At 33.8% G+C, this 72,089-nt stretch overlaps 2 protein-coding genes across 2 annotated transcripts; both read right to left on the bottom strand.

The window, feature by feature from the left end:
- Positions 1-50,191: 50,191 nt before the first annotated feature.
- Positions 50,192-52,285, bottom strand: LOC141706381 (uncharacterized). The gene is made up of 3 exons (XM_074509151.1): positions 51,949-52,285; positions 51,132-51,844; positions 50,192-50,800 (listed from the first exon to the last, which is right to left on the bottom strand). The coding sequence occupies exons 1-3, from the start codon at positions 52,283-52,285 to the stop codon at positions 50,192-50,194; spliced, it is 1,659 nt and encodes a 552-aa protein (XP_074365252.1).
- Positions 52,286-53,188: 903 nt separating this feature from the next.
- Positions 53,189-57,048, bottom strand: LOC141706372 (uncharacterized). The gene is made up of 10 exons (XM_074509146.1): positions 56,973-57,048; positions 56,777-56,896; positions 56,658-56,708; positions 56,475-56,570; positions 55,408-55,428; positions 55,240-55,308; positions 55,034-55,111; positions 54,001-54,933; positions 53,462-53,854; positions 53,189-53,340 (listed from the first exon to the last, which is right to left on the bottom strand). The coding sequence occupies exons 1-10, from the start codon at positions 57,046-57,048 to the stop codon at positions 53,189-53,191; spliced, it is 1,989 nt and encodes a 662-aa protein (XP_074365247.1).
- Positions 57,049-72,089: the final 15,041 nt, after the last annotated feature.

Here is a 72,089-nt window from a genome sequence, read left to right as displayed (position 1 = left end):
TTGGGACTCTATCATGATCTTACGAAGCTAAAGATCTAAAAATGAAGACCTTTGCCACCTGAGAGCCCGCGATTAGATGAATAGAAGATGGAAAGACATTCATACATTTGATTATCCTAAAGGGTTCAAGCATGTTGAATTTGTGTCAGCTGGAATAAGAGATTCTATTTCAGAACAAGAAGAGGTTGATAAGTCCATCAAGAATCCTTCTTGGGTGGAATACAATGAAAAACTGAAACTTATCAAATCTCGAACCAGAGGAGGCATTGGTCATTCTAATATGGAGATTTTAAGTTCTAATCTGCTGGATACAAATACTCTGACAGAAAATCTTGGTGAAAGAATTTCTCCTTCACATCTTGAGAAAGTTGAAGTTGTGAAGATTATTCATAGAAAGATAAATGATAATGATGTCAGAGAAGAGATTCTGTACTTTTTCAGGGATGGTAAAGTAGAAAGCTTTATATTGTAGCAACTCTTAATGAAGATTGTGACAGAATTGAAATATATTCACTATCTTCTTAGAGTTGAGAACAGTGTCACCAGAAACTGGTCTTCTATAATACTTGAAGTCATCAGAAGAAGAGTCATGACAAAAGATGATAAATACAATGGTGATTATGTTCCTGAGTACAGAACTTATACTGGTCAAGAAATGCAGATGAAAAAGGGAGCTACGGTACTACAAGTTTTTCTCAACAGTCCTCAGTTATCCTTTAGTCCTGATCATGAAGATGTCAGTTTAAGCTTCATGTTGATTGGTGATCTTGAGATAAGCAAAAGCTCAATTTCTAAGTTGAGATCAGCCATCTATCATCTTGGAGAAGACACTTAAGAAAAGAGAGAGTTGAAGAAAAAGCTTGTTAAAGTCCTACGAGACAAGGAGGTAGAAAGATTGAAAAGCTTTCTTGGAACAACTGTCAGTTATCTGAAGATACTGAAGTAAGCTTTACTCCTTGTACATTTTGTAGATTGGTTTTGGCATCATTGAGAATGGAATTTATGCTTCATTATATTAAGCATAAATTGGGGGAGATTGTTACATATTGAATTCTCAATGATCAGAAGAAGCACAGGATCTGGCTGTTCGGGTGTCATCAGGAACTGATGTGTCATCAGGATTTGGCATGTCATCAGCATTTGGATGTCATCAGTATTTGAAGACAGTCTTCTTAAAGGATTTGTTCTGCTCCTTGTAATGTGGAGCAGATATTTTTTACGTCTGAGTTATAGGACTTTATTTATTCAGTTGAAGATATGTATCAGTTTTAGTTAACTTTTGATAATGCATATCTTAGATTGATTTATTGTAGCTGTGTAGTATATAAACACTGTTTAGGTCATCACTTAGTGTATCGATCTCGAGTATCATTCAACCTAGAAGCTCTTAAGAACATCAGTATTTCTTGAGAGGATTTTGTAACAGTTTTTATCATAAATATAAAAAGCTGTTATACTTTATTACTTGTTCAAAATATTTATACAATTGTATCCAACCCCCCTTAAACAATTGTATCTTCACTGGGCAATATACCGCCTTGGAGTTAGGGCTTCCTGAAGGAACTTTTCCTTTAGATCCAGAATCTCTCACGACTCGTGCTGGATAAGGACTGCTGATGAGTGGTCTCGAGTGCAGACCCAAAAGCCTGACCGGATGGGGCGATCACACGAGTTGCCCAAGGGCAAGAGAAAAGGATCGGGTCGACCACATCTGCATACATAATATGGACGTCCTTGAAGCCCCTGTTCCATCCAATTTCTAGATTCACAGGATGCATCTTATCATCATGATGTTCCATCAGCTTGAGGAACTCTTCAGACTCATGATACACATTCACAAATTTCCTCCACTTCATCTTCCTTCTCCACATCTCCTTGGAGTACTTCTTCTCAAAAAGAGTAGCATTTTCTTCCGCCTGATATGCCTTAGACTCTCACTCCTCAGAAACTTCATCTTCTCCATCGAGACTTGTAAGGATACATAGTCGATCTTCATCTTGATACTATATGTAGAGGATGCATCAAAGTAGGCATTGGCCTTAAAAAGATAACACAAAAAAAGAGGTTACAAAAACTAACTCCAAGAAAAACAAGTGAAGGACACTAGGCCGGCCAGGACACTCACGGAGGTTTGGTTACGGCCGACCAACACTCAAGGAGGCCAAATCCCCCATATGGAGACTCTAGGCCGACCAGGACCTCCGCGGATGTGGGTCTTGGTTGGTCTAGAAGTAAAGAAAAATACTCTCGAACGAAAATTTTACAAGTTAAAAGTACCTGGTATAAGGCGTGAGCCCCTAAGGCCTCGGCCTCAAGTAACTTCTCACCATAAGAGACATGAAGGAGGTCCGGGGTAGTAATGCAATTCTTGGACAACTCTAAAGCGAGAGCCGGAATCCCGAACACCGACTAATTGGTGGATATTCCCCATGAAAGTTCAAAGGGATTTTAACATTTCCATCTGAGCCTTAGATTTCTTTTTTCCCGAACCCATAAGCTTGAAGGAATGCCGAGACTTTTAGAATACGATTCACCTGCTTGGCAGCCTTCCTAGCCATCCTCTCGGTAATCACATCACCCTTGTCATTTTGCGCATCTAGGTCTTTGGCATGTATAAGAACAAACTTGACTAAGTCTAGTGTATAATAAAAATAAATACCCTATTTAGAGAGGTTGCTAATGTAGCCTCCACTAGTTTCGTCTCTGTGACGAAGTGCCAATAAGGTGTCTTCCCATTATCCTCGATAAGATGATCTCAAGTGTAGAACTCTTCAGTAGTAAGATGAAGAATGTAATGAGCACTGTCTACGGGACAGCTGAAGTCACGCCTGAAATACGTTCCCCAATCACCTTCCTCCCACTCTAAGACCATAAAATTTTTATTCCATTCATCGATCGAGTCATGAAGAGAATGAGTGTTCATGATATGGGGAACACGGGGCCTGTGTTGAATCAGAACCCATTCGGGTCTAAAAGAAGAAGAGCTCTTCAATAAAAATATGCTTCTGAATATTATGACGCTCATAGGGATTCCAAGGTCGTTGCACCTGATAATAAATACAATGTTGAATGCCCATCTGTTGGAAAAAAGCTGACAAGGGTGAACCTTTAAATCAGAAATAATTATGGGAATAAAGGGGTGGAGAGGAAACATTAACCCGTCATTCAACGCTGCTTTGTACACATACACCCTGGTGCAACTCAAGTTGCAGGTCCTCTCGTTGGACTTGGCTTTGCAAACTTTGATACATTCAGCCCAGTAGTAGCTCGACCTGATCTCATCGACGTCCTCCTTACAAAGCACACTTCTATGATTAAAGGCATCAAAATGCACAGTGCTCGGGGTACTCATCAGCTAGTTCATCTTGCATGCTCTTCAATTTGTTTGAACAACGGTTAAGAGAGTGGGGAGAAACGAATACTATACCTTTTAATGACCGCATCGTGGCACGCTTGTGCATAGCTTCCTAAGCCGAGATGGAAGGCTTGTTGTAATGGTCTTGAGACATCTTGGAATAAAGAACACTTGAGAAGTTGAGAGATTTTAAGCTAGAGAGAATTTGAGAGAAGATGAGAAATGAAGGTGTGAATGAAAATGAGCACTTCTAGTCTTCTTTTAAGGAGAAGAGGCACTCGCTGCAGCAGGTCGTAACTATATCTGGTTCACGCTAGCAGGTAGCACTCGAAAAAAGACCGATAAAACGGCAGAAAAATGGTCAAGTACTAAGAGAAAGGACATAATAAATGAATAAAGTGATACAAAATATCAACTATCATATCTATCCTCCAAGAAAAGCTTCGTGAAAGCTAAACAGAAGGCGTTAGTCCTAATCAAACATGAATTACGCTAATCATAAAGATTAGTGAGAACGATAGGGCAAGAGCAAGGTTTAAATTAACACAAATGGTCATCTATAGCCACGACTTGATACCGAGAATGTCCATAAAAATAAGTTCCCTGAAGAGTAGAATGTTCACGAGAACAAGTTTTGTAAAAACTAGAACGTCCACGGGAATAAGTATATGACGTCCACGAAAAGGCTTTCCATGAAGACTCTTAGTTGAAGACACATCCCTATGAAGGGGTTGAGAAGACTAGAACGTCCACGAGAAAAAAGTATAAAATGCCCGTGACCCGAGTCTTCAAAATGACTCCCGATCGATAAGAACCCTCACGGGGGTAAAATTTTGGCCTACTAAGGGTCAAGAGAGCCGAGTCCTCTGCCTGGAAGGGTTGGGTTGAGTGAAATGCTCAAACCAAAAAACAAGGGACTCTATAACCCGGCCGACCAGAATTTTCATGGAGGTGGAGGTTCGGCCGACCAAGACTCAGTAGAGCCGAGTCCTCCACAATGGAGGGTGAGGCCGAGTGAACCCCCAATAAAAAAATCTAGAACGTTCACGACCCAGCCAACAAAGACCTCCATGGAGGTGAACTCCCGGCCGACCAAGACTTAGTGGAGTCGAGTCCCTCACATGAAGGCCTCTAGCCGACCAGAACCTCCACAGAGGTTGGTACAGAGCCTCTTGGAGGACTTCCTGTGACCCTCCCGGGAATATTTTGGATAAAATTTGAATTTGTTTAAAAAATTTCAGGATTTTAGACTTAGCCCCGTTTAGGGCCGATTAGTGAGGATTAGCCCCGATTAGGGCTGATTAGTGCATTTTTTTGCTAAATTGAGATTAGTGTATATTACACGTAATTAACTTAAATTAAGGGTAATTAGTGACTTGTGTGGTATAAATAGCCCCGTTTAGGTCCATTTAACTTATTTGCGCACATGAATAACATGGATTAGGGATAATTAGTGGCTTGTGCATACTAATTAGTCCCGATTAAGACCAATTAGCTTTAATTAGGGCCGATTACCCTCGATTAAGGCCAATTATTGTACTTTAGCTTAAAATTTGGTTGTATTAAACATAATTAACAACTTGTACATGGAAATTACACCCGATTAGGCTAGTTAGCAGCTTTCATCCTATAATTAACCTTGACGAAGTTTAAAGGGTGATAAATGCTCGCTTTTTAGTCCAATTAGAACCGTTTGGTGTCAACTACTATGCAGTTAGCCTGTGCAAATGCCCTGAGTGTGTATACTCACACTCAAAATGTATAAGTCGTTGTAAACCTCTAGGCCACTCTACACTCTACGATAAAATGATGAAAATTGTGAAGGGCCAATACCCATGAAGGGCCGATACCCGAGAAGGGCCAATACCCATGAAGGGCCGATACCCGAGAAGAGCCGAAACTACCCTGAGTCGCGAACAGACCATCGTAACTTCCACTAAAACTCGAGTAGTCTTACCAGAAGTTGGGGGAAAATGATATGGATAGAAAATACATCCTAAAACACATTAAATGTCGCATTATTTATGCTTGAAATTCTTGCACAAAGCCCAATACAAATCAGGCTGATCAAGGCCTGTTATAGACTAAAGACGTCCCAAATCATCAAGACCCACGGACAGAAGTCGTCAAGGTCTACGAACATAAGTTGTTCGTGGACTAGGTCCAATACGGATGAAATACCAGAGACCTGACGTCCAACATGGACACTAACTCCTACAAGGAAGAATAAAAAAATCTCTTGCCTTACAGAAGTCCTAATTACCATCTAAGTTGGAGACTTGTCCACCAATTCTCCCAACACTAGTCTACCCTAGACTCACCTCTATATAAAGGGCCCAACCCCTCAACCTAGAACTACATTTTTGGTTTGATTCTCTACAACAAAGAGATACGTAGGCATCTTGCAAGGATAGCCAGTCCACGACCGCAAGCGCGACCATTAAAATTCGAAATTGACAAAACCTAGCATTAAATACTAAGGAACCCTAGTTTTTATTCCACAACATATATCATTTTTAATTTTTTAACATATAATTACAAATATATATATATATCAAAAATATAATTAATTATCGTGATCAAATGGATGCCGAAAGGTTGTTGATTATATCAACTAAGATGAAATAATGTCAGAATTATTGGATGAAGAACAAATTTTTAGACTGAGAAAGAAGATGAAGACGAAGATAGCACTCCTTGAAGTAATAATGAATAATGACATTGCCTTATTTTCTTCTCAACTATGTACATGTACGTAGTATCCCGTAACTCCAAAATGTAGTAAAAAGGATATACGATAAGTTTATGGATATATCGACTTCAAAAGAAATAAGTTACATATGAGTTTTATTTTTACGTAAATTTTAGAATAAATATATAAATTTGATATGAGATGAAATTATTAATTTATATTTACATGGAACATATATGATTTAATGAAAATTTGTTATCTTATAAATTTAGTGAACTATTAATTTATATTAAAGCCCTGAGTCGGGACTACAAAAAACTATTAATTAATCTAGATTATAAATTTATCGAGTTTTAATTGTATACGATTTTTAGTTTTTAAAATAATATAATATTAACATTTAATCTTTAATAAAAAATTGATCAATTTGATCAATAAAAAAATATGACAACTAAAAAGAGATGGAGGAAGTATTAGGGAGCGATGACCTAGGACTCCAAATAAAATATTAAAGGACCCAATTTTTAGAAAATCATAGCATCAGAGTAAGTTCTGAGAATATTAAGATCTTATTCGAAAATTGTAAAATTACAAATACACACAAATTTCATCTTAGGATATAATTCAATCATCAACATATAAACCACAACATTAATTATTGTTATAGGAATAAAGACTTAATATACAACCTTGTATAAAAATATAAAGAACTATATAGAGGTGTTTTGATCATGGTTAATGAGGTCGATTAACACGAATCGGAACTTCAATTTCATATTTTAATGTTTGGATTGAAAATTTAATAGGTTGGAAATGAGACATTATCTCATTAGATGGTTAAATTATATTGTCTTTAACATTTGGATTATCATTTCATATTCATTCACATTTAACCTCCATTCCCATAACTCTCATTATCATTCCCGAATCTCATTTTCTGGCCATAATTTCGAGGATCTAGTACGATTGTGCATCCTTGACCCACACATATAATTATTGAGTTACTATATTTTACATAAAACACTTCAATCTTAAATATTAAATCTTAAACTACTTGTACTTTCCTACTCTACATAGTTCAACATAATATATTATATTTTTTAATATCATCCTTTATATTGAAATATAATGTCATGTAATATTAAAGTCATAAATACATTTGTAATACATTACAGTTACAGGAGATTTAAGTGATCAATGTAAAACATTTGTCTATTTTCCAATTGATATAGATTTTGAAAAATATTTTCATTCTAAATGGTTTTTAAGTATTTGTCTTTTTATTTTAGACTTTTGAGCTTGATAAATTTTTAGGGCGTATGAATCTTGGAATATAATTTATTAATATAGAGGAAAATTCTATAAGATCACAATTTCATTGCAGACCTTGGAGATTTGTAATCAAAATATTAAAAAATATATTATTTTATAAGATTTGTTCTACGAATATTATTCATTCATTAAAATTGTCGAAGATCTTTTAATTTTACTAAGAAAAAATGTGCATGGAAAAAATGTTCTGCAAACTAAAAATGTTTCGTGTTACATACAGTACATATATGATATGCACGATTTACTTAAAATGTTGATATTTAATAGTGAAGTATATGGAGTTCAATTGAAGTTACTGGAGTTCATATATCTTCTACAAATAAAAATGTGAACTTTATATATAGAACTTTACTCTTTATAGAATATTATTAGCAAAATAATACATTTTATAATATTTTTATGCAATATTGTATTTGCAGAATATAAGTGATTTTAAAAAAAAGGTGATTCCCATAAAATTTAACTTTATTAATATATATAGGCATTTACTCCGCAAAGCACCTTCTTAAATAGAGTTACGTGGAGAACCTCTAAATTAATCAGCACCATTCAATTGATCATCTATCCAACGGTTTAAATAAATCTAACAGCTAAAACTAAATAAAAGTTAAAAATAGAAAAACAGATGAAGCAGACTTATACATCGACAATACATGTATCTATAGGTAGTGTATAGACGTGTTCATCTCTTTCGATCAATTACTAGTTCATCTCTTTCGATCAGTTTCATCCTACATCAATCTCTAATTCACCGTTTTGTTTTCGATTTTGTTGAAATTGCCGATTATATCTTTATTTTTGGTATAAACAAGCCGATTTGGTGATCTCTCTTAATGATTTCATATGAAATTATGGCATCTTGCTCGAATTAAGTTCATTAATGTAATCCCATTTTTGCGAGCAAATCTTCATCAGGTTAATCTTTCTTGTGTTCGTGTTTTTAATTCTACAATAGAATCAAATTAGTGATGTGTAGATTTAATTTAATCTATTTTACAATTATTGTACTCTACTTAAACATTTTTTTTATTTTTCCTTTTGATTCTACTGTGGAATCTGAATACTATGATAAATTTTGATAATCAGGTTTATTTTGTGTTTATTAGTTTTTATTGTTAGTAATTCTACTATATAATCAAATTATAGTTGATTTAGTTAATTCTATTATAGAATTCCCATACTCTGTTTGTCTTGACTTTTATCCTTACAAGTTGAAGTGAACTTTGTTCTTTTCGTTCTTTTGATTCTATTGTGGAACATTATATAATGATAAATTTTGATTTTTTGATTCCAATTCTGCTATATAATCAAAATCGTAAATTAAATAAATAAATAATACAATTCCTCACCCTAGCACACTTTAGTGGTTGCTTATATTGTGTTGTTTGTAATTTCGTAGAGTCGTAAACTAACTATAATTTGCATTTACCTTATTACTTCGACTTTGTTTGTGCATAGGTGTGCACATTGTGAGAAAGTTACCACTATTTATTAATATGTTTAAGAATTGCGACTATCTTTGTCATGTATTTGTTGTTGTTCTGATGCATCATACAAACATTATAAACGGTTTAGATTGAGCCTCTTATAGGGAGTTTTTGGAATAAGCTAATATATGCATAAAGATTTAATTAGAGTTACTACGTTAACTGAGGAATCACAACTGACCAAATATTGTATGTATTTATAGGCTCACTTTTTGTCATATATAGTTTTAGACTACTTGTTAGGTTAATTTAATTTTGTACACAATATAGAGTAACCTCGTGAAAAAAAAATTCGGTATTAGAAAGGGGTGGAAACTATAAGGAAATTGAATAAGTTGAAGGCAAGTATGTTAAGGAATGTATTTTGGTTCTACTGGATACTAATACAGATAACCACTCTACTTTAGGTAAAATCTTTTTATTTCAGTGGCATCGAATATATATAAAAATTTGAATAAAATGCCTGCCTATAATTATTGGTTGTCCTAGAGTAACATCCCAGTAACCAAGATAGCGTTCATGTGCTTTTCTCTGCACAAATTTTGGAACAGGCATTAAATGTCTTCATCTCCTTTGTAACCTTAATAAGCTCAACAAATGAAAGTCTTTTTTTGAGAGCAAATACGGGTCTAGAAGCAATATATTGTAGTAATATTTGTGGCTTTAACAAGAAGAAAGGGAGATGAATAAAAATGTACATGCATGTAACACCCCTTCTTAAAAAAAGGGAAATATTACTTAAAATCCAAAAACCTGCAAATAGAGCACTAATATATTTCTAACAATAATTTAACAGTCTAAAATCTCTAAAATAATATTAAATCTCCAAAACGTCTAAACTAAAAATATAAATGTAGAAATATCTAATTAAATAATTAAGTCTAGATAATGATAAAGTCTGAAATCCTAAACAATAAATGAGGTAGCTCTCCATCACACAGTCCCAGATCCCCCTAAGCACCTGCCAGAAAAAGAATACGGCATGAGCCAAACGCCCTGTACGGATATGGAATACAATTTATAAAACAGAAAATCAAAAATTAATATTTCATAACTTATATTAAAAACAATAATTTTAAAACAAGCATGGCTGAAATAACGAGGGATTAGGATATTCATACCGAGATCAGAACAGATACAAATATACACATCATAGAGTACCTAATGCGTGCAACAGAATGGTTAACGTGTATGGCATATACAACGTTACTATAAATCAAATCACAAATAAAACTCTGGGTGCACCCACGTATCCTGAACAAATATCAAATGCGCAAAAGCTCCTCCCAAGAGCTAACAGAAGGATACGCCGTGACCAATCACACTGTCACGGAAGTGTCATGTCACTGGTGCCGCAATGACATGGTTGTAGTATCCTTACAGCTGGTTAACTCGGTATACCCTAAATCACTAAGGGTTCAAAATAAAAATATTTCCGCAAAATTTAAAATTACCTGAGACAATTAATTCAGATTTCTAAAGGAGAGGGTGTCATAAATAATTTTTGAAAACCGCATAAACAGATACCTAAAATTTTCCAAATCAATTTTAAAATAATTTTTGAAATTTAAACGGTCAAAGCAAATATTAACAGAAGGAACAGAAAGTAGAGCGGAACAAATGAAATAAATAATATAGACAAGAGGATTAGCATTAGGTCACACGACACTATAGAAGGGGGTTGAATATAGTGTTTATACAATCAAATTGATTTAGAACACAAGTATGTAACAGTAATCAAGTTTATTCAATATAACAAGCTCTGTTACAAAATAGGTTAAACTACTCTCTCAGTGATGAACAATATCACTAAGAGCTGCTAGGTTACAATGAATAATGTTCTCGTGAATGATAACACATATAGTGTAAACCCTAAGCTGTGTTTATATAGTACACAGCTACAAGATATCTTCTAACTGATATGGAATATAATTCCGTCTCCTAAAATATATCAATCAGATATTATCTTTTTACAAGTCTTCTAGTCGTCCAACTCCTAAAGCATATCTTCCTTTGTTTTAGTCCAGATCTTCTCCTAGAAATCAGCCGCACTTTACTTCTAAAGCATATCCTTTCTTAAGTTCTGATATCACAAGTTCTGATAACTTAAGTTCTGATATCTTCATGTCTTCAGTAAATCCTGATTTCCAGTAAGTCCTGATAAGTCCTGATATTAAGTTCTGAAACTAAACAAATCAGATTAGACATGACATCACAAATATATCTAACAATCTCCCCCAACTTGTAAATTATGAAAAATATACAAGTTAATAGATTTAATGATGTCAAAAACATTTAAGTACAAATGCAATGAGAGTTTATTTAGATAACTAACTACAACTTACAGTCCTTACAACTTTTACCAATCTTACTGAATCAATCTGAATCCAAAATGATTCTTGACAAAGTTTGATAACAGCTTCTCTTCTGCATTTCTCAGGACTTGAGCTAATGTAGCCTAAACTTGCTTCAGTTCTTCATCTTGACTTTCAATCTGGTAGATGGCAGTCCTAAGTGCTAAAATGTGATTTCTTTCCAATCCATCACCAAGTCTGAATACCCTTGGGTGAGAGGAGTCTTCATTGTAGCATAGACATTTTTCTTTCAGAATAACTTTCATCTTAGCAGAATTCTTCTTCATTAGAATTTCTCTTCCATCATCTTCAACTATCTTTGGAATAAATTCTACAACCCTTGATTCAGAGATTCTGGCTTTTTCCCTTATGGTCTTCATGTTGAAATTTGACCATCTTTTGGTAACCTTGGACTTTATCTCCAAAAGATAATGAAAGAATTGAAGTTCTTTAAGAGATTTGTTCAGCACATATGATTCTGGCATTCTGCATGTTCTTCCATCTTTAAGAAATAGAATCAGTTTTTCCTTGACTTTACTCTTATCATGAGTATCCAGTACCACTTGAACAGATATAACCTTTTCAAGATGTTTATGTGTAACTTCCTCAAGTGGTTTGTCAGTTAATAAGAATGGATCTTTGATAGTTACTTCAACACCTGTTTTCAGCTTGGCTTCGCTTGATCGTAACCCTGATCTGTCTTTTGCTTCTCTGGAATCCAATCCAACAGTCAAGAAATCAGATAGCAGTTGACTTTTCTTAGGATTTGATGGTGTAACATTTTTCCATAGGAGTTTCTTCTTATCAGTAACTGTCATCTTGTTCAAATCAACTTGAGCTCTGTCAGAGGTTGATGTCTTGATGACTTGTTCAGGATTTGCAGATTCTTCTGTAGCTTGCTGTTCTGAAATATCTTCACTCTGAACAACTTGAGCTATGTCAGAGGTTATCTTAGATTCTTCTGTCATCTTCCTTTTTTTCAAAGTTTCAACAGTTTCATCTTCTGCAGCAGTAGCATCAAAGACTTGAACCAACTTGCACATAGGATCCATCAGAATTTGAGGAATCTTTATTTCCTTTTTCTTGAGTGTCTCCCCAACTTTTCCTTTTCCCTTGTCTTTGGGATCAGTACTAGTTTGAGATCTAGTCCTTGATGTAGGAATCTCTGTGGCAGATCTTTCTTTAATCACAATGTCTTTTTCCTTAGACTTTGGAGGTTTCTTTGTATTAGAAGCTTTAGACTTAGGATTTGTCTTCTCAGTTGCAAATCTAGCTTCTTCCTCCTTTTGAGTCTCTAAATCCATTCCAGGATTATGCTTGAGAAACAATCTTTTAGCAATTTCTTCATCAAGAGTCTGAATCTTGGGATCCTTATAGTAGACAGTAGTCTCCCTTCCCCTAAGCTTCAGAGTTTGTAAAAACTTTTAAGAGTCTTGACTTCCAGACTGAATCAGAATATCAGAACTTGATATCAGAGTTTGATCATTCACAGCTTCAGAACTTGTATTCTTCAGTGTAGAAGATTTGCTAGAATTAGAAATTAGTTTCTGTGAAGAAACTTTGCTGTTTTGCTTGCCTTGACCTTGACCTTTGCCCTTGCTAGGGTTTCCTTGGTCATCTTCAAAATCATCCTTTTTCTTCAGTGATTTGCTAATTGAGCATTTGGACTTAACTACCTTATCCCCCTTTTTGGCATCATCTGGCAGGAGTAGAGAAAGAAGGAGTTCCACTGAAGATTGGATTTCATTGAGCTGTGTTTGTTGAGAGGCTTGATTATGCAAGACCTCATCCAGTTGAGCCTGCTGCTTGGTTTGAACTTGCTCAATAGCTTCCACTTTTTCATGAATTGGTCTGATAAACCTATTCTTGTCTAGCTTGAGCATGAGGTCCAGCTTATCAGCATTTTCCTGAAGTTTATCAACCTTTTCATGAGTCTTGGAGTGTAGACCTTGAAGTGTTTTAGTACTGAGAGCAGTGACTTTAAGTTGGTGCTTGAAATTAGAACTTGTCAGCAACTCATCAGCTTTTGAAATATGTTCTGACAGAACATGAGAGCTGGGAATGAAGTCAGGTTCATTCCACTTCTTTGTCCATTTAACTCCTATAAAAGTTTCTTCCCATGGAACATGAGCATCTTCTTCAACAAACTTAAGTAGTGCCTCCTTTTCAATAATTGGAGCACTGACTGGAGCACTTTCTGGAGCACTGTCTCCAGAGTTTGATAACATCTCATCATCTTCTGATAACACCAGAGTGTGTGTTACTGAGGGAGATTCTGGAACAACTTCATCTGTTTCAGGTTCTAAATTCAGAATTGGAGTAATAGGAATTTCAGCATTAAATGGAGAAACAGGTGGAGTGAACTCTTTTGCTTGTGGTGCTTCCAGATACAACACAGTTGGAATGTTTAACCTATGAATATCAATTTTAGGACTTAATCCTGAATCTTCAACCGTGTCAGTTTCTTTGAGTGGAGAGATAGGAGGTGTGATCACTGTGTCTGGAACAGTGTCTTCAGCATGTGTCAAAGCTTCAATCACTATAGGTTCTGATGAGATCAGAGATTCCTGATTCCTTTCCAAAGCTTCTTTAGCATCCTCATATTGAGCTTATGTAATTTTCACACATGCTCTCTTCTTCTTTGATCTTCTGGATGGTGAAGTGACATGATCTCTATCAGAATTTGAAGGTCTTTTCCTTTACAAAATACCAGAACCCTCAGCTTCATTCTCTTTCTGAAAAATTACCTTTTCAGCTTCGACTGTCACAGGTTCTGATGCAGGAACCTAGACCTGTTTATCCTCATCAGATTCATCCCTCAGAATAATCCTCCTTCTTCTCCTTGGTGGAGATTTAGGCACAGAGATAGTTCTTTTGGGCCTAGAGGATTTGTCAGATTTTACAACTGGCACCTTTTGAGAAGTACCGGAGGTTTTGGATTTGAGAGGTGAGGTTATGATTGTAGGTGCTGATGGTTGTGGTTGAGAGGATTGTGCTGGTTGAAAGTAGGTTTTGATAGTAGGCTGTGGTTGAATATTGGAAGGCTGTGTTGGTGGAGGTTGAGCAGGTGCCACATCAGGATATATGGTTATGTATGTGTCAGGATCAAAATTTACTAAGAATTGTTTGACAGATTGAGGAATTTGGAGGGGTCTTAGTATATTCTTCTTATTATCAGCACATAATAAGTCTGTGAAAGCCCTTTTGTGAAGTTTGAAGGGTTCAATTGTCTCACTAAAGTTTTGAGGTGCATCAGAACAACATAAATTATATATAAGCTAACAGAATCTAGCAAAATAAATCGTGTTGCTATCTTCTTTCATCCGATCACCTATAAAACCCAAAATTGCACTAGCATAATCAAAATGAATTTGATTAAGAAGGGCATACCCAATTTGCTGACTCATTATTGGGATAGCATCATAGTTGGAGCATTTGTTGGCAAAGACTTTGGTAATGCAGTCGAAAAAGAAGCTATACTCCCTCCTGATGTAGGGCCTCTTCAGTTGTCCCAGCTTGGACAAAGATTTTTCATACCCAAGATTTGACATCATATTTTGAAGAGCTGACTCCCCAACTTGTGAACTGAAAGTACAGTTTTCTGGTAGATTCAATGCTTGTCGAACAGTGGACAAGGTTACCAAGTGCTCATCTTCCCCTGTTGTAAAAATGATGCTTGGGGACCCATTTTCACCACCATCATCATAAACTCCAGACCTCCAAAGCTCCAGAATTTGCTTGGTTGAGAGAATCTGTGGTTGGGTCAGAGCATACCCAATTTCACTTCGAGATAGAAAGTCTTGAATGAAGTGAAGTTCTGAAGGAGCCTCGTCCTTGTTGAGAATAGCCAAGTAGTTGTTGGGGACAAACTTGGCTCCATCATAAATTAGATCCTTAGGTGCCATTTCTGTCAGAAATTAAGTGAAAAGTTGTGTGTTTGCAAGGTGTTTGATAAAATGCATGTAAGAAAGTCCGTCAGAAAATAGAGAGAAAAAAGAGAGAGAGTAAAAGAAATAAGAGATTAAGGTAAGAGATAAGGTAAAAGATTTGTATAATCTTTTATCTCTAATATTTATACTCTTCCCACTTAACGGCTCTTTTTGGAAGTAAAACAGACATGTGACACCTGACAGCATGTAAACAGTCAAAACATTATTAGTGGGCACGGTAACCGTGCAGTAATTATTGCTCACATGTGGTTAACAAAACAAACACGCAACCCATTAACCAAATGATTATCACTGTTTTTATCTCACTTAATTATTTTCTGATAAATATGACCGTTACAGTAAAAACTATAAAAAAGTCAAGTAAATAAATAATGTCACGTAAGCATTAGGATTTGCATCTAGACTTGACTATTATCAGAATTTAACGATCATCGGAACATGGCTCCTGTACTCAAAAAAATGAATGATTATTTCTGTGATTCTTCACACAAATACTGACTGGTTTCTTCAGAGTTTAATCATCAGAGCTTATATCAGAACTGGTCCTCAAAATTTATACAAATAATACTTAACTGTTTGTCAGAAACAACTTAATCACCATAGTAATTTTCATCATTCATATGGAGTGATAGTGTGTGCATGTACAAATGATCAGATAAAGATTAAAGTCTGATAAACTTCAGTATATCTTAGAAATAAGGCATAACTAAGAAAAATACTTAAAATCTGTCTTGAATTGTGAAGTCTACTGTAGAATAAAGTTATGCAAGAATCCACCTCACTGTTTGTGCTTATTTTATGCATCTTTTGAAATTCTTTAGACATTGGCTTCTCAGTGTAAATGAGTTACAACTGCCATCAAAATTTATGTTGTTATCAGAATATTTCTCCAGTAATCAGAGAATGTGAAAAGTCACCAAGAAAAATCGATTGCTTTTCTAATGCATATAACTTAATACCAACAATGCACTTGGATCTTCCCTCTCACATATTTACTCTAGATCTCAAAGGAGTACCTGATTTCAATTTTTCTTTTCTTTTATTTTCTTCAGATAAGTGAGTCTTATCAAGCATGTAGTTCATCCTTAAGATTTACTGACATCAGAATTTGACAGATAAGAAGCAATAATCTAGTTTGTGACTTAGTAATAAGATACACAAAGTAAATTTGACTAAGATCAAAATCAAATTTTGCTTGTGTTATTGATTTCCACATAAACAACTAATTCAAACATGGGATACATAGTTTGTCAAAGACTACTAAGTCAGCATCTAACAAGATAATCCTCATTGGATTGAATAGTCACAGAACATTCAAAACACTTTCAGAGTTTATAGAATCACATCAGATAACAAGCAGTGTTTAATATGTAACAATTTAGGCATATATTACATTGAGATAAGAAAATATGTAAACACTGATCATAAAGTCTGATGTATGAGAATAAAAATTAAACAGATTTTGAGAAAGAACCTGAAACCATTCTAAGTTCATTTACCAGTCTTGTAAATGTAGCTCACGTAGTGGTTTTGTGAAGATATCTGCTAGTTGTTGATCTGTTGGAACAAAATGCAATTCCACTGTACCTTCCATCACATGTTCCCTTATGAAATGGTACCTAATGCTGATGTGCTTTGTCATGAAGTGTTGAACTGGATTTCCTGTCATAGCAATAGCACTTTAATTATCACAGTAAATAGGTATTTTAGAAAATTCTAACCCATAGTCCAGTAGCTGATTCTTCATCCAAAGAATCTGTGCACAACAGCTTCCTGCAGCAATATATCTTGCTTCTGCAGTTGATGTGGAAATTAATTTCTATTTCTTGCTAAACCAAGAAACCAATATGCCTCCAAGAAATTGGCAGCTTTCACTAGTGTTTTTCCTGTCTATTTTGCATCCTGCAAAATCTACATCTGAGTAACCTATTAGCTTAAAATCTGATTCTCTAGGATACCACAATCCTAGATCATCTGTACCCTTGAGGTACTTGAAAATTCTTTTCACAACTATTAGATGAGGTTCTCTTGGATCAGCCTGAAATCTTACACAAAGACAGGTAGCATACATGATATCTGGTCTACTTGAAGTCAAATAGAGTAAAGAGCCAATCATACATCTGTAGTTAGTAATATCTACTGATGCTCTAGTATCTTTATCTAACTTGGTGGAAGTGGCCATGTGAGTTGATGCAGTAGAACTATCTTGCATTCCAAACTTCACGAGTAAATTTCTGGTGTACTTGGATTGATTTATGAAAGTACATTCTTCAGTTTGCTTGACTTGAAGTCCTAGAAAATAGCTAAGCTCTCCCATCATACTCATTTGATATCTTGACTGCATTAACTTGGAAAATCTTTCACAAATATTTGTATTTATAGAGCCAAAGATGATATCATCAACATATATTTGTACCAAAAGTGAGTCATTTTCATGGTTGAGGTAGAATAAATTCTTGTCAATTGTGCCTCTGTGAAATCCACTTTCCAGAAAGAATTGAGTCAGAGTCTCATACCATGCTCTAGGAGCTTGCTTAAGGCCATAAAATGCTTTGTCAAGCCTGTAGACATAATTTGGAAATTTTAGATCTACAAAGCCTGGAGGTTGTTCAACATATACCTCTTCTTCCAATTCTCCATTGAGAAAAACACTCTTTACATCCATTTGAAAGACTTTAAACTTCTTGTGAGCAGCATAAGCCAAAAAGATTCTTATGGCTTCCAATCTAGCAACTGGAGCAAATGTTTCATCATAGTCAATACCCTCCTGTTGAGAGTAACCTTTAGCAATCAGCCTTGGTTTATTTCTTGTAATTATTCCATCACTGTCAGTTTTGTTTCTGAACACCCATTTTGTGCTAACAATGGATCTGTTCTTTGGTCTTGACACTAGGGTCCAGACTTTATTTCTTTCAAATTCATTTAACTCTTCCTGTATTGCTTGCGCCCAATCAGCATCTTGAAGAGCTTCTTCCACTTTCTTTGGTTCAATCTGAGATAGAAAGGAATGATAGAGACATTCATTTGTTGTTGTTGCTTTAGTTCTGATACTTGCTTCAGGATCTCCAATTATTAAGTCAGGTGTGTGTGATTTAGTCCACTTCCTTGTAGATAGAAGTTGATCTCTAGAATTGGATCCTCCCCCATGATCCATGCTGTCTCCATCAGCATTTTCTGATGCTCCCCCTGAAGTTATGTTCTTTGAGATTCCAGAATTTGAGTTGGATCATTTAGGAATTAAAGAATCAGAGTTTCCAGAGTTGTCAGAATTTGGCTCATCAGCACTTGATGAATCAGAACTTGAAGAGCCAGTGAATGGTTCTGATGCTTCTTGAGAGTCTTGAGATGTGGTATGTTCATCAGCTTGCTCCCCCTGAACAGGTGCATTTTCCTTTGGAGTAGTTACCACAGTTTCAATGACATCAAAATTTAACCCGTCAGAACTTACAGGATCAGGATTTAGGTCATCAGAATTTACAGATTCGGAATTTATATCTTCATTTTCAAATCTCAGCTGATCATGATCATTTAAATCTTCAAGTCCAGTAATCTTTTTATCATCAAAAGATACATTGATAGATTCCATGACAACCCTTGTTCTTAAATTGTAGACTCTGAAGGATTTTGTGGAAAGTGGAAACCCAACAAAAATTCCTTCATCAGCTTTTAGATCAAATTTTGACAGCTATTCAGGATGAGTCTTAAGAACAAAACACTTGCATCCAAATACATGAAAGTATTTCAGATTTGGCTTCTTTTTCTTCACCATCTCATATAGTGTTTTTCCATGCTTGTTTATGAGTGTAGCATTCTGTGTAAAACAAACAATCTGCACAGCTTCAGCCCAAAAATTGGTTGGAAGCTTTGCTTCATCAAGCATAGTTCGTGCAGCTTCAATAAGAGTCATGTCCTTTTTTTCTACAACTTCATTCTGATGTGGAGTTCCAGGTGCAGAAAATTCCTGCTTTATTCCTTGCTCTTTGTAGAACTCTTCCATGATCGAATTCTTGAACTCAGTGCCATTGTCACTTCTTATTATTTTAACAAAATCTTTGACCAACTTATCCAGCTGTCTGACATGATCAGTTATAGTAGATGCAGTTTCATTCTTCTTGTGCAAGAAATACACCCAAGTGTATCTTGTGAACTCATCCACTATAACCATAGCATATTTATTTTTTGTAATAGACATGACATTGACTGGACCAAATAGATCGACATGTAGTAAGTGATAAGGCTCAAGAATTGAGGATTCAGTTTTGCTCTTGAATGAAGATTTTCTTTGTTTTGCCTTTTGACATGAGTCACAAAGGCCATCAGGAGCAAATATTGATTTTGGCAGTCCTCTCACAAGATCTTTCTTTACTAGCTCATTTATGTTGTTGAAATTTAAATGAGAGAGTCTCTTGTGGCAATTCCAGCTTTCTTCAATTGATGCTCTGCTTAACAGACAGATTGCAGAACCATCAGAATTTGTTGAAAGTATGGCTTCATATATGTTACCATGTCTGTAACCTTTCAGAACCACTTTTACTGTAGAATTACTTACAACTTCACTGTGTTCTTCAAAAAAATTCACATGATAACCTCTGTCATAGATTTGACTCACACTTAGCAGATTGTGTTTAAGTCCCGAGACAAGAGCTACTGATTCAATTATGATATTCCCAAGATTGATATTGCCATATCCCAGAGTCTTTCCCATATTGCCATCTCCATAAGAAACTTCTGGGCCAGCTTTCTCCACAAAGTCTGATAGCAGGGCTTTATTTCCAGTCATATGTCCTGAACATCCACTGTCCAGAACCAGGATGTTTTTCCTGTTGCCCTACAATCACAAAGACCACTATTGGTTAGTTTTAAGGACCCAGACTTGCTTGGATCCTTTGGCCTTTTTAAGTTTGTTAGCATTTGTAGCGGATTTAGTTTCAGAGTTTATGCTAACATGCTTTTTATCAGACTTTATATTAGACTTTGCATCAGAATTTACACTAGAAGGAATTACACTAACTTTCATTAAAGAAGGTTTTATTTGATAATAATCATAGTACAAACTATGATATTCCTTACAAGTATAAATAGAATGTCATAAACTACCACAATGAAAATAAGGATTTTATGGTTTAAACCTAACAGACTGACTCTTAACTCCTGATCTAGGAGGTAAAAAGTTTATATCTTTATTTTTCCTGCAAAAAGAAGCAAGATGGTTAGAGTTTCCACAATTATAGCATTTCTTTCTAGGAGCATTAGGAACAGGCATATAATTATTGCTTTTATTCACACCCTCTATTTCATTCCTATTTTTCCTAGCTTCCTTTATCTTGTTCTCTTTTCTAATCTCTTTCAGCTTATACTTAAGCTGCTTCTTTGTCATTAAGCCAATGTTTACTACAACTGGTTTATCCTGTTTTAATTTTTCAGAAGTTGACTTTTCTTTGACTTCTATTTTAGAGTCTTTCATCTTTTCAGATTTTGACTTGTCTGAATTTGACACAAACTTGACAGGATTAACTTTAGGCTTTTCAGCTTCCTTGGCAAAGTTTGGTTTAGATGATACAGTTTCCTTTTCTTCTTTATCATCTAGGTAACCTAGTCCTTCTTTCCAATTTCCATTTTCTAAAATTTTCTGAGTTGTTCTTCCAGAGTTAGTCCAACTTTTGATTATCTCCTTTTCCTTTTCCAGTTCAGATTTAAGAGATTTATTCAATTTTAGCAGTTCATCTTTAACATACAAATCCTCATCTCTTTCTTTCTGAGTTTGATGAAATATAACTAACTCTTTTTCTAAGTAGTCATTTCTGTTTCTAAGACCAAGACTTTCAGATTTTAATCTTTCATTTTCTAAAGTCTGATCTCTAAAACTAATGAACATGGTTTTAAGATATAATCTTAGCTCAGAAATATCATCAGTATGAAAAGCAAGAGTTGAATGAGGTACCTTCAATTCAGCAGTTCCAGAATTGCTATCAGCATTTGCCATCAAAGCATAGTTCACCTCTTCTTCAGAATCTGAAGTGTCTGCCCAGTTTTTCTTCTTTGTGATAAGTGCATGGCCTTTATCACTTTTTCCTTTCTTGCAGTTAGGAGAGATGTGGCCTCTTTCACCACAATTGTAGCATTTGACATTTGAGTTGTCTCCTCTGTCAGAATTTCCTCCTTTTCCTTCAGTCTTTCTGAACCCTTTCTTTTCAGAACTTCCACCTTTCCGGGAAAACTTCTTACCCTTTCTGAATTTCTTATAGGCTATCTTTGTGATACCCTTCACCATAAGAGCACACAGTTGCATCATCTCTGCATCAACATCCACTTAAAATAAATTTTCAGATTCTGAATCATCATCATCAAAATATGATGACTCTGAATCAGACTGTATGATGAGAGCCTTTCATTTGCCCCTCTTTGAGACAACCACTTTAGGAGATTCCTCCTCAACTTTAAGTGCAACTGTCTTTGACTTTCTTCCATGCTTTTTGCTCCTTTGATCCATCTCAAGTTCATGAGTCTTGAGCATACCATAAATTTCATCAAGAGTAGTTTCAGCAAGGTCATAGTTGTCTCTTATGGTAGTAGGCTTCAAATCCCAATTTTCAGGAAGAGCTAATAGGAATTTTAGATTTGAATCTTCAAGATCATATTCCTTGTCCACCAGTGACAGATCATTCAAGAGTTTGGTAAATCTGTCATATAAATCAGATAGTGACTCATCAGATTTTGAGTGAAAGTGCTCATACTCCTGTGTGACTATTGTCTTCCTATTCTTTTTGATGGCTTTAGTTCCCTGGCATCTTGTCTCCAAAGCATCCCATATTTCCTTTACAGTCTTGCATCCAATTACCCTATTTGACATGACATTGTCAATTGCACTATGAAGTAAATGTTTTACCCTTGCATCCTTGGCAATAGATGAGATGTCTTCAGGTGTGTAATCACCTTTCTCCTTTGGTATGGTCTTTACTGGTTGATCAGCAACTGTAACAGAAAGCTTGGTAGGCTTATATGGTCCATCATTAATTCTATCAAGGTATTCTGGATCTGTGGCTTCAAGAAACATAGCCATCTTTACCTTCCATATAGGATACTCAGATGCTCTCAGTATGGGAACCCTAATACTCTCATATCGACTGTGGGTTTGATTGTTTTGAGTATCTTGAGTTTTGGTGGGTTTAGGTGGAGTTTATGTTTCTTCAGACATAATTGTAAACTGGATCTCACTATTTGTATATCAACAGAGAGGCTCTGATACCACTTGTTAGGTCACACAACACTATAGAAGGGGGTTGAATATAGTGTTTATACAATCAAATTGATTTAGAACACAAGTATGTAACAGTAATCAAGTTTATTCAATATAAATGCTCTGTTACAAAGTAGGTTAAACTACTCTCTCAGTGATGAACAATATCACTAAGAGCTGCTAGGTCCAAATCTTCTCCTAAAAATCAGCCGCACTTTACTTCTGAAGCATATCCTTCCTTAAGTTCTGATATCACAAGTTCTGATATCTTCCTGTCTTCAGTAAATCCTGATTTCCAGTAAGTCCTGATAAGTCCTGATGTTCAGTTCTGAAACTAAACAAATCAGATAAGACATGACATCACAAATATATCTAACATTGCTGAATAAAAAAGGGACAGAATCCGTACCTCGAATATCGCAACTAAAATAATATCAAAGTCTTTAAATGATCTGCTAAAACCCCAACCCGCAATCTAAATACAAAATTATAATATAAAATTAATATACATTTTATATATTCATTTATTAATTAATCATTGCCACGACTAAATTATTTATATAATTTTGAACCCTGTTACTAACCTCTCGGTGGACACTGCTACACATGACTTAGTACCATTGTTTTTAACATGTTAGTTAACCAATCTACTTAAACATATATACATACCAGTCTAATTTGCATGCACAGAGTAATAAAATAATGAACTAACTAATCATTACACTACAAAATGAATAACCCCCATCCCCTGTACCATCCTGATCAACTAAAAACTTAAAATTACTTTAATTACTTTAATAATTACCTAGCACAAGTCGAACAAAGAAGAAAAGAAACAAAATAAGAAACAAATATATAACTAAATTACCTCTGTTTGTAAGACATGTACATTCAATGTAGTAAGGTCATAAATTATGTAAAACAAATTTTCATAGCTTTAAATACTTAAAAAATATATATATATATAATTTAAATATACTATGAATTAATTATAAAATTTGTCACAAGTTAAACAACTCCTTTAATACTATAAAATTAGACTCAACCCTTACACACTTAAAAACTCAACAAAACAAATAGTTATTTATTAATTTTGTTTGTTCTAACCAAATATAAAATAAATTATATACCATTAATTGAACAAGTAGCATCAAAAGATTATTGATTTCGAGAACATACAAAAACTGTCATGCAAATATTACAACAATCTTTATACTTCAAAACTCACGTACAAGACCATCAAATATGTGATTAAAATATTAACATTAATGTATAGTTATAAATTAATAACACATGTTTTCCGTATAATATTAAAACATAATCTGTAAAGTACAAACACTATTTCCAATTGTGTGTGTGTGTTGGTGTGTTCTCTATCAACAAAACAAAATCTCATGACAACAACACTTTATTATACTACTAATTGTAATAACAGTTATGGGGCAGTAAAGCATTAGCTTGTTTGGTGGACACAAACAGAGAATTACTACAAGACGGCTACTCTCTCACCAACCTCATCCCTACAAGATGGTGCCCTACACCTCCTACCATACAAAGCTTCAAATGGTGGCATACCAATACTCGAATGCCAACTATTATTGTACGCAAACTCGACAAGATACAGATATTTATCTTAATCACCTGTCCACTCCAAAGCACAAGCCCTCAATAGATATTCCAATGTATTAATCGTCCTCTCCGATTGTCCATCGGTCTGTGGATGATAAGATGTACTAAAATTAAGCCTTGTACCCCAAGCTTATTGGAAACCCTTCCAAAAATGCGAAGTAAATCTCGTATTCATGTCAGAAACTATCGACATAGGCACACCATGAAGTCTAACAATATTTCACTAAAAAATCTCTGCCAACTCATAGACAGGAGTAGTCTCTCTAAAAGGCAAGAAGTGAGCGAACTTAGTGAGTCTATCAACCACCACCCATATAATATCATTCTTCTTGAAAGTCCTCGGCAAATGAGTTACAAAATCCATTGTAATGTTTTCCCACTTCCAAACTGGAATATCTAGCTGTTGCAATAGTCCACTAGGCCTCTGATGATCTGTCTTCACCTGTTGACATGTAAGACATTTCCCCATAAATTCTGCTATATCTTCTTTCATTCCACTCCACCAAAAGTGCTTCTTCAAAATTTTCTCACGAATCATCGGGTCCGAGGGAACACACAATTTACTACCCAACCATATCACACCCTCATCATCAACACGAAAATGTTTTTCCTTGCCACTTGCCACCTCGGATCTAATAGCTTCCAAACCTGTATCAATCTTCTGAGCTTCCTTAACCATTGAAACAAGATTCGGTTCCACTCTCAAACTTGCAGTACTACCATTTGATCCTCTAACATACAACTCAACACCCAAGCGCTCCAAATCTGAAATAAGATGCGGCTGAGTAATGAGAGATGCAACACTCCCCAAGTTCTTCCTACTAAGAGCATCTGCCACTACATTCGCCTTCCCTGGATGGTATTGAATATTTGTATCATAATCCTTAAGAAGTTCAAGCCACCTCTGCTGCCTCATATTAAGCTCTTTCTGAGTAAAGATGTATTTGAGACTCTTGTGATCAGTAAAGATGTCACAAGTCTCTCCATAAAGATAGTGTATCCAGATCTTCAAAGCAAATACCACAGACGCTAACTCCAAGTCATGGGTAGGATAGTTCACCTCTTAAGGTTTAAGTTGCCTAGAGGGGTAAGAAATCACTTTCCCATACAGAATAAGAACAAAACCCAATCCTCTCTTAGAAGCATCACTATAAACCTGAAAACCTCCACTCCCTGATGGAAACACAAGTATTGGAGCTGACAACAACATCTTCTTTAACTCTTGAAAGCTCTTCTCACGATCATCATTATACTCGAACTTAATTCCCTTCCTCATTAGATGAGTCAATGGAAAAGCTATGGAAGAGAAACCTTCCACAAAACGCCTGTAGTAACCTGCCAAACCCAAGAAACTCCTCACCTCCTTCACATTGCTAGGTCTGGACCAATTAGTACTAGCCTCGACTTTTGCAAGATCCAACTCAATGCCCCTACCAGACACAATATGCCCCAAGAATGCCACTTCCTCCAACCAGAATTCACACATGGAAAATTTCGCAAACAACTTCTTCTCCCTCAAAAATTTCAAGTATAGTACGTAAGTGCTCCTCATGCTACTCTCTGCTCCTAGAGTATATCAAGATATCATCGATGAAGACCACCATAAATTTATCCAGATAATCATGAAAGACCCGATTCATCAAATCCATAAATACCGCTGGTCCATTCGCCAACCCAAAGGACATCACGAGAAACTCATAATGACCATAACGAGTGCGAAATGCAGTCTTCGAAATGTCTTCCTCCCTAACTCGTAACTGATGGTAACCAGATCTCAAATCTATCTTCAAAAAGTACTTCTCCCCTTGTAACTGATCAAACAAGTCATCAATGCATGACAAAGGATACCTATTTCTGACAGTCACCTTATTCAACTCCCTATAGTCAATGCACAATCTCATAGAACCATCCTTCTTCTTCACAAACAATACAAGAGCTCCCCACGGAGACACACTTGGCCTGATAAATCCCCCTATCCAACAACTCTTGCAACTGCTCCTTCAATTCCTGCAACTCAAGTGGTGTCATCCGGTAAGGCGCCTTAGAAATAGGCTCAGCACATGGAACTAGTTCAATAGTAAACTCCACCTCTCTATGTGGCGGCAAACCTGGTAGCTCATCAAGAAACCCAACTACATACTCTTTCACCAACTCGATAATCCTCGATACGAGGTTCATCCTTCGATAGATCCTTCACAAAAGCAAGATAGCCATCACAACCTTTGGATAAAAATTTACTCGCCTTTAGAGCAGAAATTAACTTAACCTCCCCCTTCGGCTGAGACCTTTGGTATACGAATTCTGTTTTATCTGCATCCCCAAAGATCACCCTTTTTCCTTGAAAATCAATTGTGGCATGATGTTTACTCAACCAATCCATGCCCAAGATAATGTCAAAGTCATGCATCTCCATTGGAAGCAAGTTAACCTTATAATTTATATCTCCCACAACTATCAAACACTCTCGATATACATCAGATATAATAACAGAATTCCCCATCGGGGTAGCAATAGACATATGAGGATATAATAATGAAGGTACAACGCCAAGATGATGAACAAATGATAAAGACACAACAGAATGGGTCGAACTAGTATCAAATAACAGATAAGCAATACGTCTACCAACAAGAAGTGTTCCTGAAATGGTACCTGAATTAGCTGTTGCCTAATTTGCAGTCAATGCAAACACTCTGGCTGTAGGATTCTGTTGACTGCCATTGTCACTACCACCTCCAGCTCCTCCTCCACCAGTGTTGCTCGACACTGTACAATCCTTTGCCCTATAAGACATACTACCACACAAGAAACAAGCCTCAGTCTGTCTGTAACAAGCTCTACCTGGATTATGTCCACCACATGTGGCATAAGGAGCTACTGGAATCATATTGGGGTTTCCCCCATACACTGAGTAACGACTCTATCCCTGTTGTCGATTCTTCCACTGCCTAGGCTGCTTCTGTCGCTGAAACTGCTGATTCTGATTCTGACCAACAAACTGATTCTGGCCATGGAATGACTGACCACCCCTATTCTGATTCTGTCCGCGCCACTGTCCTTGCTGACCACTGTGACCTCCATACCACTGTCTACCCTGTACAAAACCCTGATTATCCATAGTCCTCTTAATACCACTGTTAGACCTGGAAGTCCTGAAATCTATGCGCTCTTTCTCAACATCCTTTGCTGCATCAGCCACCCCTGCCACATTATCAAATTTGAAAGAAATTATGGAACCCCTCAGATAAGACTTCAACCCCCATTTAAATTTATCAGCCTGCTGTGCAGCAGTCCCTACAACTGTTCCTGCAAATCCAGCCAACCTTATAAACCTCGCCATATAATTAGTAATGCTCTCATCATAGTGCTACACAATAGAATGAAACTCCCTCAAATAAGCCTCCATATCAGCATTAAAGAAGTACTGCTCATAGAATACCTCCTTAAATCCCTGCCATTCCAAAGCCTCTGCATGCTGCTCCCATTTAGTAGCTTTCACTCCTCTCCACCACCTCTGAGCATCACCCTCCAACTTATACACAGCTAACCTGACCTTCTGAATCTCATCACAACTAAGTGCATTAAAAATCTTCTCGAAATGAACAATCCAATTTTCAGCATCAATATGAGTCGGTGCTGAACTAAAAGAGTCTGGTTTTTGCTTCACAAACCTCTCCAACCATACAAACGGCTCCAGCTGATGGCCCTGACCGTTCTGATTCTGATTCCCATTTCCATTTTGATTTCTTTTTCCATTTTGATTTCCCTCGCCATTCTGATTCCCTTGTCCATTCTGATTTTCCTCGCCATTCTGATTTCCTTGGTTTGCCAAAGCCTGTTGTACAGCCTGAGCCACTGCTTGCCCTATCATCTCAGTAAGCTGAGCAGGGTCAATGTGAAAAGGATCACGTCTAGGAGGCATCTACAATATAAGATAGCGAATGAATGAAGATTACGAGAATAAATATGATGAAGCAGTTACCAGCAGATTTCAAAATGATGAAGTAGGATGAAATGATAAAGAGCAGAATGAAACGATATTAAATGGAACACTCATCCTATCGTCTACCCAAACTCACAGGTCAACCTAAGTAGGTTTTCTACAAAAAGGAACCTAGGCTCTGATGCCATCTCTGTAACAGCCCCTTCTTAAAAAGAAGGGAGATATTACTTAAAATTCAAAAACCTGCAAATAGAGCACTAATATATTTCTAACAATAATTTAACAGTCTAAAATCTCCAAAATAATATTAAATCTCCAAAATGTCTAAACTAATAATATAAATGTAGAAATCTCTAATTAAATAATTAAGTCTAGATAATGATAAAGTCCGAAATCCTAAATAATAAATGAGGTAGCTCTCCATCATACAGTCACAGATCCCCCTAAGCACTTGCCAGAAAAAGAATACGGCATGAGCCAAACGCCCAGTACGGATTTAAAATACAATTTATAAAAATGAAAATTAGAAATTAATATTTCACAACTTATATTAAAAACTATAATTTTAAAACAAGCATGGCTGAAACAACGAGGGGTTAGGATATTTCATACCGAGACCAAATCAGATTCAAATACACACATCATAGGGTACCTAATGCGTGCAACAGAATGGTTAACGTGTACGGCATATACAACGTCACCATAAATCAAATCACAAATCAAACTCTGGGTGCACCCATGTATCCTGAACAAATATCAAATGCGCAAAAGCTCCTCCCAAGAGCTAACAGAAGGATACGCTCTGTCCAATCACACTGTCACGGAAGTGTCATGTCACTGGTGCCGCAATGACATGGTTGTAGTAACCCTACAGCTGGTTAACTCGGTATACCTTAAATCACTAAGGGTTCAAAATAAAAATATTTCCGTAAAATTTAAAATCACCTGCGACAATTAATTCAGATTTCCAAAGGAGAGGGTATCATAAATAATATTTGAAAACCGCAAAAACAGATACCTAAAATTTTCCAAATCAATTTTAAAATAATTTTTGGAAGTTAAACAGTCAAAGAAAATATTAACGAAATGAAGAGAAAGTAGAACGGAACAAATCAAATAAATAATATAGACAAGAGGATTTGCACTGAATATAAAGGGGACATAATACGTACCTCGAATATCGCAACTAAAGTAATATCAAAGTCTGCAAATGATCTGCTAAAACCCCAACCCGTGATCTAAAGACAAAATTATAATATAAAATTAATATACATTTTATATATTCATTTATTAATTAATCATTGCCACTACTAAATTATTTATATAATTTTGAACCATGTTACTAACCTCTCGGTGGACATTGCTACACATGACTTAGTACCATTGTTTTTTACATGTTAGTTAACCAATCTACTTAAACATATATACATACTAGAGCAGGCCAAACGAGCGGTTTGGCTTGGCCCGTTCGTAATTCGGCTCGCCAAAATTCGTATAATTCGGCTCGTAAACGAACGAATAATTATTCGGCTCAAATCGTCTAGTCTAACGAACCGAACACGAATATCATTTTGTGAAACCGGAACCGGCCCGGAACCGACCGGCCCGGACCGGTTAATTCGTAACCGAATTGAAAATATGAAAGCAGGTGAACCGCGAATAATTCATTCGGCCCGCGAATTATTCGTTCGTCTGAACAACTACCTGCACGGTTATTCGTTCGTCTGAAAATTCGTTCATTCGGCACGCGTCATTCGCCAACTACCTGCACGGCTGCTCTGCTCTGCTCCATCACCAACGGTCCTCTGCTCCTCTAACGTTCACCTTCAAGCTTCAACGGTCACCTTACTTATAAATATTTCTCTCTCTCTCTCTCTCAATTTCTTCCACTCTTAATCTCTCTCGATCTCTCTCTTTCTTTCACTCTTAATCTCTCTGAATCTTTTTCTTTCACTCTTTCACCTCTTCAACTCCCCGAACTACAGTCGTCAACACTCACACACTTAACTCAACTCACATTCACACACTTAACTCAACTCACATTCACATATTCAACTCACATAATCACAAAAATCCGGCAAGGCAAGACGACGAAATAATCCGGCAGAACTCTAAAAAAATCAGGCAAGGCAAAATTATCCGGCGAAACTTTCAAAAATTCAGGCAGGCATATTAAGAAAATGGAAGAAGGAAGGGGCACACAGTCATCCCAAGGCTCGAGTCAAGCAAATATGATGCGACCCTCTTGACACGAAGCTGGTAAGAATTCTATGAATTTTATGTTTTTTCTTAAATTTTATGTGAACGCTGTTTGATGGTAAATTAGGTAATTGACTTATTAATTAGGGAGAGATTTTGGAAGGTGTATTTGAAAAGATAATAGACAGATGTTGTTGCATGTTGCCACTTGCCTGTTAGTTGACCACTTGGCCTTACACGCGAATATTATATAGTAATATGGAATGCATAAATCTCTAATTTAAGAAACTGCCACATTGAGAATTGAGATCAAGTAAGATTTTTATCAACCTAATTATCAACCTAACTTGTAGTTTGTAGGTGTAGCCTGTAGGCGTAGCCTGTAATTGTTGTGTAGACTTGTAGACTTTTAGTAAAATTTTTGCCATGCCCCTGTACAATTTTATGTTTGAATACTTTATATTAATTATATTCGAATTTTTTTTATTTATATGCGGAACTTGTTTGTTATTTATGTGCGAGTTTCAAAATTATTTAATTATGAAATTGAGTTGAATTTATTTATATTAATTATGAAATTTGCAGGCACCTCTTGTACTTCGAGACAATCCTCGCATGTTTGGAATTATTTTTCGAGACAAGCAGTGCCGGAAGAACCCAACAGATTTAAATGTTTTTGTTTGCTTTGTATTCAAAGTGGCCGAAATCAATCACCTTTTCTTCACTCTAAAGGAGCCGGTACCGGTACACTTGATCGGCACTTGAGAACTCAACATGGAATTACGAAACAAAGTCACGAAAGTGGAGAGGCGCGCGGAGAATCACCGCAACAAACACAAATTGGTGGTTTCGTAACATCGTCTCCCGGTGGAGGTATGCCTTTCCACTATAGTAGAGATAAAATGATTGAATCTTTTGCTACTTATGTTACACTAGACGAGTTACCTTTTTCTCACGGTGAGAGTCCGAATTTAGAACAAATGATGAAAGAATCAATAAACCCGGCATTTAAAAGAATTCCTAGGAACACGCTTAAACGTCACACACAAAAACAATATTATAGTCAACGAGCACAATTAATTGAATTTTTTCGTGATTATAATGGCATGGTTTCTTTAACTAGTGATTGTTGGAGTTCGAGTTGCGGTGAACCATTTATTTGTGTTACTGTTCATTGGATTGATTCAGATTATTTTTTACAAAAACGAATAATTGCCTTTGATGTTATGGACGAGTCACACACGGGTTATAACATAAAGACGCGAATAGTCGATACTATTAACGAATTTAATTTGCAACACAAGGTATTTACTATTTCTTTAGATAATGCTTCGGCAAATGATAAAGCTATTTACTATATTGCACAAGATATTCCTACTACTTTAGATGGTATTTTCTTGCATGTTAGATGTTGTGCACACATAATCAACTTATCGGCTCAAAAGGGTATTCAACAAATAACCGAATTTTTAGCACCTATTAGAAAAATAATTAAGTATTTACGTATAGCACACACTTTAAAGAGACAGTATAAAAAATTGTGTTGAGAAAATGGATTAATACCCAAAAAATGGGGAATTGATTATCCCACGAGATGGAGTTCGACTTATAAATTAATATGCGAGGCAATTAAATATAAGGTAGTTATCACCGAGTTATATAATTCCGATCCAAGAAATCAAGTGGAGGGTAGACTTATTACCGAAAATGAATGGGACTTGGCAATTAGGGTATGGGATTTGCTTGACTGTTATGCACGTGGTACTAAGATATTTTCTTACGTTTACGAGTGAAATGTACTTTTTGTTATTATTGAGTGTGTTATTATTGTTACTACTTTAAAAGCATATGAAACCGATCCTTCTTTTGGTGCAATTATTGTTGGCATGAAAAAAAAGTGGATAGAATATTTTACCGAATTTCCTTATATTTATGGTGTTGCATGTCTTCTTGATCCCGGTGTTAGGAAGGAAGGTTTAGAAAATATGTTGGAACATTATTACTCGGTGTTAGGAGTTTCATATAATCACGTGCTTTATGTTACTCAGTGTTTAGATTTATTATTCCGTCTTATAGATCTATATACTCCTAAAACTCAAAATGTTATACCACCTAAGACTAGTAATTCTAGTAGGTTTAATAGTACAATGCTTGGTATCCTAACTAAAAAACAGAATGCTCATATATCCACTGCATCTACATCACCTGTAACTTCATTTAGCATGACTAGAGAGTTTTTTCATATAACTATGAGTTGGATGAGGATTTTTCAATACTAACATGGTGGAAGAATCATGAGAACCAATTTCCGGTATTAGCTAAAATTGCAAGGGATATTTTAGTAGTTCCCGCCTCTACAATTGCTTCCGAGTCCGCTTTTAGTGCCGGTAGAAGAGTGTTGGACGAGAAGAGATCAAGTCTTGCACCGGACATGGTCAAGATATGTGTTTGCAAAAAGGATTGGGATCAAGCGGCAAAGAGACAACAAGGGATGAAAAAAGATGACTCGGACGAAGAAGAAGAGGATACTTGGATGACGATGGACACTTCATCGGAATCGGGCATGTCAGGGAACGATCCACAAGAACAAGAAGAATTTGAATAGTTGATAAAATATTTTTGCCATGTATTTGTAGAATTTGTTAGATTTTGTATTTTATTTAAAATGTAAACACGGTTTGTTCCGTTTTTTTAGAGAGGAGTCCTCTCGAAGCAATTGTAACATTTTTTATAATTAATAAAATTTATAGAGGTACCGTCCTCTTTTCCTTTTGTAACATACTAATTCATTTGTAAAAACTAACTTTATTTTTTAAAACTAACAAATTTAATTTTCAAAACTAACTTTTTAAAAATACGATTAAAAATAAAATTTTACTAATTTAATAATATAATGTTAATCGATGATAATCTTTTTCAATATAAGGAAATGTAAATAAAAAACAAAAAACAAAAAAAAAATAAAATAAAAACAGAAATTCACTGAAACATAAATGCAAAAATATAGTTGAATGTACAAATAAAAATCAAAACATAAAAAAATCTAGTACATTGTACTAAATAAAAAATAAAACATAAATTTTTTTTAATACACGATGCAGGCACGTGGCGCCACACCCACCCCCAACCCAACCCGACACAATTCTATTCGTTATTCGCCATTCATTCGCCTATTCATTCATTCATTTGTTATTCGTTATTCGCCTATTCATTCATTCATTCGTTATTCGCCTGTTCATTCGTTTATTCGTCTGTTCGTCAAATTCGTTCTATTCACGATCCGTTCACGGTTTCATATTCCTTCTAACCGGCCCGACACGGCACGCTCTACTTTACGGGCCGTCCACGATCTACCTAGATAATGAACCGGACCGCCGGAAATTCGGCCCGGCCCGCACGGACCGACCGTTTGGCCGGCTCTAATACATACCAGTCTAATTTCCATGCACGGAGTAATAAAATAATGAACTAACTAATCACTACACTACAAAATGAATAACCCCCATCCCATGTACCATCATGATCAACAAAAAACTTAAAATTACTTTAATTACTTTAATAATTACCTAGCACAAGTCGAACAAAGAAGAAAAAAAACAAAATAAGAAACAAATATTTAACTAAATTACCTCTGTTTGTAAGACACGTACATTCACTGTATTAAGGTCATAAATTATGTAAAACAAATTTTCATAGCTTTAAATACTTAAAAAATATATATATAATTTAAATATACTATGAATTAATTATAAAATTTGTCACAAGTTAAACAACTCCTTTAATACTATAAAATAAAATTAGACTCAATCCTTACACACTTAAAAACTCAACAAAACAAATAGTTATTTATATATTTTGTTTGTTCTAACTTAATATAAAATAAATTATATACCATTAATTGAAAAAGTAGCATCAAAATATTATTGATTTCGAGAACATACAAAACCTATCATGCAAATATTACAACAATTTTTATACTTTAAAACTCACGTACAAGATCATCAAATATGCTATTAAAATATTAACATTAATGTGTAGTTATAAATTAATAACACATGTTTTCCATATAATATTAAAACATAATCTGTAAAGTACAAACACTCCTGCCAATTGTGTGTGTTGGTGTGTTCTCTATCAACAAAACCAAATCACATGAGAACAACACTTTATTATACTACTAATTGTAATAACAGTTATGGGGCAGTAAAGCATTACCTTGTTTGATGGACACAAACAGAGAATTACTACAAAGACGGCTACTTACTTTGTTTTCCTCTTGCTCTCGCCAGCACCGGCTGCTCTAGGTCATTATTATTTTTTTTTTCTTCTAAATTTTCCTTTTACTCCCTTACTTAACAATACCCATGTGTTAATATATATATATATATATATATATATATATATATATATATATATTTTACAAAACGGTATCCTTCCACCATTAGAATTAAAATTTTAATATTTAACTAAAAATTATTAACACTCCCTTTCCTTTTCTAATTTGATCTCTAATCCAAAATATATTATTATTATTATTATTTAAAAAAATTAAATTCATGAATATTACAATGCAGTACTTTATAAACAAAAAATAAAAAACGTTTGGGTGCTTTGCTTCATTTCTTCATTATATCTTATGCTAGTTATGTTACCAAATAGGATAAATTAAATTTAGTGAGACAAAACATATATCCATCCGATAGTTTATATGTGTGAACCCCGTGCTCTTTATAATATATAAGAGTAAGGTTGCATGTATCGGGATCTTATCTTTAGAACTGTAAATGTAAAAGCCTTCTGCTACTAGGTACGGTTATGACCTTGTAAGCATAATCATTGAGTTAGATTCATGTTCACTTTTATCATGTTTCAAATTTAATTAAGGTAGTTTACATCCCTGAATGGGAACCTACAGTTGCAGGTTCTGTTATTAGATTTTAGGTATAAATCTACATAAGCTTTCTTGAAGTTAATGTTATATAGCATATTTTCGACTTTTAATTCAAATCTTATCATATGATTATCACTCCGTTTCTATTTTAAAAACCAATTAGATGAATTATATAATCTCCCATCAATTTGTTACCTTTGGAATAGTCTTTGGTTTCTTTGTTATGCATCTTCACCATAGCATATTGATTAAAATCCAAACACTCGCCATCTGACTTTTGATTAAAGTTTGCAACTTCAGAATTATGCACCATATTGATGGGTATATAAAACCACTACTTATGTCATTTTATTGACAAAACTATTTTTTATTTTGTTTTCTTGGTTTTCAGCTCATGTAGTAGAGTTGATGCCTTGCTCAGGGGAAAACTTATATTACCAACTATCAACCAGTGTTAAAACCACCAGAAGGCAACACAACATTCCTTGATGGAAGAACCAGGTGTGTTGTGCGACTTGGGGGCCTCTCAAGGAGATATGCAGGATGCATTAGACGCTTGCAGAATGGAAAAGACTGATTGTGAAGCAATAAAAGTTGCAAGTGCATGATTAAATTTTGGTAATATTCTTTGGAAACTAAGGCATATAGAGAATGATATTTGGGAGGTACTTTAGAACTTTTTCAAGGATTTTTAGCTTTCTTGTTGGTCTACGAATTAAATATATTTTAGTGTGTGCAGTTTCCTTTCACATTTATTCACTTTCATAGTTTGTATTGTGCGAAAAAAGGTACGTATACACTATTACTCTGTGGTAGAGATTCGTGGACATTTGATACATATAGAAAGTATCACACATGAAGCTCATAGTCATCGATATTTTCTTGTATAAAAAAATGGAGAGAACTTGGACAAATTACGGTGTAGAGTTAGGTTGACAGCTAACCACATTTTTGTTTCATACGGGTCTTTGTGGAACTTATCTAGATGCGATGGTATTAGGTGATTCATGACTTTTTTTTCCTTCATTTTTTTATTTTCTTCATTTCTATTATCTACAAGAATCCAATAATTTTTGCTTGGGGTAGTAAATTATACTATAGCTACTATATATCAATCACAACTAATCCTTTTTCGTAATATTTTGTTCATTAACTTACTTCCACATGTTGAACAAAATTTTCTGCTCTAGAGCAGGAAAATAGGGCAGACAAGCTCAATTATTTATATAAATTCAACCTTCAAACAATTAGAGAAATTTTACGATGGTATCACTTCCATAGTATCTTGTTATTCAATGTAGTGATGATCCCCTATAAATTCTAAAAGAAAGTTAGCATCCATAAGAGGTTGATACACTGTGCAATTTAGAAATTCCACCAAATTTAATGCTCTAGAGCAGGAAAATAGAGCAGACAAGCTTAAATATTTTATATAAATGCACCCTTCAAGCAATTAGAGAAATTTTACGATGATACCATCTCTATAGTATCTTGTGATTCAATGTAGTGATGATCCCCTTATAAGAGAAAGTTAGCATCCACAAAAGGTTGATACACTGTGCAATTTAGAAATTCATGTATGTTTCAATACAATGTTAGTATTTATGCAATATTGTGCAAAAGTATTGAGGATCCGCTGAAATAATTAACTGACATATCTTCGTCATCCTTGTGAGGAGCCTATCATGTTATAGAACCGGATTTGTATGTACTCAATTTCCTTAATTATATTGAGCACTAAAATTTATGATTCTACGATATAATCAAGCTAATAAGGAAAAAATAATCCTTAAAGTTCTTTTGATTCTATTATAGAGCGAAATTAATAAAATATTATTTATTTTTATTCATTATAAACTACCAAATTAAAGAAATTCATATACAATCTTTAGTTTTACTGTATAACCTGATTTGTATTTAGTCATTTCCCTTATGAGGAGTGTGCATCATAACTTCTGATTCCACAATAGTTTAATTGAATATCAATAGTCATCCAAGTGAAAGCTCTGTCTTGTCGTGTCATTGTTCACCAATATAATTTCTACACATCCTTTATATGTACTCCCTCCGTCCCTCCCAAATATTTATATTTGGGTTGGGCAGGGAGTTTAAGAAAAATGATAAAGTAGTGGAGGAAAGTTAAAAAAATGAGAAAAATAGTGGGACCAATTAATATTATATGTATAAAGTGGGTATAGTGGAGAGAAATAGTGGGTGTAGTTATTTTAAAAATTATAAAAACTTTACTATTTTTGAAAAATTTTGAAATGTAAACAATTGGAAGGGACATCCAAAAAGAAAAGTGTAAACAAATGAGAGAGATAGAGGGAGTAGCATTTAAGAGGGATGTATGCATTTGGAATAAGCTGCTCTGCAGCCTACTAGGGAAATCAAGCTTGTAAGCCTCTTTGACATTGTACTTGTCTGCAAGCCATATTGGCACATCAGGATTAATGAATGAAATCCTGTTTAGTGTAGCTCTTAATTTCCCATCTATCATCTGTAGCGACATACTCTTTAAGATGTGTACATCAGTCACTTTGATGGAATCACAATGGAAAGAACACTGCTGGTTTGGACGAGCTCCATTTGGTGAAACATCTTTCCTGGCAATAGAAAATTCAGATTATTGGTAACACATTACCAAAGTAGACGGTAAAGTAATATCAATTACAATATTCTTGAAGTATTATGGCAGGGCATATGGGAACTATTTAAAGTCTTTGTCATAACTATTACCAAAAATTTTACTTTTATGTTCTTAAATCAAATTAGCAGAATTCAATGGATGGGCTTTTTATAAGAAAAAATCATTTGGCAAATCTCAGTTCAGAGAATTTACTGTGATGGAGGCAAGATGTTGATTTAAACATGACAATATATATGGTCTTAAAGATATTAATCAGAATTACATAGGTTCAGTAATCAATAGTAAACGGTTAGCAAACCTGATCAATAATGCTTGGTTCAACCTAAATGATTTGTCCAAAGCCTCATGTGGAGGATCAGGGAGAGGACCAGCTGCCTTCTGTTTATATTTTGAGTAGTGCAACCATCTTGCCAAAAAGTATGACGCATATTTACACCAGGCCTATCAAACCAAGCAAAATAAGACAAATACAAACATCCTTCTCTCAAATGCCAAAACACAAACTCGTAAGTCGGATTCTTTAACTTACCAAGTCATTAGGAGATTTTGTTCAATCTATTTTTAACATTCAAGGTGACATCATAGTTAGTAGTAACATTAATAACAGGACCAGGAACTTCTCATTAACTACTATAACTTTTAACTGTGCAGCTCAAATAATTATTTTAATACAAATATACACACAAAGAATGAGATACAACAAGGTATCAATGTCATTATCAAATTAAAAGAGGACATTTAGACTCATTGGTTATAGCTAGAAGTACTTTAAAAGTAACTATTTCCAAATGCACACACATTTTCACTAGGATGAAACAAAACATGCTTTTAGGGTAAACATATAAGCAGACCGACTTAAACTTTATAAACATATATCATCTATGGACAAGTAAACATACTTCAAGAATATCAAGATTATAATTAACCTAAAAACATCAAGAACATTAAAAATAGACCAGTCTTGGTAAGGTAGTCAGGACATCGCAAAGATAACTGATAATTAGTGCTAAGTTGAGAGAAAAAATAAGAGATATATGTGTTGTTTGACCTGCTCGTAAACATAAGCACCTTTTGATTTTTTTTAATAGAACCAAATTAATATTTAGGTCGGTTCTTTAATTGTACTCCAACAAAATTTATGATTATATTATAGACGCTTAATACACTTTCTATTTTTATGAATTTTTATCCATCCTTAACAGAATAATCTCATTATTTGGTTTGTATTTTTTATTCTTTTGTAGAATCAACTATTATTTATTATAATTTTTAGAAGGTAGTAACTGAAAAACACAACACAACTTTTGACTCTGTTGTTGTACTAAACCGATAAAAACACAAATTTTTATTCTACCATAGAATCAGGTTAGTACTTATTCATTTACAAATACGGCATTATTTTTCTCGAGGAACAAGGCACAATTTAACAAAATATATTGGATTTAAAAACAGATTCATCAGCCAAGAAAAGTGACCTAAAGAAATTTAAAGTACTACAAAGTTACAATCAGTAGACAACTTGATATAATCATAAAAACGGTAACATATGTTTCGGATAAAAAAATTAATTGACACCCCCTGATTATATAATACTTTTAAAGAGGTTTTCCTCACCTGCTAGAAAGGGATTAAAGTATTTTACATTGTATTCTTCAACCATCAGCTTAGTTATTGTTTTACCCAACAGTCGTTTCACAGCACAATCATATAAAACAAAATTAAAAGCTTATGTGTCATCTTCAGCAAGAACAACGATCTTGAACCTGCAAATGAGATATATGAATTGTTGGTGATTGTTTAGTTATACAGTTATTTGTTCATATATATATTTAATGTTACATATTTATATTGATAAGAGTAGAGACTGAATTTGTTTCTAGATAACCTCTTTTGTGGTACTGGATAATTCTTCTAGCATCTGGCACATCGATACTTTCCTTCGAACTTTATAACTTATTCGTGACAATCATTCTTGTTACAGCTACCATACCACCAGTTGTCACTTTCTTCAACGGATTTAACCTTTACTTTGCACATTAAACTCATCTACATATTTCATTAACATGTTTTAATTTATTACATTCACAAAAAACTCTACTTCGTATGTATGCATGCAGTATTAATCAAATACAGAATGTATTATATGTGAACTTACACATTGATCTTAAATTTGCAGCATATAGATAAAAAATACCTTCAGAAAATCAGTAGAAGTTTTCTCACTTAACTCCTTTAGTGTAACCGTTTCAATGACAGACACCACCTCCTTAACATATGTCGTAGTTGGAGAAGAAGTTGTATTGTCAAAAGGTACATAACCTTCTTCGCGAAGCCTGATGCAAATATGGATAAATAATTTTAAACTCTTCAAAAAATAAATAACTAATCATCTAAGATATATAGATGAAATATAGTTGATGAAAATGAGTGTACCTCTGTCTCATAGCAAAACAAAATCATGATCCAAATTGATGTATATCTTAGACGCGAGTAGTGTGCTAATCTGAACAGAACCTGTATACACATATGAAATTAAATCATGTTAAGTACATGTTAATAACCTCACACTTTACTACTTTAATATTGAATTTTATAGGACTTACTCTTCCAAATCTTAAGCTTTGTACTTGACACTATAACAATTATAGGCTCCTCCTCACCATCTTTAAATCCTGCCTTAACCTCTTTAACACGTGCATCAGTAGTCACGGCAAGATTACCCCATACAGTGTCCTTATGAGCATCTCTCTATATGTAAGTTCAAGATTATGAAATAATACAATAGCCGAAAAAAATAGAGTTTGATCAACAATAAATATTAGTCAATGAGAGGTCTAGTATAAACCTTCTGTCAGTAATCCTGAACTTGCAAATATCCTTCAGACCATACATAGTTTTGATTTTTCATACATGCTCAAAATCCACTAAAATAGCAATGACACCTACATACCAAGACCAATTATATATGATGGATTAATTAGTGTATAAAATGAAATAATTTGCGAGACTAATATAAGAACTTAATTTGTTCGACTTATTGATACGTAAGTACTTGAAAAATAGTTTAACCTGTTGAATAATCGGGAGAACAGTTTTCTCATATGCGTTTACGACAGCAAACAAATCGCTCAAATCGACAAATTCAAACTTGTGCATGGCTATCATGAAGTCGTCTTCAACTCTTTCAACATTAGTCGATGGCGAGAAGTTGATGCAAAATTTAGAGCTCACTGGTCTAAGAGAGCCCAAAGCTTCTTTTGTGTAAAAATTAGAAAAAACAAAGACTCCACCTTCTACTATTTTGTCAGCATGATATTTTCGGTTATCAGCATAAACAAAAACATGAACATGACAGTCCTGATCATACAATAAAATAGACAAAATAATGTTTTATAAATCAGTAAATATGAGTCTAATTAATTGGAAAACGTAAGAAAGTAAATTATAAATTTAGAGGCTTACATCGTCATCCAATAAAATTAAATTGTATCCTTTCATTGTTTCAATCCCATTGTCTACGATAGAAACAGAAGGCCACATTCTAGTAACTCTAGCCTTTATCTTCCACGTGGTTCTAGAAGCGTCAATAGAAGAGAGCTGATCAAACGTTGTGGATAGTTATCTGTATCATAAAATAGAAATATTAAGTACAATAGCAAGATAGAAGAAAAGGACGGTGGGATGTAGTTGTTTACCTATATGAAGTCAATTTGTATGCTGTAGAAACCAAATATGGTCTGCCAAAAAAGAAGAAGCAGTTTATAGAAGAAAGTGATGGACGAAAAAGTAGGAGCAAATATCTCTAAGCATAAAATTAGGAGGAGTAATCAGTTTATGTTTGTTACAAATCATAAGATATGACAGATAAACTGATTTATTGTAAAGTTATTTTAATGATATATATAACATACTTATATCAATCTAGAGACATAAAATTAGGAGGCAAATTATTTTTTATGATTTCTGTATAAAATAAAAAGATATAACATGATTTACAAATATAAAAAGCAACAATATTAATATAGTGCACTACTGTATTACTAAAAATACCATATAAATATTCAACTCACGTATACATTATTGATTTAATCAATAGTGCAAAGAAAAATTCATCAAATTATATTTAAAAATCGTAGTTGTATCGTTTACATGTATTCATATTATAAAAAACTAAAGTTATATTATAAAAACCTAAAGTTATATAAGACAATTATGTTTGGTGCTTTATTTAAATATATTATAAATTATCACCTCTACATGAATTTTTTCGTATATACTACTTTGTAGGTAATTGACAGGCATCTAAAACTGAATTATCTTTTCAATATTTCAGAATTAGTAGAAGATTTATCATTAATAATATAAATATTATAATTGGGCAAGACAAAAAATAGGCTTTCGTTAAAATAACATTAATGTTAAGTAAATTGTTACATATGGATTTATTGTCTTTGTAAATTAATTCCAAGCATGCATCCTGAATGGTTGTTAAAGAAAAACTGTCATAGAAAGGCAAACTTGTTGACAATAAAATTATTTATTTATTTTAGATTCAAAAGGCCATCTTGTAAAGATTGGTTCGATCTCTATACTCTCGCAAAAGATTGGTTTGTCTCTAAAATTATTGTTGTACACCTAGCAATTGGATATTTTTGCTTTATAATTCACCAACATTATTGTCGTGTTAATACAATTTTCATATGGAGATATATTTATCATTGCTGCTATATAGGATTTTCAATAATCGCACAAATGTTGATATTTAAATGGGAGACATATTAAAATTAATGACAAATTAAAGTTAAGAGGACACAAAAAACCATATAAAAAACATTGAAAGCTAACAATGACAATAAGTTCACGAATAGAATTTAATATTCGTTCCAAATTCGAAGACTGGATGTCCTAACATTGAAAGATTTTTTGCAATTAAATAATAAAACAGATGAAATATTGTCTTATTGATGAATAGAATAGTAAATTCCAGCAGCCATATCTTCTTCGAGATATTTCGTCATCAAGGTGCGTGGGCAGCAAGGTAAGCCATATCCTCCAACCTACACGATATTCTTAAATAATTCTTTTAAAAAAATCATTGATAAAATATCTGAGTTGCCTTATTGTCTTGCTTAACCACATTAAGTATCGTTCAAAGTTTAATGTACCTATGTTGCATGAGGAAAACTTGTGGATCATCAAAGTTGATATAAATCTTGGTAGACGGCAGATTACCAATTACATATGTATCTAAAATATTCCAAATCATAGTTAACTCATGAATATAATAATGCATGTGAACTTTTCAAAACATTAAAAATAGGTATGGAATGCAATAATTTACTTCGAAATACTGAGACTCTGGTTGATGTCAGTATAACAATAACAGGATTCTCCAACTGAGTTTCATACAATACTTCATAACGATAGGCAGTGCCTATTCATGTGAATTGTGTAAAGTATAAGGAGTTATAACATTGAATATAAGCAACTAAGACACACTGAAGTAAATCACACTTACCGTCCGTCACTAATATTGAAGCACATAAGATCCCTTGAACCATGTCGGGTCTGCACAGTCCTCATGGCTTCCAGATTCTCAACAACTCCAACAACATTTGTTAATTTAGACATTTAGCCATAAGTTCAATACATAATATACTACCAGTTGGTCTTGCTAAATCTTATAAGTTACCTGTAGAGTACACATGATGGTTTTCAGATCCATAAAAATAGAAAGAATCGCGAAGCTCGTTCAATTGTGTGATATGAAATTTATGCCTCGGGATGAAGAGATCATTGTTCAGGTCCAATACAACAGTGGTGGAAGCAGTAAAATGGATCATATCCTTCGAATGTACTGGCCTAAACAAACTAGTAGATGGGGAAATATTCATGTTTCTAATGCAATAGATGGTACTTGGAGTAATAATACCAGCAAAGAGATTCCAAAGCTCTGGAGCAACGACCGCGTGCATATGGTTATTCTGGAAATTAAATAACAGAAATGGGTAATGTATTTATATAAAACTAAATGCCACATTTAGAAAATATGATAGTTTATGCAATGTTGTAATGAATCATATTTTAACAAATCAAAATGGAAGAGCTAGTAGTATTGTTCCAAATATACAGATTTATTGTAACTAACCTCACAATCTAACAAAATCATATTATAACGAATCAAAATGCCAGAGCTAGTAGTATTGTTCCAAATCCTGGTGACACGAACTCTCAGGAACCAATCGTTTCTAGTCTCATTCAAAGCAGACAAATGACTGTGCATCTCGATATCTGCAAAATGTTCAACAAATAATGAGTATAAAAGGCTCCATAACAAACACTAATGTGTTTATAATGGCTGTTTTACCGGTTGCAGAGAAGATATTGATCAGTGGTAGTGAAACAGGTCTGCGTGATGTTTTAGTATCATATAAATGATGTGATTGTGTTCTATTTAACTACCATCTTCCCACGTATCATGGTTCACTACTGATTGTTAGGATATTGATTGATCCTGTAATCCTGCATTATTCTGATTTAACTAAACAAATTAACAGCTAAACATTCCTTAACAAATAAACTGATAAGGGGCAATCAAATATCTTTGTATATATTTCAAAATAAAGTTGTTCCAAACACATTTTACCTTCCATTTTTGTATACCTTAATCCACGTAATTAGGTAGATTTGCATTGTTTGTCTTATATATGCAAATCGTAATAAATATTTGATTGTGCTAATCATATGGAAATTGAGAAATTACCATATACCTAACTTTGATTAGGTGATAAGAATGTAACATGATTTTGTTAAAGTCCAAAATGTATTATTTATCAATAATAAATAAGTAATAATAAACTTAAATCATGTGATCGTATGTGATCTACATCCATGAGAGAGCTCTATATATATAATATGACTTCATTAGGCTTCTTGATAAAATTGCTTTACATATTAAATATTAAATATTAAATAAAAATGTAGAATATTATTAAGTTATTAATAACATATATATTGGAAAAACCTAATAAGGCATATAGTTTAAGATTATACTTTGAACCTAATCGAACAATTTTTAAATTATTATTTTATATGTCAACAAATACTTGATTCTACAAATAACATGTTATATTTATGGTTGTATTACCTCACTTGCATTTAAATCGATTATAGAGGATACATAGCAGCAGAGACCATGTAGTTCCTAATTATTATATCAATTTTATTTAATTTATTTAATTTCTTGAAATATTATTTAATTTATACACGTTAAAAATATTTTATGATTTACCATATTATATTTTCACATTTCTATTACAATTTATGATATATTTTGTTATCCAAAACTTAATAAGATAACACTTATTTCATAGCTGAATATACTTTTTCCGTTTGTTGTTTTACGATTAGTATTAGACATGAACGGAGCAATGGTAGAACGTGCGAACAAATAACTTCAGCTGTGACAGAAAGCCGTTGATACAAAGTCCAGGATATACAGCATTGTTATAATAAGAATAAATTACTGTCGAGGATTTATATTATAAGTTTCATTATGTGTCAATACATACTTGGTTCCGTTTATAGTTTATCATATTGCCAGTTATTATTATAATATAATAGTTGCATTTATATCATCTAATATGGAGAAAATACAAAAAAATGAATAGGATAAGAAGCAACGGACATCATGTTGTTTATGATTATTATTATGGACCTTAGTTAATTTTTTTTTTATTATTTCAAATTTTTGAGACAATAGTAATATCATATTGTCTCTTGGGATATAATAGTTATATTTAAAGTATATAAAGGTAGAAATCGCCTTAAAATGGAGAGGATAAATAGCAGCAGCCACCATATCTATTTTATTTTATTAATTTAATTTCTTGAAATATTATTAAAGATAATAAGATTTAGAATTGTGTCGTACATCATTTTATTGAATTTTAATTGTTTTTTAAGTGTAGCTGTGGCTAAAATGTGACTTGTGTTATAGACATGGGTATTAATGAAAAATTTGAAAATAAAGAATTTAAGATTGCGCTATTTCGTAAAATTTAATTAGTTCTGTCATTTTCCAACTGATATATTTCACTTACTTCATAACTAAACATCTTGCTACTCATGATATTTTACAATTAGTATTCGACATGAAATGAGTAATGGTAGAACGTACGAACAAAAATATTGGATAAGTATTGTTGTGACAAAAAACCGCTCATGTCAATAGATGCTTATTTCTGCAAATAACATGTCAAATTGGCAGTTGTAATACAATAGTTGCATTTCAATCGTAATCTATGGAGAGAACATATAAAATGGATACGAACCAACAACAGACAGCAATTGGAATAATGATTATTATGGACTCCAATAAATTAATTTTAATTTATTTAATTTGAATTTATTAATTTAAATTCTTGAGACAATAATAATATCATATTGTCGGTCGTATTATAATAATTGTATTTACATTGTAAAAACATGTGGAAACAGTGAAAATTGGAGAGGATACAATTAAGCAGACACCTAACTCTTTCTCAATATTTTATTTATTTTATTTTATTTCAAGTAATTTTTAATCATAGAAATTTTTTGAGCACTTTTTGTTCTATTAAGTTATAGTTCAACACTTTTTGTTCATTTGAGTGGATAATGATAAAAAAATATTATGTTCTACCGCGGTTATATAATGTATCCGTATAATCTGATTGTAATGTATATTTTTTGAAATTATAATATCAGTAAAATTCATTAATGACACATATTTTATGTTAGTTAAGTAAATTATCTTACATCTAAAAATATAGGATATTCATAATATATTTTCATTATATATTAAATAATAAAGTGTTATTTAAAAATATAATATAATAATTTAATTTAAATAATCTCACATATTAATTTAACTGTACTGTACTCTACTTGATACTTCTCCTTTTGGTTCATTTTGGTTGATAATGATGAACATATAACGATCCTTAGAATATTAATTTGACCTATATTTTTTAAAATTATAATATCAGTAAAATTCATTAATGACAAAAAATTTATGTTAGTTGAGAAAACTATCTTTACATTTATTTTTAAAATATCTTACATGTTTTATATTTGTTTTTAAACTACCTTACATATTTATATTTATATTTACTTTTAAAATATCTTACATATTTATATCCCAAAATATTGGGACACAAAACCGTTGCATGTAAGATATTTTAAATATGTTAATTTATTTTAAAATATTTTAAAAGACCGGTCGTTTTCTCCCTCTTTTAAAATATGTTCTCCTAGGAGAAAACGACCGGAAAAGAGGGAGAAGAGGGAAAAAAGCGGCTGAGCGAACAAATTTCACTTCGATTAATCAGGTTTGCATTTCTTCAAGGTTTATCTTTCAATTAACACTCAAATTTGTCACTAATTGAGTTTGATTTAATTTCATCTGGTTTGGTAATATAAATAAGTTTGTATAATTGCTCAATATGTTGTACTGACCCATGAATATTGTTAATTGGTATTGACAATAGGATTGAAGTTGTGAGTATTGTATGCACGAGCTAGATTATCACTGAAAAATAGTGAGTATTGTGAGTATTATGAGTATTGTTTGTATACACTTTGTTATGTATGTTTGTAGATTATGTATGTTCTGCATCTTTATATGTTTTGTGTATGTTTAAGTTCTTATGTATGTTGTAGAATTTGTATACTAATGTTTGTACTTGTGATATGTATTAAGACGATTACAGTTAATTGTTGAAACAAACTCTTATGTGAGAGCAGTAGACAAATGTACAAACTGGTGAACAGTTTGGGATTAGATTCATATAATGTTTAATCAGTTAATAATCTAATATATTACTCAATATATATATGACAGATACCCTTGAATAAATGGAAGCACGATGAACAAATATAAAGTTACTGGAAGATTCAAACATCGTCAGTAAAGCTATTATTTCCATTCTTTAATAGTCCTTTTATGTATATATATATACATAGTTTAACCTCATTTAACCGTAACCGTAAGATTGGTTTCACAAATCAGCTTGAATTTTTTTCTATAATTTATATTTTGCATTATAGCTCAAGTACTATAGTAAGGACTATCCTTCATTCCTTGTTTTTGTCGCAATTTAGAGAGGACAGAGAGGTTGATTCTGTGGTGAGATTTCTTTTAATGCTTATTATGTTCGAAACATATTAAGTCTTTGATATATATACCATATTAAATTATAAAAAAAATTAATCCTATCGCAGAGGCTACCGGAAAGTTTCATTACGGTTGTTCGGTCAAAGATATCGGGAACTGTTATAATACAAATAGCCAATGGACATGAGTCACATGTTCGATTTAGGAAAACAGAACAATCACTTTGTCATATGTTAGAATTTAATAGGGATGGTCGTGGTTTGTTTGGATCAATAATGATTTTCTCTTATAATGGAAATGGAAAGTTCTTTGCAAGTTTTTTGAAAGATGACTTCAGTGAGGTGATTTATTTCCTGAATCGAACTATACCACGTGGCACGTTTTATGATTAAGGTGACTTTCTCATTCTCAATTCCAAACTCAATCATATTTGTACCTTCTTTATTATAGTAGTATACTTTTCAACCTGTAATTTGAATTAAATTGTAATTTCAGATCTCACAAATGGGTTTGGATGGAAGATACTTGTGTCTCTCAACAGTGAGGAAATTAAATTTGGAGAAATAGTAAGTAACTGAAAACCAGTGTTTTCTGTGTTGTTTTTGTCAGCAATTGTTCATGTAACTAAATTTTAAGATTTTATATGATTTTTAAAATTTTAAATATTAATTTTAGTGTAAAGCTACCATAATATTTGTTTGTTGGATTATATTGCCTAGGTTGTATAATGTGCTTTAACATTTCCGTGTTTTTTAGCCAATTCTGGGACGATTCTATAGACAGTTTGGAAAAGTGCTTCCACCTAATTTATCATTTTTTCTGAGAAATGGAGATCAGTATGGCGGAACCTGTTTCCCAAATATTTGGAAAATATATGACATAACGGATCTTATGGATGACTATGATTTAACTGAGTCTGATAAAATCCTACTTACTTACTTTGGCAATGGGAACTTTTTAATCATGGTATTTAACAGTTCAGACGTCGAAGTTATGCCGATGGACAACCGTTCAAGTGATACAGGTCATTGTGCTCTTTTTAAATTCTTAATTTGCATTATGCTGCGAATCTATCTATTTTCATCTATCAATTTGCTTAATTATTTTTTTAGATATAATGAATATGACCATTGTTTACTTAAATTTATTAATCAATGTTTATTTGAATGTGACAGAAATGGAAAATGATATCAAACCTGAGGAACCAGAGAACGATGAGCTTGATCTGGAGGCTGGTGTGGAGCACATTGCAGCAGGAATACAACAAGCAGGATTAAACATTGATCCTATTAATTTTACTGCTGTGATGAGCCAATCCAATGTGGATAACACAACTCATGGACGTGAAATATATAAATCTGTTAATAATATAGTTCGATATAACATCATAGTGTTTGTATTATTCTAATATTCTGTAAATAACAATTATAGTTCGCTGTTGATATTGTGTTGGATTGATCAGTTTCATAAAAAACTCTCTTTCTGTAGTATATCCCAAAACACATCAGTCCATAAAATTGGTCTTTCGAAGTTGGCGACAGAGTTGTCCTGAGGACTCCAGACGGTGAATGGAGTGTTGCGGTTGTGATATCAGGCAGAACTTTTAGGATGTCAGGAGGACGGAACCAGTTTGCAAGAGATAACCATGTATCTTTGAATGAAACTCTGGTTTTCACCCTTTTGGAAGAAGATGTTGTCGTATTTCTTGTTAGCTTTCCCGGTAGAAATTAAGTAACCAGCTATCTCTTAAGCTGATTGAACTTGCTTTTGTCATGTACGGTATTTTGAAAAGACATTGTGAAGGTTTTTATTACTCTGGCATTTCACAAATTTCCATAAACTATGTTCTAATTCTATCAAGTATTTCAAAGTATGTTGCTAAGTGTGAGTATTATACTCCGTTTATTTGTCATTTTATGAATGTTGTAGAAATTTTTATGCATTGTCAATTGAAATCATGTTACATTCGATTGCTTTTTTTAATTTTGATTAGTGTATGGAGGCAGCTCACAATGGATTATTTTCTCTAAATTAAATGTATAATAGAATAACACATATTTTTTAACTATTCGTAGATAGATAGAGAAATATTTATCAACACTATATGTAAAAAGTGAATTATGTTCAAATCTCAATAAAAATACTTTACATGTGGAAGATCAAATATTGATTTCAGATTACTATAAATTAGGCTTTAAATATGGTAATTATGAATAACTTAAAGATTAGGAAATTAAGTGATACATATCCACCCTATAAATTAGCAAGATATTCTTTAACAAAAGTTGTTATTAGAGATAAATGCAAATTGTGCAGTTACCGATTTTGATTATCTTTGCTCGGAAAATTATAGAAAACTTCTTCAAAGATTACATTAGACGTAACATTTGTATATCCTCCACTATCACTATCAATCAGAATATGTAAGCCTGAAGGAGAAGTAACTCTCGATACAGCAACATAAAGTTGTCCATGTGTAAACACGGATCTCGGCAAATAAAGTCCAACCTTGTGAAGCGACTGTCCCTGACTCTTAATAATCGTCATAGCATAACACAACTGGACTGGAAATTGAACTCTTTTGAACTCAAATGGCCATTGAGTATCTGAAGGTTCCATTTCTATCCGTGGAATAATGTGAGTTGTTCCAACTTGAGAACCAGTAAGTATAACACATACTATACTATTGGGCAAACACCTTTTGACAATCATTATTGTCCCATTACAAAGTCCCATGATCTGATTGAGGTTTCTCATGAGCATAATCATGCATCCTTCTTTAATTTTCAAATGATGTTTTGGTAGGCAAGGCATATTAATGGAATTCAAGTATTCAATTGGAAAAGCAGAACCCAAATCATTGTTATCACATTCACTGTCTACCAAGGAATCTTGACTAAAATAAGAGTGCTCCTTTCCTGGAACCTGATCAAGAATGTATGAATTTATATCACCCACAATGGCATTCGTTGGAGTAAGAATTGATCTTTCCCTCAAATAGTCAGCATTCTTTATGTTCTTTGTAAGATCGGGATAAACTATGTCAACAACAGCCTTTAGTGGGTTCTCTCTTACTCTAATCAGATATTAATCCAGAATCACTACTTCTGGATCACTGATTATATCATCTGGATGAATAGTAGGAAGAGTACCATTACCAACATCAAGTACCCACTTGCTAAATTCTGTAATTTCACGTTATTATTGTTCTATTTTCCCAGAGGAAAGACGCATATTTTTTTTCTAGTAAGAATACCCGACAATGATCCCATATCTTTGAACTATTTAAAGAAGCACTCACAACCTGTGCTCTTGAAGCTTTTGGTATCACAGGGAGGATTTGCTGAAAGTCTCCTCCAAAAATAATAGTTATACCGCCAAATGGTAGGCTGGCTCTTTCAGGATCCAATGATGTCATAATATCTCGTAAACTGCGATCAACACTTTCGGCAGCATGTCGGTGCTGCATGGGAGCTTCATCCCATATAATCAAACTGGTCTGCTTCAATAATTCACCAATTTCAGTACCATGCTTGATTCCGGCAACCGAGTATTCATCAACCTTCAACGGAATGTGAAACCTTGAATGAGCTGTTCTTCCCCCGGGAAGCAGCGTAGCTGCAATACCGGAAGAGGCAATAGGAAGAACTACCCTTCCAACACTACGTAGTTTACAGCAAAGAGTATTCCACATGAAAGTTTTTCCACATCCTCCACTTCCGTATACAAAGAAAATACCTCCTTTGCCATTTTCAACGTTGTCAATAATAGAAGCGTAGGCATGAAGCTGCTCTTTATTAAGTAATTTATAAAGTTTGTCATGTTCCTCATGCTCGTGTTCCTTATTGTAAGAAAGTTCATCAGACAGTAATCTGTTATCGAGTCCATGCATAAAGCTGTCATCAGGAAAAGGCATCGAGTTGTAATCTTTAAGACTTTTGCCAACATCGTTAAAGAGTTTTTCAATTTCTGCAATGTATTTACACATGGAATTAATGAAAAGATTAACAAGTTACTGTATTGTATACCTTTAAAAATGAATTTTATTGAAGTATAACTAATTTAAAAGATACTTGCCAAAGCAAAATTATGAATGTCTGATTGATTAAGATGCAGTTCATTGTTGTTGATTATCCGTCTTCTGGTCAATAGAATATCCTCAGACATGGATTCCCAATGTTTCTCCCATAGTTTTAAAAGGTCAGCAACCTGATTGTTTGATAATATATGCACAAATAACTTCCTGAGTTGACGTGGCATTGCATAAACTGCATTTTCTGACATAGCAACATCCCACTCTTTATCGTACTTTAGAAGTCCAAGTGCGTCACACGGTTCTTGAAATAAATTATGAACAAATCCATTGACAGTCTTGAGATTTTGGTATGATGTGGCAGCTTTGATGTGCATGAGTAACATCCTCAAAAAAATGTTTCACCGGAATGTGAGTGAACGTCTGATAATCGACCAAACACATGACCACGATGCCGTGGCTTCCACTTACATAAGTCTGCCTTCCAAGTAAAATATGTTGGAAATTCAGTATAAGTGTATTGTCTTGCATCTGGGAAAGTTTTATTTGCTTCAAACCAGCCTTCAAGTTTGGTAAATTGAATTTTGGCTCTTTCAGCAACATCTCCAAGATCATCGTGTGGCTTAAACGAAACACTTTTCTCATTTTTCATGTGTACCGGTAAGCGCTCAACAGAAGGGAAACGATGGTGTATGTCAAAACCTAGCAATCTCCAAGCTACTTTCGAAGCACATATATAACGACCGTCAAGGAAATTTTTGATCTCATCGGTTGACTTTATTTTGGTAGTCGTTTCATCCGGTGTATCTTTTTTATTTTTCTTTCTAAGAAGCATTGTGGCAGTATCATGACCTTTCAAGCATTATTTAAAAAGATATTTCAAAGATCGCGAGGAGTTATAGACCTCGGGATTTATTTCATTGCAATAACAAATCTCTATTGTATGGTACAACATACTGGTTATCAAGAAGAACTCCTTTCTTCAAAACACTTGCTTCAGTCCGCCTTCTACGATACACAGGAAATCCACAATCATCGAAGAAAGTGTTCGCGTTATACCTTTAAGCAGAGAAAAAGACTAAATTAAGCGATGCATGATTCCGCATATATGATAAATTGCAGTATTCAATTAAAAATTAAAATCATTGATTGGATCGCAATATTTTTAACACACACTTACTTTTTAGGAAAATGACGTCCACACTTTCCTTGCACCATACACGGAGAATAAGAAAATTTTTTACCACATGGTCCATGTATCATTGCGCTAGAACTACGTTTTAGCCGATAGGATCCATATTTTTGTCTGGTATTTCGGCATATATCAATTGATCAATCTGTTGCACATTTTGTGGTCTGCTTTGCGGGTGCAACCATATTAACATATGACAATGAGGAAGTCCACGCTTTTGGAACTCAATAACATGCATAACTGATATTAAAAATAAAAAAGAAAAAAAATCTTGTTAAATGCATAAAAGACTACTGTTAAATTTAAATTTGTTTAGGCATAATGAGTGTGTGTCATGCGAACTTAAAAAATTGTGCCTAACCTTCAATGCATTTCTCGAAGTAGTATTTATTCTTAATAAGGTCTAGGAGTTGATCAAGTTTCAGCTTAAACACTCTAGCTATCACATCGGGTTTGTTAGCTACATCCACTCCGGGAAGATATTCCATCATTTTTTTAATTTTCGGCCATTGAGTATTACATGTCATTGTCAAGAATAATGATGGATGTCCAATCGTACGATAAATAGCCAAAAAATCTTTGAAATACTGGTTCATGTACCGTTGAGAACCTGTATGGGTTGCTGGTAATATGATATTCTTACCAATGTTTCCAGGATTTGTATCACCTTTAGTAAGGGAATCACGAATAGACGTGTACAAATCAGAACGAATGGTGCTTTGGTGGTTTCTAATCCAGTCCAATCTGTACTGTTCTGTCGTAGCAAATGCGTAGACAACAAATTGTTGCCAAAGACGACCACCAAGATGTAGATTCATTCATAAAATAACATAAATAGTATAACATATGAAATATAATATTCCCTGGATTTAACATGAATTAAAATATAACGGATAATACCTTCATCAGGACGTATCATAAGCTTATAGGTATAGTATTCCCTCATTGTGACTATAGTTCGGTGTCTGGTTTTGTCAGGATGTTGATCATTAACCGCTTCAGCAGGCACATTCTGCTTCTTGTTCTTCAACAGTATATTGAGATGGAATCCATCATCACCATACAGAAAAAGTAACGGATACTGCAGAGACATGAAGTGCTTGCATGTTTCATAAACTCTCTTAAGAAATTTTTGTTTTGTCTCAACTACAATGTCTCTGAATGGACATGTATCATCACTGTCACCAATAATTAATGCAGCTACTTCATTGGATGGTCCAACCTGATTTTTTCTGCCAGATGCAGATTTTGAAGATACCAGAATCAAACTAAAATCATCTGTATCTGTAATATTAAGGCGATCACGTGCATAACGGAATCCTTCAGAGAGCTTATTATTCTCAACCAACATCTTTAAGAGTCCTTCGACGATCTCTGGATCAAGACCATCAAATCCAGGGACCGCGTCCATCCGATTCTGGATTTCATTGTCAGTGTCATACACATAGAGTTGAGCAAACTTTGGTGATTGTCCTTCATTTGGTTTAAGACTTCCAATTAGATGATACTTTTGACCATTCAGCTTAAAGCAATACGGACCTCCTCCATTGTTGATTTTACGATCTATTTTACCTCCAAGTGAGGTAAATTGAAATAAGGAGTTGTATGTCCTTATATTTTTCAGGAAATGAGCAATCTTTTCACCTCCAGAAAGCAAATAGTAGAGGAAAGGAGGAGGAGGACGTTCTTTAGTAAGTTCAACCTGACCATTTTTGCAGCAAATTGAGAATGTAGGTGGACTATTTTTATTTGATTTGTTGTTCCTCTCTTCATTCCACATCCTTGCTTTACATTTTCCACATATTTTTGATGGTGGTCCAAGATCCATGTATCCTTTCCAAAAATATGGAAAATTATTTACAAAGGTTAGTATATGTTTACATCAATTTCTTTGTATAAAGTGGATAGGTGAATTAATTGAATTGTCATATACCTAAATCCTCTTCTATATATTCATCGTTACAGTCTGATAAATCTTCACCTTGGCGTTCAGTTGTATCAAGTTCATCATCTGTAAAAAAATTCAGGATGTAAAATTATCAACATTCATCTTTCATGGATGTTTCCAAAATTATCCAAAGAATATTCAATCTATGAATGTGACATTACCAGTTACGTATTGCTCATATTCCGACATACCTTCCAGTACTACATCACTTGCATCATTGAAAGCATCCATCAGATTTAATCTGCTTGTAGAGGTTCCTTCTGTATCAAACATTCACTTCGAGAAAAATTGCCGAAAAAACAAAAATCATGCTAAAATAAATGCCTTTAAAAATAAAAAGATATTCAGACATAACTAACCTTCATTACGGGGAAACCAGTCTGCAGACAATTTTTAAATTTAACAATATCAATATAAAAATAATGAAAGAACTACAACTAAAATAATTAATATATTAATATTGAAAACGACCTGGTAGTGGAATACCAAGATCCTCAGTCTCCGGAATTTTAACTTATATTGTATTTCGTCGTTCTCTTTTCTTAGCCATGGTAGAATTTTCAGTAATGCGAGCATCAATCTGCGCCTTTTTGTCTTTACTGTGTAACTTTGACGGGGATCGTAAATTCTTACCAAAATGAACTGGATCGTTCATATTTAAGTTTGGATTATGGTTTGGTATTATCCTAGATGCAGGGAGCTCAAACATACTGTGTTTCTTAGCCATTGTTGGCCTATTCTGTAATATTCGAGCTACTAGACTTTGTTGCAAGACTTGACAAACATGAATTGAAAATTTTAAATGTACTACCACAAACAATCCAAAGTTATAAAGTTTTTGAAAAGTAATAGTTATACCTAAAGACACTGATTATTTAGGACTATATGTTGTAGCCGATGAGTTTATGTGCGTCAATCCAGATTGAGGGGTTAAATCAAATAAATTAAGCCTTCGTTGTGATGGTGTAGTAGTAACTACAGGATTACTTGCATGACGGAGAAAACCTAACATACGAATATTGTCAAACATGCGTGAACGGGCAAGATATATGTTGGAAAACAAAATGGAAGTGAATGGAATACTATATTTACCGTTTTTAATTGATGTTGAAACATTGGGGTCTGCATTCTCATCAAGTGAACGTTGACTGAACAATTTAGATTGTTCAGAAGATTGCAGAGTTTTTTTCTCGAAGCTGAAAATATGCCCAAAATGTTTCTTTAGTTTGATTTGTGAATTAATCTAGGTTAGTTGCATTACTACGTTTAAAAAATGGCAGACCTTTAGGAGCATACGAAGGAGATAATGGCCCAGGAGAGATCCGCTTATGACCTATTGTAAACAAATTTGCTTATGACCTATTGTAAATGGGAGGAAGATCATTAATTTGCAAACAAATTGTAAACAACATATCGTCCAACAAACCTGATGATGATTCATGGTTCACATGTCCTTCCTTTCTGGAACCTGTTAATTGAGTTGTTCCAGAGTGGTTGGCATGCAAGTAGCGTTCATCCAAGCCTACAAAAATTCAGTTTCAAATGCTGAGAATTTTGATGAATACCCAAACCTACAAAAAATAGAACACGAATTAGATCATAACCAAACCTTTTGATGAATATATCTGAGACAGCGGGCCAAGAGGATTTCGTTTAATACCTACAAAAACAGAACATGAATTAGATCATTTAAGATTGTCACAAAAACAGAACATGAATTACACATACTTGAAATAGAAGATCCTTGAACATTGTGATTGTGTTTCTCAGGAACCTTAAAATTAATAGAAGAGTTCTCTTTACCAACTGAAAATGTAAGCAACTGACTGGTTTTTTTTCTCCTAGAACCTACAACAGTTCATGCCATCAACAAATTCAAAACATGATAATTCGATTATGATTTTCATGGGCAAGAGAGTACTACCTTTCTGTGCAGAAGAAAGAGATAATGCACCATTGTTACGCCGTTTCTGTGCAGTTGAATTACCCTCTTCAATCATGGAAATATGTTATTGTTGAAGGGTTTCGAGCACATAAACGCAACGGAAACAGTAATTAAAAACGTAAAAAAAACAGAATTTTCGAAACCCGCCGCAGGATCCATGCGAAAAACATATATTTAATTTGTAGATCAGATTGTTTACCTTAAGAAGCTTTACCAATTGGTTGACTAATGGAGATCCAAAGCTTGTTCAATCACCACGTATCCCGCTCTCGCGATCTACGCTCTATCGGTATCCACACGAATGCTTGAACTCAAGGATTGGATGTGTACTAGCACAAACTCGTTTCTTCTTGCTATCTCCCTCTTCTCTATTGGTGGCTAGGGTTTTAGTCGAATTAATAATGACTCCTAATTTTTTTTATACAAAATCAGCCACGCAAGAGATATTATATAGAGAGTAGAAAAACGAATTATAACTCTTAACTAATTAGGAGTTATTATTAATTCGAAAATCCTATTTGTATTATAATTAAGTCTTACTTAATTATTTAACAGATTAAATTCATAATTAATATTAGTAAATTTGAAAATCAATATTTATCTAATTAATTAAGTCATACTTAATTAATATTATAAATAATTTGAATTACTTTAATTTAATTTAAATCCAATTTAAATTAAATAATCCTTCAAGCATTCTTTGTGTGTGACCCTATAGGTTATTATTACGTTGGCAATGAATTTTAAATCTAATTTAAAATCGTAAACAATGAGCGGCATCTAGTAATACATCATTGCTACCCAAGTAATAATAATTGAATCGGTGATCGATTAAAGCTTTTGTGAATAATGTACAATGTAATATAATCCCTTTAACCAAATATTATAGATTAAACTAGAGGCATGTAATGTGTCATCCTCATCATAGTTTAATTCAAGTTTCCTTGATCAATGAGTAGACTATCATATCAAATCAACATTTGAGCGTGGCCACGGATTTCATAGTCTAGCTCACACAAGAGGACAATAATATCACTCCTAAAATAGGAGGGTTAAATCCCATCTATATCATTCATATTTCTCATACGATTCATAATATACCCAATGTCCACTTTTATCATTATCCGGTCAAGGATAACTTTTAATGGAATCAATGTACATTAATTCTCATATAGAAATATAATGACTTCAGGTATAAGGACCATTACATCATCATCACTGTGAGAATTACTTATGACACAACAGACATGTAGAATCTCACATTGGGTCTGTCCAGCACCATGTACATATACATCTGCCTGTGTTTTTGACTTTAGTATCACTATACCTATGATCAATGAGATGTGATCATCAGTCAACAAACACACCAGTCTTAATGCATTATTATTGTCCCTTAATAATAATACTCGACTAGGGACCTTTAGGAATATTGATACTATTCTCATAATCTCATTTCTAAGTCACGTACTTAGAGATATATAATTATATATTATATTCCAAGGACATTTATTAATCTAACATTTATATCGCAATAAATTAAGAATTAATAAATTATAAATAGAATAATCGATAGAACATAAACATTAATAATCCTAATGTCTTAAATTAAAACATCATAGTGTTGTCTCTAGGGCACAAACACTAACAATCTCCCACTTGTACTAGAGCCAATCACCCATGTATCTAATACTCATGGAACTAGTATGACCATTGTACTTCTGCTGCGACAAAGCCTTAGTCAGTGGGTCTGCAACACTATCATTACTATACACTTTACATTTATATCTCCTTGATCATTAATCTCATTAATAAGGTGATATCGCCTAAGGACATGCCTAAACAGTCTCCTTGGTTGTTTCAAAAAAATATCAATATATTCGGCATCCTTTATAGAATCATCAATGTTCTTGCTGTGAACTATTCCAGCTAACATCACTTATATTTAGACAAAACACAAAACAGACATAAACTCGTAATCATCCTTATCTGTCCAAAAATTACGTTCAGAAACTAGTATCAGTGTAACCCTTTACAACCAGTTCCTTATATTCTCTATACACCAAAAATAAATCTTTAGTCCTCTTTAAGTACTTAAGAATATTCTTGAAAATTATCCAGTGACCCTCACCTGGATTAGACTGGTATTCGCTCGTCATGCTCAAAGCATATGAAATATCAAGATAAATACATATCATTGTACACATTATAGATCCAATTGCTAAAGCAGATGGAGCTTTCTCGAACAGCCCTTATCATCTAATGATTTAGGGGGAAATTATCTTTTGAGATCACTATCCCATGAGACATCGAAACATATCCTTTCTTTATCTCCTGTATCCTAAAATGATGCAATATTTTATCAATGTATGTACTCCGACTAGGTCAATTAATCTCCTTGATCTATCTCTATAGATCTTGATCCCTAATATATAGGTAGCATCACCTAAGTCCTTCATCGAGAAACTATTTCCCAACCAAGTCTTAACAGCCTGTAGAGAAGGTATGTCATTCCCTATTAGTAATATGTCATCTACATATAGTACTAGGAATGCCATGTGGCGCCCACTAACCTTCTTGTAAATACATGGTTCATCTTCATTTTGAATAAAGCCAAATTCTTTGACTGTTTCATCAAAATGACGATTCCATCTCCTTGAGGCTTGCTTCAATCCATAAATAGATCGAAGCAACTTACAGACCATCTTAGAAAACTTGGGATAGACAAAACCCTCAGGTTGTATCATGTATACATCCTCTTCAAGGCTCCCATTTAAGAAAGCGATTTTGACATCCATTTGCCAAATCTCATAGTCGTAGTAAGCAACTATTGCTACCAAAATCCTGATAAACTTGACCATAGTAACCGATAAAAAAGTCTCATCATAGTCTATACCATGAATTTGTTTGAAACTTTTTGCCACTAGTCGCGTCTTATAAGTCTGTACTTTACCATCCATGTCAGTTTTCTTCTTGAAAACCCACTTGCACCCTATAGGTTTTACCCCTTCAGGTGGATCAACTAAAGTCCATACTTTATTTTGATACATGGATTCCATTTCAGATTTCATGGCCTCTAGCCATCTCTCGGAGTCTGGACTGTTCATAGCATCTTGGTAGGTAAGAGGCTTATCATTATCCGTAAGCATCATATCACCATCTTGAGTCAAGAGAAATCCATAATATCTCTCTGGCTCATGACGAGCCCTAGTAGATCTACGAACAACCTGTGTTTCCGGAGCAGAAACATCTTGATGTACTTCCTGCCCATTTTCCAACTCTGGTTCAATATTATTTTGTACAACTCGATCTTCATCGAGATCTATAGTCCTCCCACTAATTTTCTTTGAAAGTAACTCTCTTTCAAGAAATACAGCGGTTCAAGCAACCAACACTTTGTTCTCGGTAGGATTATAGAAACTATACCCTTTAGTTTCTTCAGGATATCCTACAAAATAGCATATATCTAATTTTGGTTCAAGCTTGTCAGAGGCTAAACATTTTACAAATGCTTCACATCCCCAAATATTCATAAATGACATGCTATGACGTTTATCAGTCCATATCTCATACGGAGTATTTTGAACCGCTTTAGTCGAAACTTGGTTAAGTGAATATGCAGCCATTTCTAGAGCATAACCCTAGAAACTGAATGGAAGATCCGCTTGACTCATCATCGATCGCACTATGTCCAACAAGGTACGATTTCTCCTCTAAGAATCTCTATTCCATTGAGGTGTTCCAGAAAGAGTAAGTTATGATACACTATCACACTCCTTCAAGAAACTCTTGAAATTGAGATTTAAGTATTCTCCTCCACGATCTGATTGTAAATGTTTTATACTTTTCCCTTGTTTTCTTTTCTACTTCGGCCTTATATTCTTTAAACATTTTAATGAATCGGATTTATTCTTCATAAGAACCACATATCCATATATACTGAAATCATCAGTAAATGTTATGAAGTAGTATAAGCCCCCTTGCCATCATACGCATTCGACCACATACATCATTATGTATAAGTCATAATCGTTTGGTGGCCCTTTCACCTGATCAGGTAAAAGAAGCTTTAGTCATTTTTCCAATGAGATAAAGTTCGCATCTTCCGTATGGTTCAAAATCAAACTTATCCAAGTATTCATCTATATGTAACTCAGAAATGCGTTTCTCATTGATATGGCTTAACGACAATGCTAGAGGTAATCTTTGATTTGAGTCAACTTAGAACATATAAATTGTTAACTAATTGTTCAACATTATAAGTCTTATCATTGAAATAGAATAAACAACTATTGTTTATTTAATTAAAATGAAAACCATTCTTGTCCTGACAAGAAATTGACTTAATGTATCCACTAAAGGCAGGCATGTAATAACAATTTATCAAGTTCTCAATCTCGCCTTATGGGAAACATTGGGTATCAAGTTCCTTCAACTAGAGCAACAACTTTTGCTCCAATTCTAACCCTATACCTGAAGCTTGACCATTGCTAGTCTTCTTCTTTAGATCTTCCAAATAAGCACGACAATTTAACTTCCATTCATCCAGTTATTTTCACAAAAATGATAATCATCTCCTTTAGCTACACCACTATTAGGCTTCAAAAGCCCTTTGGGATTGGAATTTGTTTTGGCACCGAATAAGATCAAATCTTTACCTTGCCTGTCCACTTTCCTTTCCCATTTGTATTCCATGTGTACATCATCAATATGGACGTAATTCATGCCTTTACCGTGTTATTTTCAGCAGTTCTAAACATGCTTAACAACTCAGTGGGTGTTCTGTTTATCTCATTCCTTTTGTTCTTAACAAACTAAGAATTAAAGTTGTTCAAAGATTGGTTGATCAAATCAAGCTGAGTCTCTAGACTATTCTTGAAACCCAAAATATCAAGGTACCTATACCTATCATCTTTTGAACATGTGGTCCAACCGGATATCATTCTCCCATTAATGCAAAAATATGGTACTTTATTATTGTCAAATCTTTCTATCGAGCCTATCCTTCAAACATCCTTTGAAGGTGCTCAATCATATCATAAGCATTATTATGCTCTTGTTGCTTCTAAAGCTCAGCACTCATAATTACAAGCATGAGACATGAAACATCAGTTGCATAATAAATTTGCTTCTCGTAAGCATTTTGTTCAGCACATGTTTCATTCTCAGCTAGAAGAAATAAGGGAGGGGTTTGAGTGACATCCTTGAACCTGAGGACAATCCTCAAGTTCCCATGTCAATTGAGGAAATCATTTCATGTCAGCTTGTCCTTCTCAAGGACTATTACATAGAGAAGTTATTTATGTTATTTGTCATTTGATATCTACAATATTAAAGTGCATAAAATGACTTAGTCTACAGATGATCATTAAGTTATGTTCAAGTGATTATTTATTATATATTCATAATATATATCTCCCACTATTTTTATCAAATCAATAGACCTAACTATTAATTCGGAAAGAATATCTTCTATATCCTTTCTAGTGAGCCAAGATCCATATTTCACGATGCGTTAGGTCAGCTTTGGCTTTTCTCCTAAAACATGATTATTTAGTTAGACAACATTTTTCAATTATATCAACTATATAACTCTTTGATAGCTTGGTGGAACAACATTTGTTCATATTTATCTAATAAATCTCGCCTAACTCTATGCCTCTAAGTTCACAATCCTATTGTGGTAACTTAGTTAAGTCAAACCCAATAGTCAAAAGTATCAATATACTTCAACACATCTCCAACGATAGATGGGAGTTTTTCGCTTTGGCGAACCCACTCCTTATCGATCTAGGGTTAACGCATTAGACTTATTGAAAGGCATCTGATCAACTTAATATTAACTTTAGGGTTTTGTTAATTTTAAAAACGATCATGATCCCATCATAAAGAGATTCCCAATTTTTCCTTGAATAAAATACTTCAAATCAATATTGGTCAATGGTTTGATTTCCAGGTAGTGAGGGAGTCACAACGGTCTCGCTTAAAACCCACAACCTTATAAGTTCAATGAACTCGCTTTTGATAAAATCGCCCCATGTCAGAAATAAAGAAAATTTGTATTTTATTCCGTGTTTCATAAACACGAGAATCTCATAATCGTTTGTTCATTTTAAAATCTTGAGTCGTTACAGATTTTATCTTGTTTAGAAAGCATGGTATAGGTGCCGTATCTAATACATACATCCTTAATCTAATTAAGCATGCATCTTTATAAACTACTCTACACATACATTCATCATATGCTCATATATATGTAAAGTGTAATAAATAAACGTGGTTGGTTATGGCTTTATCCTATGTGATCTTCATCAAGCTAATGACAAAGATCTAGGTCAATCTAAGGTGAAAAATAAATACAGGCTAACTATTACATGTTTTCTTTCTTGTATTGTTTCCTTGGATGGCCTCCATGTGAGCTTACCCTTCCTTGATCTTCAAATCTTCATGTCTTCATGTACATTACACGAATGAAAAATAAAAACTAATCTAATGGACTTACAATAAGAACTCGAGTTACATTCGAGATTTAATAATTACAAGATCAAACGACATGCAAGCCGTATTTAAAAAACCAAAACCATTATCCTAAGGTCATAAGCCATAACCATCCACCATGCTCAATTAACACATAAGAACATGTTAAAACACATAATATGATCTTAACATATCATACTCATCATGGCCTAATCATAAAAACCAAATATAGCAAAAATCAAAAAATTTGAAATTAAATCTGATAACATTAAATCGCAGATTACATGGTCTAAACGACGTCAAACGCCTTACAGATCAGTCGATGATAGATATACCTATCAGTTTTGTTCAGACGCTCGATTCCATATGAAATAGCATATTCGTTTGCCAAAATCGGACAACAGACCCAGATTTCAGCAAATCCGCTGCATCTGATTCAGAATCGTATCAAATACTATTCATATATAAGAACAAACACAAAACATGTATATATCAGTATATATACAGATTATATAATCATCATATGATTATACAACTCTCATGAATATCATATATTCAAAACATATATATACATACGCATATATAAACATAACAACATGTAAAATATACAAAATCGCATATATAACAGTCATGGAATATTGTATACATGTTATCATCATAAAACCGGTAAACACATAAACGAATTAAACACTTTTCGCAAGTAGCTCCGATGCCATTGAAGGGTTTCGAGCACATAAACGCAACGCAAACAGTAATTAAAAATGTTAAAAAAATTGAATTTTCGAAACCCGCTGCATGATCCAAGCGAAAAAAATATATTTAATTTATAGATCAGATTGTTTACCTTAAAAAGCTTTACCAATTGGTTGACTAATGGAGATTCAAAGCTTGTTCAATCACCACGCATCCCGCTCTCGCGATCTATGCTCTATCGGTATCCACACGAATGTTTGAACTCAAGGATTGGATGTGTACTAGCACAAACTTGTTTCTTCTTGCTCTCTCCCTCTTCTCTTTGGGTGGCTAGGGTTTTAGTCGAATTAATAATAACTCCTAATTTTTTTATACAAAATCAGTCACACAAGAGATATTATATAGAGAGTAGAAAAACGAATTATAACTCTTAACTAACTAGGAGTTATTATTAATTCGAAAATCCTATTTGTATTATAATTAAGTCTCACTTAATTATTTAACAAATAAATTTCATAACTAATATTAGTAAATTCGAATATCAATATTTATCTAATTAATTAAGTCATACTTAATTAATATTATAAATAATTTGAATTATTTTAATTTAATTTAAATCCAATTTAAATTAAATAATCCTTCAAGCATTCTTTGTATGTGACCCTATAGGTTATTATTATGTTGGCAACGAATTTTAAATCTAATTTAAAATCGTAAACAATGACTGGCATCTAGTAATACATCATTGATACCCAAGTAATAATAATTGAATCGGTGATCGATTAAACCTTTTGTGAATAATGTACAATGTAATATAATCCCTTTAACCAAATATTATAGATTAAACTAGAGGCATGTAATGTGTCATCCTCATCATAGTTTAATTCAAGTTTCCTTGATCAATGAGTAGACTATCATATCAAATCAACATTTGAGCGTGACCATGCATTTCATAGTCTAGCTCACACAAGAGGCCAATAATATCACTCCTAAAATAGGAGGGTTAAATCTCATCTAGATCATTCATATTTCTTATACGATTCATAATATACCCAATGTCCACTTTTATCATTATCCGGTCAAGGATAACTTTTAATGGAATCAATGTACATTAATTCTCGTATAGAAATATAATGACTTCAGGTCTAAGGACCATTACATCATTATCACTGTGAGAATTACTTATGACACAACAGACATGTAGAATCTCACATTGGGTCTGTCCAGCACCATGTACATATACATCTGCCTGTGTTTTTGACTTTAGTATCACCATACCTATGATCAATGAGATGTGATCATCAGTCAACAAACACACCAGTCTTAATGCATTATTTTTGTCCCATAATAATAATACTCGACTAGGGTCCTTTAGGAATATTGATACTATTCTCATAATCTCATTTCTAAGTCACGTACTTAGAGATATAGAATTGCATATCATATTCCAAGGACATTTATTAATCTAACATTTATATCGCAGTAAATTAAGAATTAATAAATTATAAATAGAATAATCGATAGAACATAAACATTAATAATCCTAATGTCTTAAACTAAAACATCATAGTGTTGTCTCTAGGGCACACACACTAACAATTGTGTCATAGAATCCAAAAAAAATCAAATATTGTAATTGATGTATTTTTAGTTGACATGAAGAAAGAATACATTTTAATTTGAATTATATATTTAAACTTGATTGAAGCTTTAGTGTATTTTGAATTTGAATGTAACTTAAATTGAGGAGTAATCTTAGGCATGATCTTGTTATTTGTTACACAATATTTGATATGATTTTACATTAATAGAAATGGGTTTTATCCATGAAACCGGATTATCCATCTTTTAACCCAAAAAAGTATAAAAATAGAAGAGCTGGTTTACCCATTTAAAGTTGGACTATCCATAACTGAAAGTATATTTACTAAAATGGGTATAGAGTAGTATAATTTTTATTGGATGGGAGGGTATTTAGTGTATTTTTGTTTTTTCTTTGCTAGAAAAATTTAGGAATACTAGTTATCTTGCCCGTGCGGAGTTTAGTTATATACGATCTTTTTTTAAATTTTAAAGATATATATATATTCATGAAGTTGCGATAATGTATACCAACATTTTTATACCAATATCATCATGTGTAAACACTAACAACGAATCATTCGATAATGTCTCTTCCCTTTTTCTGTCTTTGATAAAGAAATGGTATAATATTGTAGTCAAATAGTATGAAGAGTTCTATTTTTTATATATAGTTTAAGCACGTTTATAATTTAAACATTAACCACATAACCGAAAGGATAATAATCAAATTACAGGATAAACTACCGGCCATTAAAAATTATTGGTCCATTAATTTAAAAATTTACAAAAACATAAAGAACATCCAAAATTTTGATAAACATTCTTTAAAACTTCTTCTCAGAATGAGGAGATAATCATCATATTCTTTAAAGACACATCACAGCATTCGAGTAACATGACTATTGAAATCAGAAAAACTAAATAAAATTGATAACTACCATTCAGTTATTCTAAATTGTGGTAACTGTTTAAGTGATTAGAAAAGAACTGCCCCAAAACTACTGGACATACTCACACGTATATATACCTTTGGGTGTTTTTTTACATTTAGATGTATACTACAGATTATAAAATGACTTCATGAAGTGAAAAGAGGAAGAGATGGCCAGGCATAAAGAATATAGTGGAGCAAGAGTTGCAAAATTTGGCTATAATGTGCACAGACTTCAATAATGACATGGAAGAAGCAAAGATTTTCTACTCAGAGATTTATGCTACAATGGAAAATAGGAAATCTGAATTGTTTGCTCGTTTTGTTGTCCTTGAGGAAAAATTCAAGTAATATTTAAATGTTTGTTTGATTTTATGATTTATATTGCTTTATATTACAAATTGAATGGAATTAGTTTCAATGTATCACAGCGAAATAGAAAATACTCTGAAGAATGGATCAAGAAAAAAATGTAGAGAGTCATCACAAAATAGTACTGAAATTCCATATTCTTATACAGGGAATTCACTCAGATTCCTAGGTGATACGTCCACATCTCTACGTGGTCATGAGAAAAACTTCAAATAGAACACGGGAAAAATGATAAGTGCATTTCAAAAGTTTGGAGATGGGTGGAAAGAACATCTTAATAATTTGAATGTTCGTGCTGTGTTAGGTCCCAATATGTTTGTAGAAGGGGGTTGAATACAAACTATACCGTTTAATCGAATAAAATGCGGAATAAAAAAGTGAAACAAAATTCAAGTTAAATAAAACTAGTATTAAACTTGAAAGGTGTTATAACAATGGTATCGTTTACAAGGGATTAATCTCAAATAAATTATTCCAAATCTAGAATAAATTCGACATGAACTTTTTCTATTTTTGAAATAAAAAGGATCAAATACTAAAAGCAATTTGAGATTAAGTTCTAGGGATTTTGATCCGCTAGATAGTTACACAAGAACAAGAAAAGGATTTTGAGTGGTTTAGATTTAACAATAAATACTAGAAATTAATGTTCTGAGAAATTGCAATAAGTTCTCTGCTGTTCTGTGTTCTTCAGTTGGTGTTGATATTCAATGTTGTTCTGTGTTCTTCAGTTTCTGTTCATTTATATTCAATCAACCCTTGATTTAATTGGCAAGACAATCCTTTTAGCTCAGCAAGACAATCCTTTAGCTGGTAGAACTTTCGGTAGGACTATTGATTGAACTGACAAGACTATCGGAAAGACAATCTAAAAAGACTGGGAAAGACTTTCGGTATGACAATGCAATTGTCATACCAGTTCAAATATTTGTCTTGCTGATTTAATTTTGAATATTAATTCAAAATCATTTCTGAAAAATGCATAATAATAATTCAGAATTAATTAACCAATTAATTCAATTAATTCAATTAATCAATAAATTAATCTTTGCAGATATAATTTATTTTCTTAATTAAATTATATGACTTAATTAATTAATAGAGAATTAATACTAATCTTGAACAACAACCACTCTTCTGACAATCTTCTGAAAATCACTGAAACTTATGAATCCATTTCACCACTTCAATGTTGACACTCGATGTACTATCTGGTTCATGAATGACTAACATCTGTGATGTTTTTCATGTCTTGATTTTCTTCAGATTAAATCCCTGTAATTAATTGATACCCTAACAAGATCTCTGTCAATTGATTAAATCCACAATCTTGATTTATATCACTGAGACATGATCAATTTCTTGAGCTTCTTCCAGTGAATTAAGTCCTTAAGTTTGTAGATGAACAATGTTACTTAATCCTTTGGCATATGTTACTTTGAGAGATCTCTCTGACGATAGAACCACTACTTACTTGTTACATCCTTATTTGAGTTGAGTTAAATCCTCGAATAAACAAATAGGCTATGACATATGCCTTTCAATCTCCCCCTATTTGTTTGTTAGACAATAACAACAAATACCTAGAGGATAACTCAACTAACAAATAAGAAAAAGATATAAACAGTAATGCAAAGTAAATAGCAGAAAAGTTCTGGATTATATTTAACATTTTCCAGATTCCAAAAGAAATTTACAAGTGAATACAAGATAGATGTTCCTCTAGACTGAACATATGATTACATTTGTCTATCTTGATTCATAAAGCTCTAAGCATATTACATTAAGTTTTGAGCTAATTGAATTCAGTTGTCTTCCCTTCCGAATTCACCTTCTTCCAAATCTTGAAGCAACTCCTTGTCAAAGACACGATCCTTTTCTAAAGTGAAGCTGGCTGGTCTGACTGGTTGAACTCCAACTGACTTTAGCTTATTCTTGAACTGATTGTACCTTTTAATATTCTTTTCACAATAAGCTTGAATCAGATTAACAGCTTTAGTTTTCAACTCAGATGAGTATCCAGTAGTTCTTAAGTGATGTTCCATCCAGACAAGATGCTTAGCAGAGTAGTCTTTAAGAGATTATGAATCGAGCTGGCAGATTTGAAGACAGTCCGACTTAAAGAATCTTACTTGAAAAGGCAAGTTGACCACTTGAGGACTAGCCCTATTAGCAAACTCTTTTAGCCTTTCACGAAGAACTTCATTCAATTCTGAGCTTCTTTTGACTTTGTTGAGAAGAACCCAAATCTCTGATAAAGAATGATTCTCAAACAGATGAAGTGATACCTTGAAAGATCCTTCACTCTGACAATATACAAATATGCTCATTTCATTTAGAGATCTGTCAAAGGCAGCTGTGATCCTTGAGACTTCAGTCTTGATAGCATTCATGTACACATCATTGTTTGGATTAGAGATTTCCAGCTTGTCAAGAAGATGTAGAAACTGCCTATCGTTATTTGTGCTCAGCTGAGGCATATCAAGTACTCTCCTAGCTTCATCCCATTTTTCACCAATCTTCAGTTTGACATCTCTTCTCCTTTCTTTAGCTTTAATGTCATGAAGACGTTGCTTTTCAAGAGTTTCTGTTCGTTGAATGTCGTTCCTCATGTCAATGATCTGGGATATCTTTTTGAGTTCAGCTTCTTTTCTCTTCAACTCTGACTGCTGCTACTGAAACTCTTTCTCAAAAACAGGATCCACTTGAGCTTCCTCCTCCCATTCTTCAAAATCACTTTCCTCCTCAGCTTCAAAGAAACCGTCTTTATCTTCCAAGACTGGTTCAGTGGGAATGTCAAAAATATCAAAGTCATCCTGTTCTCCACTATAGTAGACATCATCAGCCTTCATTGTGTCTCCAACAGAAGAATTTTTTCTTTTCCCTTTCCACTTCTCCCTTGCTTCTCCCCCTTAGTTGAGGAATCCTCTACAGATTTTCCTTTAGACCCTCCATGACCTCCATTACCTCCAGAGCCTGAGCCTCCACCAGACGGCCCTTCAAAGAAAGTCATTTGTTCTTCATTAGGGCAGTGAGAATTTTTGATCATGAAATACAAGTGCTTCATCCCTTCATTGAGATGTTCCATGCCCTTTTCTATCTTCACAAATCTGGAAGAGTCCAGTAAATGATTCATTTCAACCAGGTCTTCAAGAGAAGTCATTCTAGTATGGAGAGAGCAGAAGTTTGAAATGTCTTCAGCTGATAAAGTTGGAGATGCCTGGATTGAGTTAAGCTTTGGTACAACAGTGGACTTCAAAGCTGAGATATCATTTCTAATGAATGCCAGCTGATTGTTGATAGAGGTGGAAGAAGAAGACCGTTCAACCACTTGTGCTTTGAATGTTTGAGCCTCAACCTGACTTTTTGCAAGTTGTTCTTTCAAATCAGCAATTTGAGCTAACAGATTTTCAGTGTTTGTGTCTGTGTGTGCTCTCACCTGAATATCTCTCCTGTTTGGTTCACTCAACTCACGTGCTTGTGTATCTCTCAATATAATTGCTCGTGAGGAGCCATCCTGTTGCTGATCTTCTGTACCTGCAATTGAAATCACCCTAGCCTCTTCAAGAGAGGTCAGTGGTGGTGCAATGGGAATTCGTGAGTCCCGATCCTCAGTCAAACCTATCTTTTCATGTGAAATAGATGTCTGAATTGCTTCAGGGATAGATTGACCTAGTTTCCCTCCACTTTCTCCAGATAAATCTGCGAGTGGAGAATCCCGTGAGGGAGCCAGAGGTGTTGGATCTGGGAGGGGAGAAAATGACTCTATTAAAGGTGGCTGAGAGTCAGATTTTCCCTCAGAAGCATGTGACTGCTCTTCTGCCGTAACTATGGCAGGCACTGTAACCAACTCAATGTGCACTCCTCTCTATGTGTCCTGAGTATCATCTATTGGTCTATATGCTTCCATTGTGAGTAATGGAAGTGTGCTTGACTCAGTACAAGATGCCATGGCCCTATGGTGAATTTCAATAGATTCATCCTGTTGAGAGAATGTCTCTAGTAACTGTTCACTGGCCATATCAAAGTCCATGTCCTGTTGGGAGGACAAGGATGAGCTTTCAGATGCCTTAGTAAATGTTCTTCTTTTCTTGGGAGGAGGCAGAGCTGAGGGTTCATTCACATCCAACAACATATTACTTCCTACTAACCTTCTCGGTAACATTTTAGATAGTGGGGGAGAGGTTGAGATAGGTTGAGATTATGTGTTTGGCTTTATGACCTGAGATTGAAGCTGCGGTTCTACAACTTCATGGTCAGCCCTATCAACCACTGGGGGTCTTTAAACAGAAGTAGGAATAGTTTGAGAGTGAGGAATTATTACCTACAGTGGAAGAGCATCAGATGTTTGTGCCTGGGTGGCATGAACCACTGGAGGTTGAGCTTGCTGTTCATGACCGGGAAGATTGAAAATTGGTAAATAAATGAAAGTGGCCATGAAAGCAGATACAAGTACTGGAACTTGCATGAATTTGAAGGAAGTGTCTTGGCGTGTGTAGATCTTTTTGCTTACTGGAGGGGGTTCAGCTACTGATGAGTTAGCAAAAAGAGCCTTATGCTCAGGTGTGAGAAGATGTTCTGCTATAAGCATGAGAAAGCGAGTGTAATAGCAAGAAACCCTACGATTTGTGGAATGATCACGCTTAGCTGAAATGAGACGTCTCAGAAGAATGGGAAAAAGTAATTTGCCAACATTGATCCTTTGATTGAAAACAACCGCAAGACCAATATACTGCAGAGTGGAAGTGATGTTGTGAAAATTTGATTTAGTGCAGTTGGCAAACACTTTGGAAAGTGTATCGAAGAAAATATCCCATTCAGAAACCAAATTGGATTTAGACAGCTTGGTTAAATTAATCACCCCCTGATAGTGAATGGCATGGAAAAAGTTTGAAATATCATTTTCAGAGGGTAAATTACAGAAATTGTCCATTGGAAAATTTAACGCTCGATTGATGATTGTTTCATCAACTACATACTGTGTGTTTGCCACGATGAATGAAAAAGATTTAGAATCATCGGCCACAGTAGAGGTTGTGCAA

The sequence above is a fragment of the Apium graveolens genome, chromosome 1, assembly GCF_009905375.1.
Source record: "Apium graveolens cultivar Ventura chromosome 1, ASM990537v1, whole genome shotgun sequence".
NCBI classification, from domain to species: domain Eukaryota; kingdom Viridiplantae; phylum Streptophyta; class Magnoliopsida; order Apiales; family Apiaceae; genus Apium; species Apium graveolens.
Note: the sequence above shows the minus strand (reverse complement) of the source record. Positions and strands in the feature narration are given on the sequence as shown.

Bases quoted from the DNA above. Each gene is read 5' to 3' on its own strand.
- LOC141706381 (XM_074509151.1), bottom strand. From the start codon at position 52,285: ATGCACATCAAAGCTGCCACATCATACCAAAATCTCAAGACTGTCAAT. The intron at 51,845-51,948 runs GTATCTTTTAAA...AATACATTGCAG, and splicing joins TCATAATTTTGCTTTGGCAA to AAATTGAAAAACTCTTTAAC. The intron at 50,801-51,131 runs GTATTCTTACTA...ATTCTTGATCAG, and splicing joins AGATATGGGATCATTGTCGG to GTTCCAGGAAAGGAGCACTC.
- LOC141706372 (XM_074509146.1), bottom strand. From the start codon at position 57,048: ATGATTGAAGAGGGTAATTCAACTGCACAGAAACGGCGTAACAATGGT. The intron at 55,429-56,474 runs GTTTGTTGGACG...AATTGTCTGCAG, and splicing joins GAACCATGAATCATCATCAG to ACTGGTTTCCCCGTAATGAA. The intron at 54,934-55,033 runs GTATATGACAAT...ATTTTTGGAAAG, and splicing joins ATATATAGAAGAGGATTTAG to GATACATGGATCTTGGACCA.